A 72,089-nucleotide genomic window follows, 5' to 3' on the forward strand; every position below is an offset into this window, starting at 1 on the left:
AGGCAGTGATCTGTATAATTGTATCTTGGTTTATAGGATGTTGCTATGTGATACTGATCAGTAGAATTTCCTGTTCGTCTGTTGACTGGTTATGTGTTTATCTGTTGTATATGTTGACATGGAATGTTGGGGTTAAGGATGTATTGCTTTGTGTTGTAAGCCAACAAACCCGGCGCAATCTAACCAGGAGGTTGTAGGCCGAGGTAATCCAATCGGGAGGTTGTGGGCTAGGGTAATCCAACCAGGAGGTTGTAGACCCAATATGTTATATGTAGGGCAATCCAACCGGGAGGTTGTGGGCAAGGTTAATCCAAATTGGGGGTTGTGGACCTAACATGCATTATGAATATCTGTTTGGTTGTGTGTGGTACTTTGGGGGAACTCACTAAGCTTTGGCTTATGGTTTTTAGTTTTATGTTTCAGGTACTTCAGATGATCGGATGAAAGTAAAGACATGATCGTGCATATCCTTCTAATTTTATGTTATTAGATTTTGGGATACTCTGATATGTGATTATTACTTTTGGGAACAATGTTTTGTAAAAAATTATGACTTTTGGTTGGATTTTAAAAATGAAAATTTTACCTTGATTTTTGGGATGTTACAAGTTGGTATCAGAGCCCTGGTTTGAGAGAATTGGAGGAGCATTCATGTGAATCCAGACTCAAACTAAGGATCTATAAAAGATTTCAAATGATTTTTCAAAATTGTTTTCAAAAGTAACCAAGGAAGGACGAGATGTATACGATCAGCCGGAGTAAGAAAGTATAGCAAAAAAAAGGACCGCATTTAAAATCGGGTCAAGTTCTAATTGTTCAAGTTGACTCTGTGGTAATACGATCAGCTAAGCCTTATTTGGCTACTCTAGGAGCAACTGTTCATGGACATTATAGGGAAATCCTTTACGAAGTCGATACATTAGTTACATTTATATATGAAAAATCAAGATTTGGTGATATAACGCAAGGTCTTCCAAAAGTGGAACGGGTGTTAGAAGTGTGTTCGATTGATTCAATATCAATGAATCTCGAAAAGAGGATTGAGGGTTGGAACAAATCTATAACAAGAATTCTTGGAATTCCTTGGGCATTCTTGATTGGTGCTGAACTAACTATAGTGCAAAGTCGTATCTCTTTGGTTAATAAGGTCCAAAAGGTTTATGGCTCCCAGGGGGTGCAGATACATAATAGGCATATAGAAATTATTGTACGTCGAATAACATCAAAAGTTTTGGTTTCAGAAGAAGAAATGTCTAATGTTTTTTCGCTCGGAGAACTAATTGGATTGTTGCGAGCGGAACGAATGGGACACACTTTGGAAGAAGCGATCTGTTACCAAGCCGTCTTATTGGGAATAACAAGAGCATCTATGAATACTCAAAGTTTCATATCTGAAGCTAGTTTTCAAGAATCTGCTAGATTTTTAGCAAAAGTAGCTCTCCTGGGCCATATTGATTGGTTGAAATGTCTGAAAGAAATCGTTGTTATAGGGGGATGATACATGTTGGTAGCGGCTTCAAAACACCTTCAAGCGAACTTAACAACATTCCTAACAACATTGCCTTTGAACTCCAAAAAAAGAATCTATTAGAGGGGGAAATGAAAGATATTTTGTTCTACCACAAAAAATTATTTGATTATGGCCTTTCAAATAATTTCCATGATACACAAGAACAATCATTTTTTTAGGATTTAATGATCTCTAAGAACATATCCACCCCTTTCTTTTATCTTTTATAAAGGATCCGTTGGTCCAGTCATTTGATTTGGTAATAGTAATAAAAAAAATAACAAATAGAAAAAATAATGGCTTGGGCTCTATATCTACGCCAATCTATGGTATAAAAGAAGGTGCCATCGGAACAATTATTTATTTTAGGGTACCTCTTTTTTTTCAAAAGGGGGAGGCAGTGTGGGGAGAAATGACAAGAAGATATTGGAATATTAATTTAGAAGAGATGATGGAAGCAGGAGTTCATTTTGGCCATGATACTAGGAAATGGAATCCTAAAATGGCACCTTATATCTCTACAAAATGTAAAAGTATTCATATTACAAATCTTACTAAAATTGCTCGTTTTTTATCGTAACTTGTTTATACGTTTTTTATGTATCAGTATGGAGTAGAGTTCGTCTACATTTTGACGTACTTTTTTTATGTTTTCAGGCTTATTTTTATGTACGTGTTTTTTACGTCGAAACGTTACTTTTATCAATAAATCGTCAAAATTCAACTTATAAAATTCAATGCTTATAATTACGCATTTATCTATTATATGTGAACAAACACATAGGTAGGAATATACATAAAATAAGCACCAAAATATACAAAAAAATTACATTAAAACATTAAAAAAAAACTCAAATTTATATCGACACGTGCATAAAAAGAAGTAAGATTTTTTTAAGTTAACAAACGAAAACTTAAATAATAAAAAAACTTATTATATATGACATGAGTCATACATATGAAACGTACATAAAATTAAGCACGAAAACGTTAAAAAAATAAGTTTTGCAAAACGTAGACAAAATCGATGATAATATTTTTTTTAAGTTAACGAACGAAAGTTATTATATGACCCGAATGATACGTAGGTATGTACATAAAATTAAGCACACAAAACTAAACAAAAGAAATTACGTCGAAATGTAGACAAACTCGAATATAATACATTTTTTAAAATTAACAAATGAAAGTTATTATATGTAATTCGTCTCATGCGTAAGAAACGTACATAAAGTTAAACACAAAAACGTAAAAAAAAACTATGTCGAAATATAAACATACTTAAATTTAAACCGACAATTTTATGAAAAAAAACAATGTAATTTAAAAAAATAACAAAAGGACGTTCTAAATTAAAGTCGAAACGTTGACCACCTTGAATTATACCGAAAAATATATAAAAATAAGAGTAATTACACGGATGGTCCCTATGGTTTGGGGTAGTTTGTATGGTTAGTCCCTATAAAGAATTTTTAAGTCGGACGGTCCCTATTATATATTTTTGTTGCGCGTTTGGTCTCTGTCATACGTGAAATGATTGTTATACCTTTTTCTTATTTTATTTTATATTTTTATTTTAATATTAATTTTAATTTTAATAATAAATATATTAATGTTGAAGCCCCAGTCCATACCCCACCCATATCGGGATTTGTCTCTTTCCCCACAACACTTCCCCCTCTCTCTAGGTTCAGAACTCAAGCCTTCCCTCTGGCGCCACAGGAGAAGAAAATATGCCCCATAATCTCCGGCTAAGTATATACATCACGAAGGTAACGAAAAGTGAGAACTATATCTAATAATCTCCTTGGTGATCTGCAACCCTATAACCCACCCAATCTCGAAGACCCGCCCCATCCTCTTCCTTGGTTTTTTAGAAATCCATCTTCATATTTCTTCTGGTGGTGTTGTGGTAGAGAAGAAGGTTGGACGATTTCGAGCTACCGATTTTGAACGTTGCTTCAGGTTTGTATGAGGTTTACTTTTTGATTCCTTCTGATGGTCTCGTAACAGAGAAAAAGGCCATCATCGGAAAACACACCTCTTGTCCTCCCCTTTCTCTCATGCCAGAAACCGTCATCGCCAAAAACGTCACAATCGATTTTCTTCGCCTCTCTAGCTCTTTCGGTTCATCCATCACCTATCTAATCTGCCTCTCTCATACTCACCTCAAGCCACCATCAAACAACTATTGCTGGTCTACTCCGCCTCTCTCATCATCCTTGGTAGATTTCAGATCTATGGAAGAATCCCATCTGCATCTCAGCTATAGGTAAACCTCCACCAAAAGAAATTTGCATCGGTTGGCTTTGAATCAGAGTTATGTGTTGATGTCTTCCCGATTGCCAAAAACGACTTCACCAAGTATGCAATATGGTGATTTGGAGTAGGTGTAATGAATTTCTAAGTGGGTATTCTGCAAATCAGAATTTTATGATGGTGGGTGGAGCAAATCCGGTTGAATCAGAAATATGGTAGATGATAATATGTTTTATAGGTTTGCAAATTTGAGTTTTGTGTGTGGAAATTAGAAATTGGAAAAGGATTGTGTATGAATCAGGGGAATCGGAAGAGCTTTATTAGGTTCGAAGTCGTCGAGGAGGCGATGAGGTGAATAATGTCCAGATGTGACAGGGAAGGAGAGGGGATCAAGGTTGAAATTGTGGTTGTACATTTTCTTTAAGTGGTTATACTTTAATTAATTATTATTAATTTTATTGTTTAAATAATTAATAAATTAAAAAATAAATAACAAATTAATTAAAAAAGAAATAGTTAGGGTAAAATAGTCTTTTTACGTATGACAGGGACCAAACGCGCAACAAAAATGTATAATAGGGACCGTTTGAGTTAAAAATTCTTTGTAGGGACTAACCATATAGACTACTGTCACACCCCAAAACCGATGGCGGAAACGTTCCGGGGCGGAGGACGTCATGTATAGCATCACAACCAATGTATAATAGCAACCATAGCAACACAACCATCGCAGTGTATACATATATGAAAATGTTTACATCAATTTGAAAACTTGTTTGAATTACATCAGAGAGTATATATAAAATATAAACATAAGACTCTTATTGCTCCAACTTCTCAAAAATCCAGCAGGTACCTGTCTACTGATTTCCTGAGAATACAAGCAGTTTGAAAATATCAGCATAAAGCTGGTGAGTTCATAAGCGGTAGTTTGTAATGAAAACTTTTTGATGAGCTCGTAAAAAGTATTTTGTATAGCGTCAAGAAAATCCGATATTTTCTTTAAGTGAAAATGTAGCGTTATCCGGTCCATATAAACCATGAATACTCGTTACTGAAAACGGTAGTGATATGTGAAAATACTACTTCATGTGACTAGCTAAGGCTAATCATGAAGTATAAGTATATCGTATATGAAATCTTTGCATAATCGATTTTAGGTTGAAAACCCTGGCTTCAGCCATTATTGTGTGTTAGTTCTATTTAGTATAAATAAAACTGTTGAAGAGTGACATGTTGTAAACTAAAGGTGATTTATACATAATGTGAGTCGTATAACCATGCTTGATATGACTAGAGACCTTTCCAACGTTCTTCAGGCATCGATTTAAATGACATTTGTCACCCTGGGCATGCCTGCCCAACTGTAGCTAGCAGTTCGGGTGTGGGATTGTCAGTCCCGAATAGATCTATTCACAAATCTCACGCTCTCCCTCCAGGAGACTCTGGTTATACTATGATAGGATTTATCCCTGTACACCTAAGGGTACAGTAGTGAAGTAGCGCATCACAGTATCGTACAATCTAGTTTACATGTAGTGTAGTAGCGTTCTACCGTAGTGAAAATCCGAATGTATACCGTTTATAGTGATAGTTACAGTTATGAAAACGTGATAAAGTAGTGATGCAAACTGTAAACTATTTCTGTCTTAGTGCATACGTTTAGTAGTGAAAGTTTCTATACTTGTTATGTTTAGAAAATCCCAAACTATACCGATTATAGTTTGCATGTAAAACGTAGTGAATAGCGAGTCCGGAAAACCATGCAAGTTTAATGAAAACGTCCCTTATGCTCAACACAGTAAAAAAGGGTTAAAGTATGAGAATTGCATGAGTTTTGAAAACATTTATGTTTAGCTTGTATTCCCCCCCTGAAAACATTAAAAATACGGAAAATGTAGGGGTATGAACTCACCTCGGGTGATTTGAATGAAGGATCAACACGAAACGCTGGATGTTCAAGTGAAGCCTTGAACACGATTTGATCCTAAATTACATGCAATGACCCATAAAGGAGTGAAATGGAGGTATTTCACCACTAAATGTGATAGGACCTTGTAGGATTGAGTGTAGGGGGTGTATGGCCACCTACAGTGTGTGTGCGGTCATGAGTGTGCGGCCCAAAGGGTGTGCGGCTGTACACTCATGAAATGAGGTGTCTTTGAAGTGTTCTCAAGGTCCATACTCACATCCACGAAGTGTTCAAGGTCTATACTCAATTGTAGTGCAAGATAGGGGTCCTAGAGGTGGGTTTATGGTCCAAGAATGAGTGTGTGGTCGCACACAAGAGTGTGTGGTCGCACACTTGGAGTGTGCTGCCGCACAAGGGTGTGTGCGGCCGTACACAGGTGTGTGCGGTCGTACACCCCACACAAAGATGTCCAAAACGTCAAATCTAGGGTGTAGCAAGGTTAGGTTCATGTCCAACTCGAATATGGAAGTCCAACTCTCACTTTGGAGGGTCTTTTAGGAGTGTGCGGCCAACCTTATGAAGGTGTGCGGCCGCACTCCTTCAAGAGATGAAGAACATGATGAAATTTGATGAATCAAGGCTTAGATGAAGTAGTTCTTCAAGTATAACAAGCTAAGGGATGGATTACTCACGTTTTTGAAGCCTTGGGAGGGTTTGTGGTTGAAGAAGCTTGAGAGAGAGAGAGAGAGGTGTGTGTGCGTTTGAGGAGAGGGGTAATGAAGTGAAAATGAGCCTCATCTATATATAGATAATGGATGTGCGGCCACACACTCATGTGTGCGGCCATACACTCGGGTGTGCGGCCACACACTCATGTGTGCGGCAATACACTCGGGTGTGCAGCCACACACTCATGTGTGCGGCCATACACTCGGGTGTGCGGCCACACACTCATGTGTGTAGCCACACACTCCCTTTGATGGAGTGTTTGGCCTTTTTGCAACCCCAAATCATAAGCCAACCCATCCCTAATTCAAACTTTGGTTGTACAAGGCTTTAGATCATCCAAACAGGCTCAAAACAATGCTAAAAGATAGCTGAAACGAGTTTAACATTGATAGAATTTGACTAAGGTACAAGGTAGAAGTTTCGGGTTGTCACATCATCCCCCCGTTAGAGGGAATTTCGTCCCGAAATTCAAGAAAAGAGTACAATCATGAACTTGGAAAGAGATGAGGATACTTCTGCTTCATTGAATCCTCGTGTTCCCAAGTGAATTCAGGACCCCGCTTGGCATTCCAGTGGACCTTCACTATCGGGATGCGACTCTGTTTCGTACGCTTGACTTCCTGATCCATGATTTCGACAGGTTCTTCCACGAAGTGTAGACCCTCGTCCAATTCGATCTCGTCGAGAGGAATCACAAGTGTCTCGTCGGACAGACACTTCTTTAGGTTCGACACGTGGAAGACAGGATGGACGTTGCTGAGTTCTCGCGGTAACTGTAGTTTGTATGCTACGGGACCGATCCTAGCAAGGATCTCAAATGGTCCAATGTACCTTGGGTTTAGCTTTCCACGTTTTCCGAAACGTATCATGCCTTTCCAAGGCGAGACCTTCAGAAGGACGCGGTCACCGACCTGGAATTCCAAGGGTTTCCGTCGCTTATCGGCGTAGCTCTTTTGTCTATCTCGTGAGGCTTTCAGTCGTTCTCGGATTTGCACGATCTTTTCAGTCGTCTCTCGGATAATTTCAGGACCAGTGAGAGTGCTTTCGGGAACTTGACCCTTGACTAGCTGCGTGTCACCCACTTCAGCCCAGCACAGAGGGGATCTGCACTTGCGGCCATAGAGGGCTTCAAACGGTGCAGCCTTGATGCTGGTATGGTAGCTGTTGTTGTAGGAAAATTCGACTAAAGGAAGATGAGTGTCCCACGATGCGCCGAAGTCGATGACACAGGCTCTCAACATATCCTCCAATGTCTGAATTGTTCTCTCACTCTGTCCATCGGTCTGCGGATGATAAGCCATGCTCATATCCAATTTAGTTCCAAGAGCCTTCTGTAGTGATTGCCAGAATCTCGAGGTAAACCTGCTATCTCGGTCGGAGATAATGGATACAGGTACCCCATGAAGGCGAACTATCTCTTGAATGTAGATCCGTGTAAGTCTCTCCATCTTGAAGTTTTCTTTGATTGGCAGGAAGTGGGCGGACTTCGTCAACCGATCGATAATTACCCAGCTAGCGTCGTGCCCACTCGGTGATCTAAGTAACTTAGTGATAAAATCCATTGTTATCTTTTCCCACTTCCACTCAGGTATTTCTGGCTGCTGAAGTAAACCTAAGGGCTTCTGATATTCCACCTTCACCTTGGCGCAAGTCAAGCACTTGCCCACGAAGGTTGCAATCTCCGCTTTCATGTTTGGCCACCGATAGAGCTGTTTGAGATCCAGATACATCTTATCTGAACCTAGGTGAACGGAGTATTTCGTCTTGTGAGCCTCATTCATGACAACCTCTCTGTACCCGCCGAACTTTGGGGTCCAGATCTGGTTCATGAAATAGTAAACTCCGTCGCCCTTGACCTCTAAGTTCTTATCCATTCCCCTCAAGGCTTCATCCACGATGTTTTCTGGTTTTAAGGCTTCCAGCTGAGCCTCTCTGATCTGTGCGGACAGATGGGAATGGATGGTCATTGTTAGTGCCTTCACCTTACGCCTTGAATACTCTTTTCGGCTGAGGGCATCTGCTACCACATTGGCCTTGTCGGGATGGTAACGAATTTCGCACTCGTAGTCACTGAGTAGCTCTACCCATCGTCGTTGTCTCATGTTTAACTCCTTCTGATCAAAGATATGTTGCAGGCTCTTATGGTCGGTGAAGATAGTGCACTTGGTTCCGTAGAGATAATGTCTCCAGATTTTTAACGCAAAGACCACTGCTCCCAACTCTAAATCGTGAGTTGTGTAATTGACTTCGTGTGTTTTCAACTGCCTCGAGGCATAGGCGATGACCTTTCCTCGCTGCATGAGCACACAGCCTAGGCCCTGATTGGATGCATCACAATAGACCACGAAGTATTCCGTCCCTTCGGGCAGGGACAAGATAGGGGCGCTGCATAGGGCCTGCTTCAATGTTTGAAACGCAATGTCTTGCTTGGCTTCCCAACTAAAGGTTACCCCTTTTGCGTTAGGGTAGTTAAAGGTTTAGCGATTCTGGAGAAATTTTGGATAAACCTGCGATAATAGCCTGCGAGACCCAAGAATTGCCGGATTTCCGTGGGTGTCTTTGGTGCAGACCAATTATGTATCGCTTTGATTTTGGAAGGGTCCACGTGTATGCCTTCTTTGCTAACCACGTGACCAAGGAAATTCACCTTCCTAATTCAAACCTCACACTTTGAAAATTTTGTATATAGCTTCTCTGCCCTTAAGGTTTCCAGCACCTGCCTCAAGTGTTGTTTATGATCGTTCTCACTCCGAGAATAGACAAGTATATCGTCGATGAACACGATCACGAACTTGTCCAGGAAAGGGCGGCACACTCGATTCATCAGGTCCATGAATATTGCCGGTGCGTTGGTCAAACCAAAGGGCATTACTACGAACTCGTAGTGTCCATAGCGAGTTCGGAATGATGTCTTGGGCACATCATTCTCGTGAACTCGCAACTAATGGTACCCTGATCTTAGATCGATCTTTGAGAAATAACTGGCTCCCTGAAGTTGGTCGAAGAGATCGTCGATTCTGGGTAAGGGATATCGGTTCTTGATGGTCAGCTTATTCAGCTCTCGGTAGTCAATGCACATCCGAAAGGATCCATCCTTCTTTTTCACAAATAGGATCGGAGCTCCCCAGGGTGAGGAACTCGGCCTTATGAACCCTTTGTTGATCAGCTCATTGAGCTGGCTGGATAATTCTTGCATTTCTGCTGGCGCTAAACGGTACGGAGACTTAGCTACAGGAGTAGCTCTGGGGATTCGATACGAAACTCGACTTGACGCTCGGGAGGAATTCCTGGGAGATCTTCAGGGAAGACATCAGGAAAATTGCAGACTTCGGGGATGCTCCCAAGGTCTTTACCCTTTTGTGTCTCATCAACAACATAAGCTAGAAACGCATGGCATTCCTTCCGCAGCTACTTCTGAGCTTTGATGCACGAGATGATACGAAGGTTCGAACTAAGTTTATCACCGTAAATCATGAGGATTTCACCAGAGGGAAGGTTGAGGCGAATGGCTTTTTCGAAGCAAGAAGATATCAGCACGATTGGGGCTCAACCAATCCATACCGATAATGACATCGAAACTCTTAATAGATACAGGCATAAGATCGATAGGAAAGGAATGATTGCCTAAGGTAAGAGTACATCCTATGAATATGTTGTTCGCGCTCTCTTTCTCTCCGTTAGCCATCTCGACGGTGAACGTTTCGGTTAAAGGTTTGGATTTACGTTTGATTAGATGTTTGAATGCATGACTAACAAAACTCCTCTCCGCACCAGAATCGAAAAGAATGCATGCATGAGAGTTGTCAAGGAGGAACGTACCCGTAACAACGGTAGGATCAGCGACCGCTTCATTCTGGCCCATCGCCAAAACTCTCCCCGTATTGCCACCAGTTGTTGCCTTGGGGCAGTTTCTCCTTAAATGCCCAACCTCTCCACATCCATAACAAGCTTGACCCGCACCTGCTCCCGCAGTCTGGTTGGTTGGTTGGGCTGGCACCTTGCAGTACCAAGCTGTGTGACCCTTCTTCCCACAGCTGTTGTAACTCAACTCACGGCAGGGTCCGTGATGATGGAAGTTACACTTGTTGCATAAAGGTAGTTTCCCAGCATAAACACCGGTAGGAGTTTGGGTGGTTGGAACAGTAGTTGGAGCAGCAGCAGGAGCAGTAACAGCATGAACTGCCACTGTTTGCTGTTTCTTGGAGGGCTCTTGCAAAGGCTGACCCTTGCGTTTGTTCCATGACTTCTTCTTCTTCCCACCACTTTCCTTATGTGGCTCAGAAACAGCTTCCACTTCGTGTAGATCAACCCCATTATCGATCAGAATTTGTGCCAGATCCTTGGCGCTCTCAAATGTAGTCGGTCTAGCAGCCAAGACATTTCCCTTGGTGGGTTGTGTCAGCCCCCAGATGTACCTCTCGATTTTCTTGCTTTCCGGGGTGACCATTCCCGGACAGAGAAGTGCCAGATCACAGAATCTAGCAGTGTATGCAGCAATGTCAGAACCCTTCATCTTCAAGTTCCAAAGTTCGTGCTCCAACTTTTTGCACCTCGCCCCTCGGGCAGTATTCAGCCAGCATGAGTTCCTTCAGTCTTTCCCAACCCATGGCATTAGCCACTGGCAGGGTTAGGGTTTTGACTCGACCATTCCACCAGGTCAAAGCTCTGTCAGTGAAGGTGCAGGCGGCGAACTTCACCTTGTTGGCTTCAGGACAGGCGCAGATTTCGAAGATGGATTCGATCTTCTCGAACCATCGAGTCAGAGCGATGACTCCTCCGTTTCCGTTGAAGGACTTGGGTTTTGCAGTCATGAAGTCCTTGTAGGAACACTCATTTTGATGTCCCTGACTTCCATCTTGTCTCTGTGGGTCGGTTCCACCTCCAGCCCCACCAGCATTCACTTGTGCCATTGCTGCAGTCACGGCGGCTGTAACTGCTGCCTGAAACATGACGAGGTCGAACTGAGGGGGTGGTGGTGGCGGGGTGTTGTCGTTTCTTCTGATGGGTCTTAGTCGGGGAGGCATCTTCTTCTAGAAACAACCAGGAAGAAGAGGGTGGTAAGTCCTCAAGATATATGAAACAAGATATATCTTATCCTGATAATAAAAGAGTTTTACCAAACGATAAGCACAGGAAGATTACTAATGCAAGTAAGTTATCGCTTAAGAAAGAAGAGGTAGCAATACTTAGAGTGATTCTGTATACTGAGTTCGGCTCTAGCTAAAATACTCCTATAGTATTTTATGTGAGATGATTTTTGGTAAGTTTTAGGCCTGCTGTAACAACGCAGTCACTCCCAAGCACATGTTGGCCATGTCTCGACTGAATATAGTTGATCAGGCTATATTCACCCTAGACATGATTACATAACTGCCCAAGTTTAACCGTAGCGTCCCAGCATCCAAATACTTTTGTTTCGTTCTACTTGTGACATGAATTCTGTTATGTATGCATGCTCGTATACTTTTTATAAAAATACTTATATTTTTGAAAGTATACTTTTAGTGTAGAGCACTTAGGACCCTTAGTGTTTATAGTTGTATACCACGTAAGGTTCGGTATACTAGTTCGCCATAAACAAGGGCTCTGATACCAATCTGTCACACCCCGAAACCGATGGCGGAAACGTTCCGGGGCGGAGGACGTCATGTATAGCATCACAACCAATGTATAATAGCAACCATAGCAACACAACCATCGCAGTGTATACATATATGAAAATATTTACATCAATTTGAAAACTTGTTTGAATTACATCAGAGAGTATATATAAATTATAAACATAAGACTCTTATTGCTCCAGCTTCTCAAAAATCCAGCAGGTACCTGTCTAATGATTTCCTGAGAATACAAGCAGTTTGAAAATATCAGCATAAAGTTGGTGAGTTCATAAGCAGTTGTTTGTAATGAAAACTTGTTGATGAGCTCGTAAAAAGTATTTTGTATAGCGTCAAGAAAATCCGATATTTTCTTTAAGTGAAAATGTAGCGTTATCCGGTCCATATAAACCATGAATACTCGTTACTGAAAACGGTAGTGATATGTGAAAATACTACTTCATGTGACTAGCTAAGGCTAATCATGAAGTATAAGTATATCGTATATGAAATCTTTGCATAATCGATTTTAGGTTGAAAACCCTGGCTTCAGCCATTATTGTGTGTTAGTTCTATTTAGTATAAATAAAACTGTTGAAGAGTGACAGGTTGTAAACTAAAGGTGATTTATACATAATGTGAGTCGTATAACCATGCTTGATATGACTAGAGACCTTTCCAACGTTCTTCAGGCGTCGATTTAAATGACATTTGTCACCCTGGGCATGCCTGCCCAACTGTAGCTAGCAGTTCGGGTGTGGGATTGTCATTCCCGAATAGATCTATTCACAAATCTCATGCTCTCCCTCCAGGAGACTCTGGTTATACTATGATAGGATTTATCCCTGTACACCTAAGGGTACAGTAGTGAAGTAGCGCATCACAGTATCGTACAATCTAGTTTACATGTAGTGTAGTAGCGTTCTACCGTAGTGAAAATCCGAATGTATACCGTTTGTAGTGATAGTTACAGTTATGAAAACGTGATAAAGTAGTGATGCAAACTGTAAACTATTTCTGTCTTAGTGCATACGTTTAGTAGTGAAAGTTTCTATACTTGTTATGTTTAGAAAATCCCAAACTATACCGATTATAGTTTGCATGTAAAACGTAGTGAATAGCGAGTTCGGAAAACCATGCAAGTTTAATGAAAACGTCCCTTATGCTCAACACAGTAAAAAAGGGTTAAAGTATGAGAATTGCATGAGTTTTGAAAACATTTATGTTTAGCTTGTATTCCCCCCCTGAAAACATTAAAAATACGGAAAATGTAGGGGTATGAACTCACCTCGGGTGATTTGAATGAAGGATCAACACGAAACGCTGGATGTTCAAGTGAAGCCTTGAACACGATTTGATCCTAAATTACATGCAATGACACATAAAGGAGTCAAATGGAGGTATTTCACCACTAAATGTGATGGAAAACCACTCTAGGGACTTGAAACTATTTGCACCAAGTGATAGGACCTTGTAGGATTGAGTGTAGGGGGTGTATGGCCACCTACAGTGTGTGTGCGGCCATGAGTGTGCGGCCCAAAGGGTGTGCGGCCATACACTCATGAAATGAGGTGTCTTTGAAGTGTTCTCAAGGTCCATACTCACATCCACGAAGTGTTCAAGGTCTATACTCAATTGTAGTGTAAGATAGGGGTCCTAGAGGTGGGTTTATGGTCCTAGAATGAGTGTGTGGTCGCACACTTGGAGTGTGCTGCCGCACAAGGGTGTGTGCGGCCGTACACAGGTGTGTGCGGTCGTACACCCCACACAAAGATGTCCAAAACGTCAAATCTAGGGTGTAGCAAGGCTATGTTCATGTCCAACTCGAATATGGAAGTCCAACTCTCACTTTGGAGGGTCTTTTAGGAGTGTGCGGCCAACCTTATGAAGGTGTGCGGCCGCACTCCTTCAAGAGATGAAGAACATGATGAAATTTGATGAATCAAGGCTTAGATGAAGTGGTTCTTCAAGTATAACAAGCTAAGGGATGGATTACTCACGTTTTTGAAGCCTTGGGAGGGTTTGTGGTTGAAGAAGCTTGAGAGAGAGAGAGGTGTGTGTGCGTTTGAGGAGAGGGGAAATGAAGTGAAAATGAGCCTCATCTATATATAGATAATGGGTGTGCGGCCATACACTCGGGTGTGCGGCCACACACTCATGTGTGCGGCCATACACTCGGGTGTGCGGCCACACACTCATGTGTGTGGCCACACACTCCCTTTGATGGAGTGTTTGGCCTTTTTGCAACCCCAAATCATAAGTCAACCCATCCATAATTCAAACTTTGGTTGTACAAGGCTTTAGATCATCCAAACAGGCTCAAAACAATGCTAAAAGATAGTTGAAATGAGTTTAACATTGATAGAATTTGACTAAGGTACAAGGTAGAAGTTTCGGGTTGTCACAACTACCCCAAACCATAGGGACCATCCGTGTAATATACCCTAAAAATAAACACGTAAAAATAGTTTTTTTAGGTTAACGAACGAAAGTTATTAATAAAAATCAAATTATATATAATACAAGGTTAAACACGGAAATTTAGAAAATAGAGGAGTGAAAGTAATATTTTTCAAAGTTCAAAGTAATATTTTTAAAAGTAAATGGGTGGAAAAACCACAAACCCATAAACATAAAATATGGGAAAATGACATAAATGGTTCCTATAGTTTACACATAATCACAAACTTAGTCTCTACTACTTGAAATATCAAAATACTCTCACACTAACGGATGAAAAGTAACGGCGTCAGCAAAAAGTGTCATTCACGTAAGTATTGGAAACCATAGGGACCATGTTTGTCAAAGAAAATTAACAGGGACTAAGTTTGTGACCTTTGGTAAACCATATAAACTATTTTTATATTTTGGTGTTAATTTATATACATGAGTTTAATATTTTAAAATTTTTATGTTACATCAAATTGAATTTCTTAATTACTTAACTTAGTTTAAATCTTCAAAATTTTCATTTTGTTTCAAATTAAATTTCTTAATTACTTATACTTCTTAAAATTCAAGATATAAATAATATGTTTTATAATATAGTATAAGATATAAGATTTGACTTTATATAAGAACTAATTTGATGCCTTAATAGAATGGATTGGAAAATGAATTTTGCAATCATAAGTAGAGAAGGTTTATAACTTATAAGTTAACTGAATGGATTGGAAAATGAATTTTGAATTCCAGAAGAAGGTTTATAAATTATAAGGATGCCTTGCGTAAAAAATGAGTCTAGAAAAATAACACATATCATTTTTATGTTTTGTTTATTAGAATAATATAAGTAGATAGATGGAAAATAAATATTACCTTCAAAATACATTTCAAATATTTCAAGGAAACTTTGACCTATAAACCCATTTCTTTTCTTACTCTCCCTTGATATGTAGGGACGCCATTCAATTAATAAAGAGATTTTCTAATATGTGCCATTGAATAGCTAATTATAAGAAATATTACAATAATTATATGTGATAAACATTAATTATGTGTAATATTACCATAGTTAAATGTAAAATACATTAATTATAAAGAATATTATTTATAATTAATGTTTATAAATAATAATATTTCGCATAATTAATAATTCAATTAATTTTTTTTATATGTGTCCTTACGGCACATATTAGAAAATCCCATTAATAAGAACTTCAATAGCAAACACGATACTAATGTAATGGACATAACTAAGAAGAAGTACTGTTATAATACATAAAATAAATAAAAGTATATTGCTATTTCCTTTATTTATCTTTAACAAAACATAAAACTTTCACAATGATCTCATATGGTCAAACCGTCAGCATCCAAACATGTATATGACAATTAATTACGCATTTTAGAAATTTAGACAATATTTTGTATCGTAATAATTGAATTATTGGTGTTTTTAAATACAACTTTGTTTAGTTAATAATATATATACATGCATGAGAGCATGCAATTAAGAAGCCTATTTGAATCGGTCATAATTAAGTATACTGCCCAGCAAGACCACCCATTGCAGCCAACTGCATGCTTTCCGATGGTTTCCAATGCCGCTTCCTTTGATTTATAAACCAGTTGTTGATTTGCTTCGGATCTAATCCTGTTGTTTCCGCCAAGGATATCTTATCACCTTCCTACATTTACATTTATTATTATTATTATTTTGATAGAAAAGTTATATAACAAAATTCGGGTAAACCAGTTAGACTCTACTATAGCATTAATATATCCAAATACAAAGCAGTTTATGATGATAACTAAAATGGTCAAAGCAATAATGTCTTACTTTTTTTTGAAACCGGCAATAAAAAAAATAAGTAAGAGCTCAAGGCTACAATTCACTACAAAAAAAATCCTGAATAGCTACGGAAAGTTGCTATGGAATCAAAATTCGTTGCTATTTTACTACGGAATATGCTACGAACAACTTGTCGTAGCTATTTTGCTACATAAATGGTTACGGAATTGCATTATGTAGCTAAATCTTAAATAGTTACGTAAAGTTGTTACGTAATCTAAATTCATTGTTATTTTACTACGAAATATGCTACAAAATGGTTGGTTGTAACTAATTTGCTACGGAAATGGCTACGAAATTGTATTCCGTAGCTAAATCTTGAATAATTGCTACGAAATTAAAATCCGTAGCTAGTTTACTACAAATAATGTTACAAGTTTTTTGGTTGCAGTTAGTTCTCTACAGAACTTATTACAGAATCCATGTATGTAGCTACTTGGCTACATAATTGGCTACGAAATAAAAATACGTAGCTAGTTAGTTATGGAATTGAGATCCGTAGCTATTTTGCTAGGAAAATTAACTACAAAATAAAATTTTGTAGCTAATCTACTATGGAACTTGTTACGAAAAGGTGAATTTACAAAATAGCTATGAAATTAAAATCTGTAGGTATTTGGCTATGGAAAATTCCGTAGTCAATTAGTTACGAAATATGTTTCCGTAGCAAAATATAAAAGATTATTGAAAAAAATCTTTTAAAAATACTCGATTATCTTTGAAAACTCAACAAAAACAATAAAATATTATTTTTAATTGTTTTGAAAATTTAATTATAATGAAATTTCTACATTTTAGTTGCAATTTTAGACTTTGATGACATACAGTGCTAATTTTCTTATAATAATATTATCCCTATGTTTTGAGGCTTTGGAAATTATTACCACTAAATCAAAATTTATTTACCCTCAGCTTTTTTTCTAAAAAAAAAAAAGAATTAACTTGTTTTATTTTGGTCTTTTTGTTAAAAAAAAAGATGGAAACAATTGTGTTTCAGTGATTTATTAAGGGCAAATTAGTAAATCCACATAAACCAAATATACTTCCTCCCCAAACCAGAGGTATTCGGTTCAAACCTTGACCTGTCGAGAGGTATCCGGTTAAAACCTTGACCTGTCGTCGATCGCATCTTAGCATCTCTCCCCCTCTGAACTTGTCGTCGTTGCTCAACCTCCCCATCACGTCGGTCGTTGATCGCATCTCGGTATCCCCATCATGTCGGTCTGCAAGTCACTTAGTTAGGTCGCAAGCCATATGCTGCTCGAATGATTTTTTTTGCCGCCTTTGATGAAAAATTCTGCAAACACTACCTTTGATGGAAAATCATAGGTATCCCGATCAAACTGTTGAAAATTATCGATGGCATGACCTGTCGTTGATCGCATCTCTCCCTCTCTCAACTTAATTCCTCATTCCTCGTTCCTCATTTTCCCCCGATCTCCACTTACGCCATTATCGATCGGACTTCACTCTATAGGGAGCTCTTCTCACTCTCGTTTGCTTTGTCGTTCGTCGCCTGCTCCGTCAATCGGTAGATTTTTCTTGATCGTCTTCATCCCTACCAGGTAACATTATTCTCTGTTTTGTTTGCTCCATTTTCTCTTTATATCATCTAATGACCTGAAGGATCTAGTGATTTCTCCATTGAATCTAAGGTAAGTTAATGTTCTGTACTTCTGTTGACTCTATCAATCCATACACACAGTTTGATTCAATTTTTTATTGGTGAATTTGATTGATCAATTTTATTGCATTTGATGCGAATTGTGGATTTTGATGCAGTGATTGACAATCTGACATGATCTAAGAAGTTTCTTTATGGCCTTTATATTCTCGTTATATATATATTGAATTATAGCATTATCATTATACATCCACTTGTTTGGTAGTTAGTGACAAGTCTTTGTTCGTTTTAGGGCCGGTAAATATGATTTGATCAATTTTATAATGTTTGCTGATTTATTGGAGACTTTAGCATTAATAGTGTATTTATTAGCCGATAATTTCATTTCTTTTTTGCTTGATGGTTTGTAACAGTTTCCTTTTGACTATTTTGGGGTAATTTTGTTGATTTTGTATTGATTCTGAGTGTATATATGCTTAAAATGTTTCTGTTTATAGACAATATAACTGTTGTATAGTAATTCATGAGATACCAGATACTATTAGGTTTCTTAAATCAAAGTTTTTATGGAAAATGTAACATATGGACAAGAGAATGACTAGGAACATACTGATTTTTTTACTTTTTTTTATAGGTCATCCTAAAAGTTAATAAAGAATAGGCCTGGGATATCAAGAAAAGCTCCATAAGAAACAAAATATAGAGAAGACTAACAATGGTCAGCCTAAAAATGAGGTATTATATTTAAATAAGGAGAAGAGGAGAGATGCAGAAAACAAAATGTTGAAATCTTTTTATCTGGAGAGTTGAAGTAATCGATGTTTTTAAAAGATACACTTAAGATTTCCAAGTAATTGAAATTTTGTCCTTTTTTACTTTGAAGTATTTATCACCTTGAAATGATAAGTTAATAACTTACCATTACAACTTTTCTACATGTCATTCTTCGTTGGTTAATAGTAGAGAACTTTGACCAAAACATGGATGTTCTTGTCAACCAAACCAACCTTCATTGAAATCAAAATGGTTATTTCATTTGACCAAATAGATTTGTATTGTTTTCTGTTAGTTTCTGGGCAACTGGGATTCCATGGCTGAGAATGTTATATTCAGAACAGAACATGAAAGTTATTTGCATGGAAGGACTGCTTCACAACTTGTACTTCATTCACATTCAGGGTGTTTTAACACTTATACACATTTCTTTAAGAAATGAATGCTTCCTGATACCCTTTTGGTCTTTTTTCTCCAAAGTCTTTCATTTTCATGATTTTATTCCTTCTTCTTCACAATATTATAATGTCTTGATTGGTCTTGAATCTTGATGGGTAAAGTCAGCAACGGACAAAATGGTCATTTATCATATTCAAACAGTCTTTATGTATACAACAATATTTACTTGATGGATGGAATGTCTTAGTGGGTTAAGCAAGCAAAGTACCCTATATAGCATCTTATATAGCATCTAGACAACCATTTTTCCCTTTGTACCATTCCTTTGATCTATGTTATAATGTGCTAAGTTGGTGAAGGGTAAAATGGTCATTTATCATACTCAAATAGTCTTTATGTATGCAATATTAATTAAAGGCATGAACTGTTTTAACTTTTTCTTTGTTTTTCTTTTGTTGAGATAAAGCTTATTTGTTTTTCTTTGTCAACTTTTTCTTTGTTTTTTCAGCAGTTATTTGAAGACTAAGGTCATCTGACAACATTGTGGTTTTACCTCATAAAGAGTTGTGGACATTCTCTCGCTATATTCCTGCTTCTTTTTTCAAAGAGGAAAAAGACAATTCTTTCAGGGGTTGTTGGTAGCTTAATCCTGCAATGCTTAAAGGTATTTCTTTGTGCTCCTTTTAAATGCAAGAAATAAAAACATACTTTCATTGCTTTGTGTTTCGTGCTAGTTACTCGAAGAAACTTTCATCTCAGTTCTAAGATAACATAAGAGTAAGAACTAAATAGAATCAATTTTCTTCCCATTACTTAAAACTATGATTATTATTTATAAATTTATCTGAATTTGCTTTTCCTTGTTTTAAAACAGAGGATTCTTGATGAGGTAATTGAAAAAGTGAACCACTTTCCTGTTGATAACTTGTGCTATTTCTTAATTGAAAAAGTTATAATCTTATTTTGGCTAAGTAAGTTAACAAAAAACTAAATAAATATTTGTATAATAAGTAAACAAGTTTATTAATGGTTTGTTAGTTTTGGAAACAAAAAGTTATGTTCTATTTCTTTCATCTTCATCAGGTTACAATAAAACAACGAAAAGCAAAACAAATTGGGATTTTGTACAACAGATAGAATTTTAATCAAGTTGATTGTAAATTTGATTTTGCAGGTTTTGCCATTTTGATTGAGCATATATGGCTGTCTGTGTGTTCATGGTGGTTCAAATCTAAACTGTGTGACTGTATTTGTTATTAATATTCAGTATTGATGATTAGACGATTTTGTAGAAGAATTTTCGATGATGTAATATATCTATAAAAGTGATGTAACCATTAAATTTATATTTACTACATTTTTATATATTTTTATGAATATTATAATTGGAATATTGGATTTTGTTGAAATTTTTTATCATACTAAATTTGCACCTGAACCTATTGTTATGGAAAATATTGCTATGAAACTAATGGCTACGAAATTTGTTACGGAACAAATAGCCTCACAATTTGCTACGGACCAAATTGCTACAAAATTTGCTACGGAACAAATGACTATGGAATTTGTTACGGAACAAATGGCTATAGAATTTGCTACGGAACAAAATAGATACGGAATTTGCTACAAATTCATTGTTACGGAATTGTGATGGAAGTGTGTTGTAGTTGAAATGCTACGGATAGACGTCGTAGCAACAGCCGTAGCAAAATTGCTACGGAACTATCATTCCGTAGTTAAATATTTTGCTACAAGAAATCTTACTATGGAATCTTATTGGCAAATTCCGTAGCAACTTCCGTAGTTATTTAGGTTTAGCTACGGAATTTTAGCTTTTTGCTACGGAATTTTTCCGTAGTTAAATCGAAATTTTCTTGTAGTGATTTAGTAGATTTTTCAAAACTACAACGTCTTAATGAGTGAAAAAAAAATAATAATAAACGTACAATGCTATTGCTATTCAAGCAATAAACAAAAATAGCATGTTATAATAGATGTACAAAAGAAAATGCATTGATATTTTTGTATTTAGCCATTTAAAAAAGACATTTTGTTTATTTTTTTTTTTTTTAAATATACTTGCATCTAATTATATGTATGTACCTCTTAACATTTATAATTACAAGGTATATGTGATTTTGAAAATATACCAACATGCCTTTCCCCTAACACTCAGATGAGGGTTCAAGATCCGTGTATATGTGATATCAGTAGAATGTTGAAGTGGTTTAGAGTGTGTATAAGTCGCGACTTTTGTAAAAAAAATCCAAACGGTGCGACAATTGTAAAATAATGGCAACACAATTTTACTTCATTTGTTTTTTAGTCACCTAATTCTATAAATGGTTAAAAAAATCATTAAATTCCCAGAAAGAATCACAATTTCAAAATATATATATATATATATATATATATATATATATATATATGATTTAACCATTAAAATTTTGAATTAAAAAAAATTTTAACAAGCAAAATATTTTTCCTGTTCTTTTTTTTTTCGGTTCATTACTAAAGAAAAGAACTGATATTACAGCGAGATTTTTTTGAAATGGTTGTTGAACAAAAAAAATGCATGATGGTTTTATAGAATTTGGCCAAAATAATCGGTGTTAAAATATTGTCATAATTAGTACCAATTTGAAAGTTCAGTAACCAAATCTCCCTAACTAATAAACGAAAGTAAATTGTCACGTGTCCCTTCAAAAACACTAATTTCATCAAATGTTAAATACCGTTTTTGCCCCTCTTTGATTTCATCTTCTATAATGTCCAGGTCAAAATAAATCAGCATTTAATATCCAATTTAATTTTATGGTATTTATGGTATATGATATCTATTTAAATTTCAAAATAAATCAGCATTTAATATCCGATTTTTATGGTATTTATGGTATATGATCTCTATTTAAATTTAATTTAATACCTTTGAAATAGATACCGATTCAGTCCTCCAATTTTAAATAATCAATACAAAAAGTTTTAAACAAACTTAACTCTTATTAATAATATAAATGTTTTATAAATTCTTTACCCGTGGTTCCCACGGGTTGTAACCTAGTTCAGTGATATAAAATATTGCTATGTATTTAATTTGCACTTAAACTTTAGATCAAATTTACTGATGTGGACAAAATGGGCACAAAACATTTAATTTGGTAGAGTTTTGACTATTTAAGTTAAGAGGTCAAATCTCTATTTTTTTCCTCTTGCATATTAATATATCAATTATAGCAAATTCTATAAATTTTCTAATGGATAAAAAATATTAATGTGATGAAGGAGGAAGGAAAAAGTAGTAGAAAGATGATGTATATATATGGGAATGGAAATACTTACTGTAGGGTAAGGCCATTTAATATGTGAATTCCACCAATCAAGTAATGTTTGTCTTGCCTCATTTGGAAGCTTTCCTTTCTTTTTCTTCTTATTAAACTCTTGTTTGAGGGAACTTATACGACCTCCAAATTTACGTATGAGTGTGTCTTTCAGCTCCTGGCTCATCAGTGTACTATCTGTCTCTCCTCCGCTTAAATCTTCTTCAGATGAAAATGTACAAACATCTGAACAATCAACCAAATATTAATTATATCAAAAAAGAACAAGCAACTATATATAAAACAAGATTCATGTTGGATGTGCAAATCTAAAATGATTCATTTCCATATATAGTTGCATGATTCATTATGTTATTGTCTGGGAGTTGTTATATGTTCATATTTTAGAAGATAATCTAGAACTTCACATGTATGTATGAGTATGTCTCATGTATTTAATGCCCAATATCATGCATTCGTCAATATATAGAAAGTTAACATATATATTTTAATTTATCATATAATTATATATTTCGAGATTTGTAAACTATGCACATAGCTTCATTCAAACAATGAGTATAATGTATAGAGCCATAGACTCTTATGACCAAAGAACACCTCATACTCAGAATTTAGAATCCAAACTGGACACAATCTAAAGAATAGCAAAAAAGAACTTGAGTCATGTCCTATATCATATATGCGACAGTCACATGCAGATTCTGAAAAGGTAAAACTAAAGATGCATGTAATTAAAAAAGATGCGTTTTAGTCAAATACTTTTCAAGAGTTCCATGGGAAAAAGGATGATGGCAATATATGTTTGTATTGAACAGAAGGACCAGTGTTCGTTTAGTCGTTTCAGTGTCAGTATGTACGAAGAGTAATTGATAGGGGGCTAAAGCAGAAAGACACCCCACCTTCTTCTTTATTCTAATCCTCACACACGAACAAATTTTTTCAGTTTAAAGAAACCTTCCACGGCACGTTACGGAAGACACAAATCTATACATCAGTTATCTGTATAATTTTTTATGATATCATATCCAACTAATTTAAAAAAGAAAAAAAAACAATCTTTTAACTATCACGGGAAAAATTTATAAATGATATTGACCTTTCAAAATATAACTTTTTTTAAGAGTATATATTAAAAGGCTATTGTTTGAAGTATATTAGAAAAATATGATTTTTTTTGGAAAGGGAACTTCCCTAACAAGGGTTTCCGGGCCAGCTTTCGCACACCGACTAATCCCCCGCTGCAAACAAGAGGCTTTGCCTCATATCTTGGAGTCACTGCAGACGAACCTCCATGGCCATGCACAAGGGCTGAGTAGTGCTAGGATTTGAACATGTATCAATAGATTATCCACCATATCGACATTATCTGTTTAGTGTCATATATATATATATATATATATATATATATATATATATATATATATATATATATATATATAGAGCCAAAAGTCTTGGTATCTTGTCTTGGGACTCGTGGATTTAATTTGTTTGGGTACCCAATTTGTTATCTTCTAGCTTCTCGGTAGTTTTAATAATTGTCTTGCCGGTCAAGAAGAAAAAAAAAGGGAAAAAGCAGAAAAATGTGACATTTTAGAAAGCTCGAAGTTTAGAGTGTAAAAAATACATTTACAAAGTAAAAAGAAGGAACATATTATTTTTACAAAGTAGTTATGTAAAAAGTGTTATAAAAACATCCATCGACATTACTAATTGATATAGCTTCCATTCTAAATATTTATTAAAGTTAAAATAAAAAAAAATGTAATTATGTTTTATATATATGTGACGGAATAATGGGAGTTCATATAGAATCAACCAATGTGGGATAGATTCATACTTGAATCAATGACTTTGTTATCTAAGACTAACTTCAATAGATACACAAACCTAATCTTTTATTTGTAAATGCACTCTAATGAACCATTAAACTCAACATAAAAAATATAGGATTGAATAATGGCTTCTATATTTGGTGTAATATTGTTCGTATTCATCACACCAAAATATGTTTTGATGTTAAAAATACACCAATTTATTGTTTTTTAAAGGGAAATGTTGAAATTGCTCTAAGTAAACCCAAATAAATGTTTGAAAATAAGGGAACAAAATAACAATAAATATAAACTTGGATAGCTTTAAGGATCGTGTTTATGAAACACTTTCCGAAATCTTAAATTTGTCCCTTTTGCCTGGGGTACACGAATTTAGAAGTCGGATAATCCAAGAATTAACCAATTTGAATTACAGGCCTAATTCGAATTGGAAACACATAATACTTTGCTTGATGTGTTCAGGAGAGAGAGAGAAATTATGATATAATTTCGAGTATATGAATGTTCAACCTTTTTTCTAGAACATCCACATCTGATTTATACTTGAAGGAAAAGTGGTTAAAATCGGTTAAACAAAAAATAACGCCAAAACATGGTAGTTATTGGACACAACAGATACCTACATCATCATGATGTCATTAGTGGGTTTTTGGCAGGTAAATACATGGTTGGAGTCTCACTTGATACAAAAATCCGTTTAGGTTTCGGGGTGATGCCCCCGGACCCCTGTATTCCCGAATTCACATTTATCACACCGAGTGTGCATCCCACACCTCCAAGCTCAGTTAGTAAATTGAACTCGACCTATCTCATTATTAATAATAATTACACCAAATTATATTAATAACACTAAAATCACCAACAATAAACACTCTTAGGTGCTGTTTGTTTTTTTTGAAACAAAAATGCATGAAGTCTGTCGACCACCTCTACAACCATCTGCAGCAGAAGAGGTGGAGCAAACGGCTACAGACTGTAATAAGAAACGTGTTTGTTTTTTAATATCTACATGCTGCTGCAAATATTAAAAAATAAAATAAACTGATTTTATATAACGAAAATAGTTTTTTAATACTGAAAATAATGTATGACATTTTAGCAAGAATTTATGATATTTCAGCAAAAAAAATAATGATATTTCAACAAAAAAATAATGATATTTCAGCAAGAAATTATCATTATTCAATATAAAAACCGAAAAAAATCATTTAGCAAGAATAAACAGAAAAAAAAAAGAAAAAAAAAAGAAGGTGAAACAATAATTCAACAAGATTTCAACAACATATAATCAAGATTTCAGCAAGAAAAAAAGAAGAGGAGGTTGGAAGGGGCAATACAAGTGCTGTCCCAAACAGAACACGTACATAAGTTTTTTACTCCGAAGACTTCTAAAAAACAAACAGTTGCGGGATGAAAAGTGATGCGCGTGTGCTACGCCGCGTAACCATAAGAGGTCTGAAGAGGTTTTTTTTACCAAAAACAAACAACATCTTACTCTCTTCCATTGATAATGAAGGTTGGTTTTCGACTTACGAGTATCGTGCGCATGGTCATTTATATATTGAGGGCATTATTACTATCAAACCAATAATGAGTTTTTTATTGGAGGAGAAATTAAATTAATAAGAACTTGGGTCAAGACCCAAGAACCCTTCCTGCAATTTCGAGCTTACAGGCAAACTCCAGAACCTTTCGGCAGTTTATTAATTGCATAAAATCCTAAAATAAACTATGAAACACTTTAAATAGGGTCATGCTAACAAACAGCAAACAAATCCAAAACCACGTGATAACTATTCAACCTAATCAAAAGTATTTAGACTTATCCTAAAAAAAACTCTTTAATAAGAAAAACTCTTTAATTCTCTTTTATCCTTATCTCCTCCTGTAAACCTTGCCAAAACGCCGAGACATAACATTACTCCCCTCCCAAAGCAAAACCTTGTCCACAAGGTTGAAATCGGGAAACTGCTTATCCAATGTTTCTAGAAGCTCCCACGTAGCCTCATACTCCGACAAGTCTTTCCAACGAATCAACACCTCTTTCCCAGCCACCCCTTCGCGTACTCCCTCCACCTGCCCCGGTTGAAGCAAGACTTCCATATCCTCCGTTAATGTAGCTGGCAAACTCGGAGTGGCTGTACGATCCCCAATAGCTTTTCTTAACTGCGAAACATGAAAAACGTTATGAATGCGGGACGTCTCAGGCAATTGCAGCCGATACGCAACCTGCCCAATTTTTTCTAACACACGGAAAGGTCCAAAGAAACGAGGTGCCAGTTTCTCATTCCGTCTTTTAGCCACTGTATGTTGCCGATATGGCTTGAGCTTCAAATACACCCAATCGCCCACTTCAAAAAACAGCTGCCGCCTATGCTTATCTGCTTGCATTTTCATAGCCTGTTGAGCTTTCAGTAAATACCCCCGCAACTCTTGGAGAATCCAGTCCCGCTCTTCCAAATATTGATCAACAGAACCCACTGGAGACCCATTTTGCCCATAATATAACAAGTGTGGGGGATCCCTTCCATACAAAACCCGAAAAGGTGTTGTCTTAGTGGAAGTGTGAAAGGAAGTATTATACCAGTATTCCGCCCAAGACAGCCAAGACACCCATTTCCGAGGAGAATCCGCCATGAAACAACGCAGGTACATCTCCAAGCAACGATTCACCACCTCAGTTTGCCCATCTGTTTGAGGATGGTAGGTTGTGCTTCGCTTCACTGTTGTACCCTGCCATTTAAACAACTCCTTCCAAAATTGACTTAAAAATTTTTATCCCGGTCTGACACAATTGATTCAGGAATTTCGTGAAGCCGAACCACTTCTTTAAGGAACACAGTAGCTACTGTGACTGCGGTATAGGGATGCTTTAAGGATATAAAGTGGGCATACTTGCTTAGACGATCTACAACAACAAAAATTATTGTATACCCTTCGGAACGCGGCAGCCCTTCAATGAAATCCATGGTAAGTTCAGACCATACTTTGCTCGGTAACTCCAAGGGTTGCAACAGCCCACCTGGTGCCAAGGTAGAGTACTTATGTCGCTGACACACATCACATTCCGCCACCCTCCTAGCCACCTCCCCCTTCATGCCCTTCCAAAAGACCTCTCGCGCAAGCCGCTGGTAGGTCTTTTGAACACCGGAGTGCCCTCCTACAGTACTCGCATGAAATTCTTTGAACACGACCGGTATCCATACCGAGTCACTTGGTAACACCAGCCTTCCTTTAAACAACAATCTATTTCGCACCAAAGTATAACCTGCCATAGTTTCGCCATTAAGTAGCTGTCGCCTAATAGTGCCCAATTCTTCATTCTCATCAATTTCCTTCCATAAACCCTCCCAATCAACTAGACTCGTGGCTGCCAATGCCGACAACTGTGGAGCCCCCGCACGTCTCGACAGAGCGTCTGCCACATTGTTATCCTTAGCTGGCCTATATTCAACCACAAACTTATAATCCAATAATTTCGACAACCACTTATGATGATCTTCTGTTACAGTACGTTGTTCTAACAAATATTTCAAACTTCTTTGATCCGTTCGTATCCTGAAACATCTTCCCAACAAATACGGACGCCACTTTTGTATCGCAAGCACAATAGCCATAAGCTCCCGCTCGTACACAGACTTCAAACGGGCCCGCGTTCCCAAAATATGGCTAAAAAATGCTAACGGTCTTCCTTCTTGCAACAACACAGCTCCCAAACCGTATCCCGACGCGTCAGTTTCAATAATAAATTCCTTGTTAAAGTCGGGCAAAGCAAGAACCGGAACCTCAGTCAACGCCTTCTGAAGCTTCCGAAACGCTTCCGAGGCTTCTTCCGTCCACTTAAAATTGTCTTTTTTAAGCTGTTCAGTTAACGGCCAAGCAATCTTCCCATAATTCTTAACGAACTTACGGTAATAGCCCATTAAACCCAAAAATCCCCGAAGCTCGCGAAGCGTTCTAGGTAAAGGCCAGGTTAACATGGCTTCAACTTTAGCTGGGTCCGCTGCCACCCCCTCCCTTGACACTATATGACCCAAATACTCGACCCGCTCCTGACCAAAAAAACACTTCTTTTTATTGGCATATAATTGGTGTTCACGCAACAAGTCGAGCACTTTCTTCAGATGTTCCACGTGCTCTTGCTCAGTTTTACTGTAAATGAGTATGTCATCGAAAAACACCAATACAAATTGTCGCAAGAATGGACGGAAAACCTTGTTCATTAGAGACTGGAAAGTAGTCGGTGCATTAGTCAACCCAAAGGGCATTACCAAAAACTCGTAATGGCCCTCGTGGGTCCTAAATGCTGTTTTTGGAATATCTCCCGTCTTCATTCGAATCTGATGGTAACCCGCTTTTAAGTCGAGTTTCGAAAACACGGTCGCCCCGTGAAGCTCGTCTAATAACTCATCAATAACTGGAATTGGGAATTTATCTAACACCGTGACTTTGTTTAGCGCGCGGTAATCAACACAAAACCGCCAACTCCCATCTTTTTTCTTCACGAGAAGAACCAGACTGGAGAACGGACTCATGCTTGTTTGAATAATCCCGGCACTTAGCATCTCTCCCACGAGTCTCTCGATTTCATCCTTCTGAGCATGTAGGTAACGATAGGGTCGCACACTGACCGGAGAAGTTCCCTCTTGAAGGGTGATGCTACGATTGGGCGGCAAACCACTCGGCATGTTAAACACATCCTGATATGCATCGATAATAGCTTGAATTTTAGCCGGTACCGCTAGTGGGTCTTCTGCATCTGATTTGGCAGTCAAATGTACCAAAAAACCCTCTACCTCCTGTTGTAACATTTTGCAAAGAGTCTTGCAAGAAGCTAAGGATTTCGAAAGAGTTGGGTCACCTACAATCCTCACTAACCGATCTCCATCCCAGTATTGCATCCATAGCTCCTCCCAATTAACGGTCATGTCTCCCAAAGTACGTAACCACTGGATACCAAGGATGATATCAGAACCCCCAATGTCGAACGGAAGGAAATCACTCACCACCTGCACCTCTGGTAAGTTAAGAACAACACCTCTACAAACCCCTTGACTCCTAACCATCAGCCCATTACCCATCTTGACTCCAACAGATCTGTCACCCCCCAAAGTAATTCCCAACTGACTAATAATTCGTGTCGACAGAAAATTATGCGTAGCCCCGCTATCAATCAGCACAATCACCTCTAATCCCCCCACGTCACCCCTCACTTTCATCGTCCGAGGGGGCGTCAAACCGTTGATCGCATTAAGGGATACCTCAGCCATGTCGAAGTGGGCATGTTCTAAGTTGGTTCTCTTGTCGTCCTCCTCGTCCACAATCAGGACCTGCAACGTCTTGCTGGGACATTTGTGCCCAGGTGCAAACTTGCCATCGCACCTAAAACACAAACCCTGTGTCCGTTTCTCCGCGAGTTCAGTCTGAGTAAGACGCTTGAACGTACTTGGGCTACCATTTTCTCGCTTCACCTGAGCTACTGGAACGGTAGTATTGGTCTTTGCTTGGAACCCCTGACCCATCTTTGGAGGACCAGCACTTACTCCACTCCGGCTTGATCCTCCTGTCGTGTTTTCGTCTATCCGAATAGCCATACGGATGGCTTGAGCCAAAGACTCAGGTTCTGCTATTCGAACCGCCGACCTAACCCCTTCTTTTAATCCCTTAATGAAAGTGCTCTCTTGAATCGACTCTAAGACATCCACGAGTTGCCCCGCAAAGGCCTCGAACCGTTCCACGTATTCCCGGACAGTTCCTGTTTGTTGGATATCCAAGAATTGTTCTTGGACACTGCCTTCCCGCGACGCTTGAAAGCGCTCCAACAACTTGCGTTTGAATCTTCCCCACGACTGGAACGGCTTCTTTGCATTGTTCCACCTGAACCATGTTAATGGAGCCCCTTCCAAGCAAATGGCCACCGCCCGTAACTGATCTTTCTTGCCAAACTTATGAATTTCAAAGTATCTTTCGACCTTGTAGATCCACCCATGCACGTCTTCTCCACTGAAAATCGGAATCTTCAGTTTCCGGCAGTCGAGCAAGGGATTCCGCTTCCGATGCTTCTTCTTAGATCGTTTGGAATTGTCGGAATTTGAGCTTTTATCAGAATCGTCGGGATCATCCTCTTCGTCCCCATCATCGTCCCCAGAATCGTCAAACGAGCTATAGTTGGCCTTTCCGCCCTTCTTTCCTGGTTTCTTGACCGCTTGAATGAGATCAGATACGGCCTTAGTGAGTTCTTGCATCTGTACCGCCACCTCCACGCGATGCGCTTCAGTGGAGTCGAGCATGTGATTGACAGCCCCTTCTAAAGCAGCCAGTCGCTCGGCATTAGTGCCCTTTCCCTCCAGTTTGTCCGACATCTGGACCAGAACCGTGAAGCTCTGATACCAAATAATAAGAACTTGGGTCAAGACCCAAGAACCCTTCCTGCAATTTCGAGCTTACAGGCAAACTCCAGAACCTTTTGGCAGTTTATTAATTGCATAAAATCCTAAAATAAACGATGAAACACTTTAAATAGGGTCATGCTAACAAACAGCAAACAAATCCAAAACCACGTGATAACTATTCAACCTAATCAAAAGTATTTAGACTTATCCTACAAAAAACTCTTTAATAAGAAAAAACTCTTTAATTCTCTTTTATCCTTATCTCCTCCTGTAAACCTTGTCAAAACGCCGAGACATAACATAAATATATTCCTATATTTTCATACTTATCCTCATACCAATGTGAAATGGTGACAAGTGTCATATTTTGATAAAATTATTATATTTTAAGACACTTGTCATTATTTCACATGGGTAAGAGGATAAGTAGAGTAAAAGTAGGACGATATTTAATTTCTCTTACAGTAGATGTATAGAAGACAATTGGTTTGGTTGGACAAACCTATAAATGACATATCATACGTGTCAGTATGTCATAGAAATCATGGAAAATGTACCATTCTATTTAGGTGATTGTTAGTTAATTTTATTTGTGTAATATTATACTCTTTAATAGAGCATGTGTTCAACCTCCATATTCTCTCCTAATTTCATACATTACCAATTTTAAAGTTGATGAAATAGTAAAATATGAAGCAACTAAATCGAGCTGTTACTGAACCAATGATCAAATTCTACTAACTGACATTTAATTGCTTTAAACATATCGACTAGATAATGACGTTCAAAGGTATTATAGTTATGATCCTTATGAGTTCGACCCTTTCCACTAAAGTAGGGGCGAGCGTGGTGCGGTTTTTGGCCAAAACCGTACCAAAAACCGCAACTTCGGTTTTTTGAAGTTTAGAAACCGCACCATTCGGTTTTATGCGGTTCGGTTTTTGCGGTTTTTTTGCGGTTTTTTGTCAATTATTTTATTTGGTTTTTGTTTGGCTTTTTTAATAAAACTCAGCAACTCAACGAGTTACTTTGACTCAGATGAGGAGTGTTAATCATTTCTTGAGAAACTTTATATAGAGATGAGGAGCGTCAGATTGACTCTCTTATATGAAATGTGAGAATGATGAAAGTTTTATCTCAAAGGTGATCAGGGATACTCTTATAAGGCTGACAAAATTAAAGCTCAAATGATATCTTGGAGATGAACTGATACCACCACCTATTGGTTTAAAATCAAAGAACATAACCACTCATCCAACATCTTCTAATGCTTGAATATAATACAAATTAAATATAATATTTATGAAGGCGATAATATCAATTTATGTATTAATAAAAATGATATTATCGTCACTAGTATTCTTCATATTTAAATGTTAAAAAATGTAATAAACATTATTTGTTCTTGTAAATATCACTATACATATGCTTAAAAATATACAATCATCTTCTGATAAGATAGATATTTATATTTATAGATTTTTAATTGTCATGAGTTGTTAGTTCTTACAAATATCAATACTTAATATATATATATATATATATATATATATATATATATATATATATATATATATATATATATATATATATATATATATATATATATATATATATATGTTCGATGCGGTTCGGTTTTTTGCGGTTTTTGTAAGACTAGAAACCGCACCGCACCGAACATTTTCGGTTTTTGCAAAACTAAAAACAGCACCGTCGGTTTTCATTTCGGTTTCGGTTTATGCGGTTTTTTCGGTTTGTGGTTCGGTTTTTGCTCACCCCTACACTAAAGTGGGAAGACCACAAATTATAGATACCGATATCATGTACATAACTTAAGACTTAACAAAGTAAATAATCTAATCTTCAATCTTTCATTTTTGTAGTAGCACTTTCATGGATGTAGCTACTCTCAATGTATTGAAATATCTCGATATTGTCTTTATAAAGCTTAATTAAAGTAAATCAATGATCTCCACTACTCCTTTCTGAAGATGCAAAATAAAAATGAACTTGGTAATAATCTCAAATGTTAATTCTTCATCTTATTTAATCAAACTAGTGCCTTCCTCAAGAATTTTGAGTAAAACCTCACAAGTCTTAGTAAATTCTTAATTAAGCTCGAGGCTCTTTAAGATGAGAACGTAATCGAATATCCCCTATAGTTTTAATGTACCATACTGATTAAGAACTATACTTGTGTCTAACTCAGCAATATAAATCAAATATTTAATTTTCTCATTTGTTTATCTCTTAGTTGGTTAGTACGTTTGGAGGAAACAACAATAAAATTGTTACCAAATGACACTTGCGGAAAAAAAAACTTTCAAAATGCAATAACTCCTTGTGTAGTAGCACTTAATGCTAATTGCCTAATTACAATTGGTGATTAGAGCAATGAACATAGTACACATAAACGCACATATGTAAAATTAATTTTTGTAAACCCTTGAAATGGCCTCACATATTAATTGTACCATACCTTTGGCTATGAATTGACCTAAAATCAAGATTTTCATATGACAATACAAGCCCAAGTAAACTCTCCATAATAAAATATTATTTTTTTATATAAATATCAAAACAATGGACATGTTATTGTTAGACATACAAGTCGTATGAAAACAATTCTCTCATCATACTATCAAAAGTATCAATTATCTCCTATATTTCAAGAAATTTCCCTTTGTTAGTAGAATATGGTCTTCATCTATATGATATAAATGCAACTGCTAGAAAGGCACACAAACAAGCTAAATAAATAGTATTTGTTTAAAAGGGGTAAGTTGGATGCATCATCTTACTTATCACATATGTCTTTGTTACTGATTTTCAGAAAACTTTTACTTCACTTTATTTTCATTGATTTTATTCGTTTTTAGCATTTATTCATACTAATGTCGAAATTAGTGTAGGAATATAATAGTCTTTTATTTAGCTTTATTTTCAGAGTTGCTTCTTCTATATTTCTCATTTACTACTCATTGCAATGTATGTTTTCCATAATAACAAAATCCTAATTATTTTGTGAGTTAGTTTTCATGGTATCAAAATGTATCATTCATGAATATTAATGTGTTGAGAGAAAAAGTTTTTATATTGATTAATTTCGTCTAATTTCTTTAGTCAATGTTGATGGATTTTACAATTACATCACTTCATGGATTCTTGCATTCTTTATCTGATTTCAGTTGTCACCATGGCTAACTGAAGATGATTCCCTTAATTCAATTATTGTTCAGTTACATAGTAAAATTAATATGCATTAGGGTTATGTTATAAAGAATTGTCCCCACATCTAAGAAGTTCCCATCAATTTCTTGCACCCATAACCTAGGTTATATCAAAATCTTCACATAAAGGTTTGTATTTTCCAATCAGGTATATCATCTTCCTTACAGATCTTGTATTCATTTACATCTCATCATTCGTTTCCACTTCGTAATTTGTTTCCTAATCATATGGTTCGAGTTATTATGATTTCTTATTTGTATTTATCGCATTCTCATTTAGGTTATGTTCATGTTTCATTCAGAGGCAACCTCTAAATGGTTCAACCATTAACAACATTTGATTTGTTAAATTTGAGCATGTAAATTGGTCATAAGCATTTGTACTATTTAGCTAAAAGCTCCCTCTAAACCATTAAGAGAGCTGCGAAATTACACGTACTACCCTTCTTTCTTTAAGAATCACACTTCCGCAACCAGTCTCTACATCCCCTAAAAATACCTAGTCTGCCATCCGCATCCACCCTCACCACCATTCGGCCACCATCTTCCACCTTCCCCTGAAGCTACAATTATATAGTTGTCTTCATCCTTCCCTGGAGTCGTCTCCACCGCCATAGGCCTTTCTTATAGTCACTGACTACATCATAGTCCTTACTAATACCAGACAAATTTTTGATTTTTATTTCTGAAATCGTTTGTAAACTATGATTTTTCTTTATGAAATCATTTGTTTGTGCAACCTGATTTCTTTCTTTCTAAATGTTGCTAATATATAATTTCTTTCATTTTAAATTATTGTTGATTTCTGAAATCATTTGAGATTGTGAAATTAATGATCATTTCTTGTCGCTGAATTATTTCTTAACATTTATGATTCACAAGTTTTTAGAATTATTTTTTTAACATTACTGAATTATTGTTTACTTTTTTGTTGTTGAATCATCAAATTCAAGTAGAAGCTATCGAGTTTAAGGTGCTGTTTGTTTTTTTGAAGCAAAAATTCATAAAGTCTGCGGACCACCTTTGCAGCCCTCTGCAGTACAAGAGGTGGACCAAACGGCTGCAGACTGTAATAAGAAGCGTGTTTGTTTTTTTAACATCTGCATACTGCTGCAGATATTAAAAAATTAAAATAAACTGATTTTATAATCCGAATATAGTTTTTTAATACCGAAAATTTAATAATGTATGACATTTCGGCAATAATTTATGATATTTCAGCAAAAAATAATGATATTTTAACAAAAAATAAAGATATTTTAGCATAAAATAATGATATTTCATCAACAAATTATTATTATTCAATATAAAAAAAAAAGAAAAAAAAATTCAACAAGAATAAACAAAAAAAAAAAGTGAAATAAGATTTCAATAATGTATAATCAATATTTTATCAAGAAAAAAAGAAGAAGAAGAGGTTGGAAGAGGTAGGAAGAGGCAAAACAAGTGTTGCGCCAAGAAGAGCACGCGCAGAGGTTTTTTAATCCGGAGACTTCTGAAAAACAAATAACTGCGAGATGAAAAGTGTTGCGTGTGTGCTGCGCCGCGCAGCAATAAGAGGTCTGAAGAGGTTTTTTCCAAAAAACAAACAGCACCTAAGCCTTCCATCGGATTCACAAGTTCTTAGAGATGTAAAAAAGATCTAGAATGTGGTATATGAATTATGTGTTCTTTAATCTTAAATGTGGAGTAAAAAAAAAAATTTATGTTTATAATTTTTCTTGGCGAATCTTTATGTTTTGAAAGAGATTTGTATACAGTTATATTTTCTTTGAGATTGTTTTTGTTGGAATGTTAAAATGGTAATTTTTTTCATGCAACGGTTTTGTTCAACAACCATATCAAACTATACCGAATCATTAATCAAATGGATTAAAAACACACTAAATTATTTAATTTCTATCAAATTAACAACCAATAAACATGTTGTACCGGGGATTATGCTCATGGTTGTCTTTCATCCCTATAAGCAAAACCGTGAAAATTTTCCAACCGGATTATTTCCAACATCTTTTCATTCTCTACTTCCAAGAATTCAACAGATGCAAACTTTTTCCTAAGCTTCAGTAATTTTCAAGCCACATATACATCTGACCCCTTGCCAAAGATTCCTCCAAAGACTTAGTTCCAGGTATCTAAGCCATTATATATATATATATATATATATATATATATATATATATATATATATATATATATATATATATATATATATATATATATTTGTTTATGAGTAAGAGAAAATAAAAGTTGTTAATTTTATAATTTTATATTTACTATATAATCGTTTAGTAAAAATATAAAGACAATACAAATCAGGGAAAATTACGAAGGCCATGTTTGTGAGTATCGACTTGTATAAAATATTTTTGTTATTTATCCGCTATTTCTATCTCAAATTTGGAGAAAAAAAAGTTTTTATGATAAAAAAATTCGAGAGCATGTCTTTATTTTTTATCTTTCTTTATAGAAAAAGTTATCTTAGAAAGGAAATGTAAGAGTATATTATGAAACTTTTGAAAAAAAACTTTATGAACTTACTGTTATCACAAATATCATTTTAAGAAACTATTTTGTAAGCTAGTTTAGAGGTATCATCAATATTATATTGCAAAAAGATTAAAAAAAAAGTAAAGTAGTTTAGACGTGTCAAATACAACTTAGAAACAACACAGATTTATTCCTATTCGTTTCATTTCGAACATGACGATCATTTGGATAAATCCAAAAAATTCAAGTTATTTCTATGTATTCCCAATAATTTAATTGTCATTTTTGTGATTGTTTCATAAATTAATAAATTACTAAATACAAAGTCGTTAACAACTAATAAATAAATATAATTAATAATGTTACAACCGAAAGTAATAACATACGATATATTTGGTGTGATAATCGTTTAGTTGTAATACAACACTTAAAAATTTTAATATATACGCTCAATTTAATGATGTCGACAATAACTTTATAATAATATCCAATTAATCGGAGCTTTTGTGGTAAATATTTAACATAGTAATCTTGTGACAATATCATCATCATAATAATATATAAATTCGGTAAAATAATACGCTAAAATGCTTAATTTCGTTCCTCTATACAAAACCTCCACGAGAGATTGCTAAAGTTGGTTTTTAATTACTTTATATTCAAAGCATTCATAATGCATAATTTAATGAAATAGTTGAATGAGTTTAATATATCGTGGAGACCTATTAGAGTTTAAGAAGTAAGGATTATAGAAGTTTCTCTAACCTACACAATTGACATATATATACCAACATATCGTTGGCAATGGCATTAATGAGATCGGAAAAAGAAAAGTGGAATGAACACAAAACAGCACATTACACATAGTCTAGGTCTTATGTCCAATTAACTCATGAGTCATGACTCATATTTGCATGTTTTATATATGAAAAAAGAGATACAATAAGGTTTGTTGGTGAGATGTAAGTGTTTTATATATTATATTATATTTAATATTTAATTTAATAATGTAAAGCGTAGAATAATAGCAAAACAGTGCACCTGGGCGGGCATCGATCTGATACTTACTGTCCTATTCACATGTCCCATTCCATTCCAGTAGGCCCCACCACGACTACAAAGCCCAAAAGCTTTGATCTAAGAAATCGACACGTTTCTCGACAACAGTAACACGGCATGCATATATAGCTTGAAAGCAACTATTAAGCAAGAGATGGAAGTAAATGATCACTACTACTACTGCTGGCTGCTGCTACTATCATCACAAAGCAAATTAAGCAAAGCATTGAGGTGCTGATCAGGTACGTGCGAGTGCGTGAGTGTGACAGTGGGGAAGAAGAGATGAGAGGTGGTGGTTGAGGGAGCTTTCATTGCTAAACACAAAACACAAAACACAAAATAATAAAAGCAAAAATAACATGCAGCGGAAAACACGGAAGTCCATGTGAAACTTCTTATAACCACCCGTTCTATACGGAAACATCCCTTTGCCCATTTCCGATTATACATTATCTACTCATCAGTCATCGGATCATAAGTACTAGTCAAACTTCAATAATCAAATAATAAAATATATCACTATAGAGTGTGAACTTTTTGAATAATTTATTGCTAAAATAAAACATGTAAAATCTAAAAAGTTAATTGTGAGAACTTTTTAATTTGAAAGATTTTTCTCGTTGATTGTAAATTAAAACTTAACACATAAAGAGCTTTATTCCGTATTTATAATATTATATGTTATTTATTTATTATATATCAATTAATAGCGGTGGTAGACATAAATAAGTTTTATGAAAATACTTTACTCGGAACTTTGTTGGTTTCTTGATATCGTGTGATGAAATTAAGCAAAAAATTAAATAATAATAATAATAATATGGAAAAAACTCTTTTAGTGTACATGTTTTAAGAAACGTTATTTATTTGTTTATGAATTGGACCAAATTTCTTATAGGACAATAGAACCTGATTTTGACTCTATTGATAACAAATTAATATTCGTGATATATGTATCAATACAAAAACTTGTTTTTTTTGCTAAAAAACATGCATTAAAATGTTCAATATACACTTGTACATACAGCGACAAGTGCATCATAATAAGACATTATTAATAATGCTAAATTTACAGTCAATTGGGTACAGAAAGTCCCGAAAAGGCTACTGAATTTTTGTTATCGAATATTTGAATATTTTAAGCCAGCTACACGACCCGAATGTTTTGTTAAACTCATTCTTATCACATAAAGGTTTTGATAATATATAAGTTTTCTTTCAGCGATAATAAAGTTGCGTTTGACCAAACAATTTGACCCCATTAGTGTTGGAGAGGACGATGATATGATGCACAGCAAATGCATATGATGCATACATATACCTTTTTTTTTTAACATTATTAAGAATTGGAGTTCATAGAATATGCTACGTTATTTTGAAAAGCAAAAAGTGGTATGAAAATTGAACGAATCAGAAAAATGTGATATCTTTTTATGGTCTTTGTAATCAAGTAGATGTGCACTAGCTAGAAACTTCAATTGTAGTTTAGCAATATCTACCTCATGGAATTATATATATATATATATATATATATATATATATATATATATATATATATATATATATATATATATATATATATATATATATATATATATATATACACATTAAAAAGTTGTTACTATTTTAAAACGTGTTTTATCGGATTATCTGAAATACTTTTCTTAAATACAAGAAGAAATAGACTTAATTAGTATATTGACAAACGAAACAAAAAACTAAACTAAATATATAAAAATACCCATAAAACTAAACAAAATAACAAAATACTAACCAACCAATCATATATAATAAGAAAAATAGAATTAATCTTCCTATACTAATAAAAGAATAGTTCTTTTGTTACGTGTCATCCTATTAAGTCTTTTAATTAATGTTATGTCATTTGTCAACCAATTGATTCTCTATTTTAAATTTTAAATTTTTCACTCTAATTACATTAAATTAATAACATTAGAATAAAAAATAAAATAAAATTAATAAAGATTATAAGGTGATAGTTTTATGTATTTATTTGAATCAATGATATAATTTTATATAACTAAAAAAATATCTCTTTATTAATAATTTATTTAAAATAATTAATTAATAATTTTGAGTTTTTACTATAAAAGTTTAATTAATTTTGTAACCATGGGTCCCACAGTTATAAACTAGTATATAATGTTTGGAGAACATATTTGATGAGAGAGCTTTGTAGAGTTAAATATATGTTTTTATTCAATACCATAATTTGTTACTATTCAATACTAGAGGGGATATGATTAGGATGTCAAAATTTTCTGTGGGACCCGATTTCGTACGGGGTTAATTTTTTTAAAAAATTGGGGACGGGGGCGATTGCGGGAGTGGGATTAAATGTCGTTTTATTTTCGGGACCGGGGGCGGGAGTGGGTATTTCCATCTCGCACTTCTGTGGGGGCCCCTTTTGTATAGTTATATAAAAATATATATATTTAATATAAATATATAATATATATATATATATATATATATATATATATATATATATATATATATATATATATATATATATATATAGACAATAACTGTTATTATAACAGTATATTATCTAATTTTAAGGTTTGTTGACTTTCTTTCACTTCACAACATACGACGATACGATAGCAAATTGGTTATATATTTTTGGACATATTGTACTTTATTTTGTAATGTTGAATTTGTTGTATTTTATATTTGTAAGTTTGTTGGATTTGTCGTTTTATAATGTTGGATTTTTAATTTTTTAGTTGTTAAAAAACTAGATATTAAGGTTTTAAAGTTATGAAAAATATTTTTTTAGACCAAAATATAACAATTTTTTAGCAAAAAAAAATCAATTTTAACCGTATAAAACGGGGGAATGGGGGCAGGATTAGGGGTGATGAAGGTATTCGGGGGCGGAATCTATAGCTATGTAAACGGGGGATTCAGTGGCGAGGGCGAGGGCTAGCACAATAACTGATTTTGGAGGCGGGAGTGAGGGCAACTATTTCCGCTCCCGTTTGGTCCTGTTGACATCTCTAGAAATGGTTTCTTTAATTGTCTAGTGAATGTATATATATATTGATCGATTATTTAAAATATTATTGAATATTCAATAATGTTTTTTAATTTTTTTAATTTTTTTTAAACCGTAAATATAACCTACTCCTAAACTACACTATAAATCCACCTATGTCCACGACGGGACTTGAACTCTCAACCTCAAGGAGGGAAGGCAACACCAGATACCGTTGGGCTAGAAGCCAGAGTTTAATTTTAAATATTTTGTATTTTTTACTAATTAATTAATTTTATTAATTATTTAATGGTATTTCATTTAAAAAATATATTATTTATAATGATTACATAATATTAAAATTTTTATTTTTATAGGTATAATATAATAATTTTATATTTTATATCAAATAAATACTTTATATAGTTATATCTATACTTTTTGTTTAATTTTTATAAAAAATTAATGATTTTAAAAGACGATCAAAAAATATAAAAGTTTTATTAAACATTTTACATTACAAAAAAGTAGTTGTATTTATAATAAAAAAAAATATTGAAACATATCTAATTACAAGATAAATTTAAAGTTATAGGAATATTTATTAAAAGACACAGGTCGAACATTTTAATAGACAGTTGTTATGTGGATTTCATAACCTAATTGTCATAGATCTAGAACCGGACAAAATATGCTATTAAACCTAACATAGGGTCAAGTCCATGCTGCCCACTCAGACACGCCTACTGATCTGTTTACTAGGTTCCTATATAGCCTAAGTGAGCCCTACACATATAAATAATTGAGAATCTCCAGACATCTACTCGTATCTTTAATCTCAATTCTCAGGTCACTCCACTTGCCACCCTTTCTTCCCAATCCCTATCCATACATTCTTTTCCTAATTTTCCCACACCCCATACTTCAATTATTATCGCCACTGCATACCAATTATCTTTTTTGTTAGGCAAAACCAAAACGACAGATTTTCTATTTCTTAAACCTTTATTTCCTTCTCAACTTCTTTTGAACATCTACTATATATAACAAGAAAAACCAACTTTGTAGACCACAAGGATAGAACAATTCAACTAGCTTAGCTTTGAAAATCCACAAGAGGTTTAATTTAGCACATATAGACGTTGTGTTTACTCATCTACTATATACGTGAACTTAATTGGAATAGATATTTAGTGACAAAAAAAGGCCCCTTTGAAATTGAATTGAAATATTCATAGAATGGCCATTACACCAATTATTTTGAATGGATCCGAATGTAAGAATGCGCTTGTGAAAAAGATAAGAGTTGCAAAAATGAGGATTCTACGATATACATGCTGGCAAAACAATGTTGACAAGAAGCGAGTACATTAATAAAAAATAAACTTGTAGTGACATCAATCATTATAAAATGAGGAAAAGGATATACAAGTTGTTTGAGCTTGTCCAAAAAAGACAACTGACAACGTCAGTTAGGAGGGTGGAGATTGTTACTGTTGATAAACAGGATGAGGACTTAGTATTAGGGAATTGTGAGTGGTGTATTTTAGTTGAATGAACCTATTAATATATTATTTACCTATTTTTTTTTTACTTTGCCATTTCGAGTCTACATCTTCCATGCCCATTCCCTTAATTCAATCGGGAGTTGAATATAGTTTAAAAAAGAAACTCGGGAGTTGGATATGAGTGTTATTTTTTAACAGCCAAATATTATAATACAGAACTAGTGGATGAATAACGGGATTAACAATATCCTCAAAAAAGTACGCTGCAAGAAATACATGGAATGAACAATATCCTCAAACAACAAGTATTATTGTTGTAGTATGTGAAGCATATATTATAGTTACAAAATTAATCTCTTGTATAATATCCACATATAACCAAAAACTCTAGTAGAGTCTCTTTGGTCAGATGAAATCTACTATAATAAATGAAAATAATATTCACATGTCAATATATAGTTATTTTCAACTTTTAAAATAAAAAAGTCACATAATACTTATACTTATATATATAAAATATCAAATATAATAAATATTATACTAAATTGCAATTAATATTTTTTTTTCATTCCTTATTTCAAAATTTTATTTTAAAAATTACTTATTGTTACACTTTGATATTTTATTTTTTTAATCAATCCGTATAATACATGAGTTTACACCTAGTTAATATAATAAAAATAATATTGAAATGGCAGTATAATTTAATAAACAAAATAATGAAATGAATCATTATATTCAATGATCATGTTTAGTTCATCCGAAAAAAAAGTCATAGGAACTTCTTATATATCTGTATGTAAATAAAATGTATAATTTATGTATAATTAATGACTTTATTTACAAAAATAAAGGATATTAAAAGCTGAATAAATCTCACATAAGTTATAATAAAAAAATTTAGTTATTTTAAAAGTAAAATTGTAATTAATATAAAATAGCGAAATATTTTTAAGAAATGTTCCATTAGATATTACATAAATACAAAACATATAATACTCCAAGATTTCATTCTATTCCATGATTAGGCTAAAAGGTGAAATTAATACAATGCCAGAAATCACATCCCTTAAAAAAAAATGCTTCATTGCATTCATTCGGTCAAAATCAATGAAATAAACTACAAGATTTTAGTACTTCTTTAGAGCAATTCTCTTTGTTATGAGAAAAGCTCTCACAATAGAAACTAAGTTTTCTCAACGTTTAAAACTAAAAAGCTTTTGAAAAAACTCATATTATACATACTCTTTAAGAAACACAGTCTAAACGTACATGCAAGATAATGACTATACCAAAACAATCTAGTCACATGACTTATATTCCTGAATGCACAAAACGTGGTAAAAGGATCCTAAAAGTGAAAGAAGATTAATTACCAAAAAAATCAAACGAATAATTAAAGATCAGCAAAAGTTAAATTGTACTTGCAAACATAAAAAATAATAGTTGCCAACCAACCATAATTCATATGCAATATTTTATGAACTAAATCTGAATGATTTTATATATAATATTGGCTTTGAGCATAAAAGGCTGCTAAATTAGGTTGTGGACAGCATGATCTTCTCCATTTTCGCTATTTGAGATGTAGACAAACAGTAGAACGTTCTGACTAACTTGACTTCTATGTTCATTTTAAACAATAAAATAAGCCTATAACGCTCAAACCTAATGTACTTGATCTAATAAAATATTGCTATACGGATATATAATATTAATAAAATCATGGGAGGAACAGAAAAAAGATTTAGCAGGTATTCCATTAAACCTTAAAATAAGTTCTTTTGGAAAGTTGCTTCACAGATTTAGATATACTATCACGTGAAACAAGTATACATTAGAAATGTGCGTACTTAAAGAAGATTTATGATCAGTACTTCTCAGATTGGCTTAGATAAATCACCTTAAATAAGCATCTACTTTTGATCTTTTCTCCTTTTTTTTCTTTTATATGTGACTGTAAAACTAACTAAAACTTTACATTTCCCGATTTACCCTCCCATGCACACGATATGTATACTGTATACAATACGATATCTATAAAAATACCAAATAAAATACTTTATGGGAACTCGAAGCTCATAAAAGTAACCACACACCACAGTTAACAGTTTATATTCACAAGTCCTCTATGAGTTCTATTGGATCAATTAAGGAAGTTGTTCTAAGAGCATGTCATGTGTTTTTATAAAGCTTTTTTTGTTATTTTAATTAGTATTATTAATTATTGGAATATAATTTTTATTTACTTGTATCACAATAGAGCCTAACTGTTTCATTATTCATCAAAAAAAAATTCAAATACTTAAATGTGACAAAGGTAAAAGTTTTTTCAAAAATTCGGATTAGAGTGATATTTTGAGGAAAAAAATTGTGAAATAAGGTTAAGAGATGACCTCTTGTAAACGTACTACATAAAAAACAAAAGAAGAAATGTTCTTAACTATATATTCTTATTATTAATCATTAATATAACTAAAGTAAACCTGGGAATTTTTTTTTAACCAGAGGATATATATATATATATATATATATATATATATATATATATATATATATATATATATATATATATATATATATTGTATAACTTATTACTATATGTATGTAAGAAGAATTTACAAACCAATGTGTTCTGCAGAATTAACTCTTAGCTGACCAATTCATCAGACTACAGAAATCCATATAATATTTTTAGTTATGAAAATTACTGGTTTTATAACCAAAAAAAGATATAGCAGAAACAATAATTCCTTGCATTATTAACCACAAGTTATTACTACTACTGTTCAATGGTCCACGATTCCTGACTTGTCTTGACTTCCTTTGTTTCTTTCTTATAAATGAATGACTATGTTTTCTATACTCACGTACATGTAGAAGCAACATATCACCTACTAAACCACAAACAAATACTTAAAAGCTTCTTCGTTTACAGTACTGACATAAAACTAGGCTAAATGAGTCATAAAATTTATAACATCTCTTGTTTCCATCGGTTTCACCTATCTAGGTTATCTCTTCAAGTACATGTCAAGTGTGAATATATTAATAAATATATTATATGATCATGTATTCATGTTGATTATATATCTATATACATCAATCTAAACACTATTTCGTTGTAATTTCCCATTATATATCTCATGGTATTCGTGGAAAAGTCCATTTAAAAGAAAAATAAAAACGTTGATATGTTATATCGAGCTAGAAGACATATATAGAACTATTCTGTCTGAAATTTACTCGATTTCATCTGATTATACCATGCCGTAAATTTCTAGTCATAAAAAAAGTTTCTCTTCCATGGGCGTGTGTGAGTCAATCTCATAAAAAAAACGAAACTACAAATACTGTATAGAGGAGTAAGAGTAAGACCAGAAAAGTGTATTCTGCATTATGCTTATTTGAGCTAAGATATAGTACGTACGTACGTGTGCTATCATGCGCCAAACACAAGATCTTATGAACAACAAGAAAGACTAAATCGCCATAGAATTAAGAGGAAGACGGAATATACGCACCTTTGCAGAGATTGCGAAGTTGCGTTTTGATACTGCGGATGAAAACTGTAGCTTCATCAAAAGGCCTTGCGAGATCGGATTTATACTTCACCAGTAGATGGCAGTAGGTTTCCTACGACATAATCAATCATTTACAGATAATTAGGTCGAAGAATTTCTGTGTGTTCGTGATGTGTAATCGAGTGATGAAAATTCAAAGTAATGGAGAAACGAACCATGAATTCGTCGAGCTCAGGATCGACTCCTAAGCAAGTGGAGGCGGTTGCGTTTCGTTTACGAGCGCCGTTTTCGAGACGGACATCATCCAACAAACACGCGATTTCCGGTGGCGCCCCTACCTGTGTAACAGAAAAAGGCAACAATTAATAAGAATTTATTCATATATAGACGAAAATTTCGGTTGCCATTGAAGAATATTTATAAATGTTAGATGAATCGAGGATTTAGCTAGGCTCGCTTAAATCACTCATATTACGCGTACGTTCATCTTCCACAAAAAAAAAAAAGCTTAGTGATGCAAACTTAGTAGTTCCCTATTGGAATAATAATTTCGCAACCAAAAAGGAACAAAATGTTGAAGAAAACAGGAAAAAGCGCTTCAGAAATCGCGATATTTTGCTTTTAAAACCTTGTGGCAATCGATATAAGCATCGAGCAACTTAGAGTAGGAAGGATGAGACGCGATTTTGTGCTTGATTGTATCGCGAGAAGTATCATCATCATCGTTATCTCCGTTATTTTTTGCTTGAAGATCATGTTGTCGATTGGTTCGACGTTTTGGAAGAATAATCTGATGAGGAGTAGTCTCAATCGAAACCGCATCCGTTATGACTGAGGCAGCAGCAGATAACAACTCATCGGATCCGTAAAACGGCCAGCTGTGATAGACGGGTGGATGAAATCCGTGGTGCTCCGACGGAAGAATCAGGTTGTTTTCCGGTGGAATTGAGTAATCGGATGTCGAGTGGAAGCCATACATTTGATCCATGACGATCACAAGTACCGATATATGATTGATTCTCTCAGAAACAACAGAATGCCATGAGGAAATTCCTTTTTTCGGATGAGAAATTTGAGAGGATGGATGATAACTTAGTAGTGCGTTTATACATATATGTAAGTGAACATGATTTTAGGTTTGTGCTTTAGCTTTAGATTAGTTTAATTATTAGGCGACGCTTTTGGATTTGGTAGGGATTGAAGTTTGAAGATAAAATGAGAGAGAAACGGTTTCTAGAGAGAGAAAGGAGGATGAAGTTGGAGACTTGGAGGTTGTGGAATGAACCGAAGAGGTAAAAACTGCTTTTTAGCGCATTTGTGTTTGAGCATCAAGAACCATAGCCAGATTTGAAAGGAGGCGATTTTTTCATTTATAAAATAAAATATTCTCTTGCTTCTTATTCATATAAAATCTAGTATTAAAATTCTTTTTTACTTCTCTCTTTTACAATATGAATAAAAACCAAAAAATTAAAAGATATTAAATTTCTCCGTCACTTACGTTTTTCTTTCATTTTAAATAACATGTTTTGATTTTAATATATATATATATATATATATATATATATATATATATATATATATATATATATATAATTTTAGTTATGCTTTTTATTCATTTATTTAAAAAGTATGTAAAATACATATAAATATGTAAAAATACATATAAATACGTAATACATAAAAAAACACATAAAAAGTATGTAAAATACTTAAAAATACATAAAAATATGTTTAAACATTTAAAATAAATAAACATCTTTATAAAAAACTTAAAAATACATAAATATTAAGAGTAACATAAATACGTAATACATAAAAAATAACACGTAAAAATACATAAAAATATGTAAACTGGTTTAAAAAATACATATAAATACGTAAAAAAATGCTTATGCATTTAAAATACATAAAAATATGTAAACATATACATATAAAAACTTTATAAAAATACATAAATACGTAAAAATAGATATAAATACGTAAAAAAATAACTTTATACATTAAATACAAATTTTGACGAAATCTGCAGAAAAGTCTCATTATTTTGAAAAAATAACAATTTGGTCACATGACCTCCTAAACAGGTCAAAAATGGCTAAAGTGTAACATCCATAAAATCATGATAAATTTAAACTTTTTAAAACAAACCAATTTCACAAATTGTTTACAATCATAGTTTTCAAAACATGTTACACATCAGAGTCTCCTAAAATCATAAGTCAAAAACATGAGGATGTGTACGGTCACGTCTTCGCCTTCCCGCGATCATCTGAAGTACCTGAAACATAACTCAAAACTGTAAGTCAACGCTTAGTGAGTTCCCCCAAAAGTACCAACACACAAACAAATAACATATACGATAAAAGCATGTCGGGTCCAATCAACCATCGGATTGGAATACCTCAGGCTCGTCAACCATCCGGTTGGAATGCCAATATACTATGGGAACAGTCAACCATCAGGTTGGAATACCCCAGTCCCCTCAACCATCGGGTTGGAATGTTAATATACAATGGGTCCTGTCATCCTCGGGATGGAATACCCTTGGGCCCACTCAACCATCGGGTTGGAATGCCCCTAGTCTGTTGGCCGACGCACAAAGCAGTAAAGCCTCAACCACTAACCAAACATGTGTACATATAACAGATAATCAGATAACAGTCTACAGACAACGAGAAAAATCTACAAATCACTAAGCATATCAGCATCCTATACACCAGGATACTAATCTAACAGATCACTACAGTACAATAGCATGCATAACAGGATATCGAATTCAAAGGCCCGGCCTTGGTGCCGTCGACCTGCAAGTACAGTGAGGAAAAATCACATCTCACACTGAACAGAAGCTGATGAGGTCTCGACTCCGAATCTCAACTCTCTAACTGACACCTATTCCTACCAAATGACCAATTTCCATCAAAATCCCAAAATACCCTCAAGGTCAAACTTGGTCAAACTTAACTGGTCAAACCAACTAGGTCAACTGAGTCAACTCGACCGACTCAACTCAAGGTGCGTTCGCGGGGCGTACTCCTAAGGTACGCTGGGCGTACACGAAGCCTCACAGGTTGACCACCATCTGAGTGGTTGACCTTATATGCATGGTGTACTCCGAATATGCGGGGCATACCCTCGCAAGTCCAAAAATCCCATTAAGAGCTTAATGGGTTAAGCTCATACGTCTAAACTTCAGATCCATGGCTAAAATACTCTTAGGAGTCATAAAGTCTCCAACTTTATGACCTATCATGTCCAGTAAGTGCTTAACATAAGGTCTTATTCCATTAAGACATTCTACAAGATGTATGAAGCAAAACTAACCATTTGGAACCTTTTTTTATGACTTAAGACCCCTCCTAGGGTCTGAAAGGACAAATCAAAGATCAAGAACATGCCATATTCAAGATCTACCATTTTGGGACCAAAAAGCTCCATAAAGATAAACAAAACTAGATCTATGAGTTGTAGGGATAAAGTTGCAAGCTTTATACCTTAGAATGGTTGCAAATGAAGTAGAAATCCCAGATCCAAGTGTTCCACTCCTTCAAGATGAGCTTGGCTTCCTTCAATCTTCTTCTAAGGCACCAAAAGCACACTTCTAAGCTTGAAAAGGCTCCTCAAAGTGGTTCTAGGGTTACAAACACGTATGAGAGGGATGGAGGCAGTTAAGGTGGAAGAAATGAGGACATAAGAATGCTTAAATACTAGACACACCCTAAAAATTAGGGTTTTCCATAAATGGCAAGTACACCTATCGTACTAGGGCGTGCCCTAGTACACTCAGCGTACACCACGTACGTATGGCGTACTCTGAAGGCCATAATTACAACAATGAAATTAGGGCTCCTTTGCACACTTTCTTGAACTTAGGGACCAAAATGCAACATAATAAAATTATAGGGTTGAAGTAACGCCCGCAGATTCGGGCTAGTCAATTTAAAGACAATAAGCGTCAAAAATGACTTTTCTATGTATGATTATTTAGAATAAATAATCCTAACTAAGATATAGTATACGTCACAAGGGTTCCGTACATATAAAGTGAAACATCCCAAAAATACAGTCCAAAAATTTCATTTTAAACCATTAAATATACCATAATTATTGTTTGATAAATAAAATCGTAAGTCGTGATAATCTCAAAAACGTCATATCAAAACCAGTATCAATGTTTCCAAATCACATATAAAAATATCAGAGTAAAAATCCCAGTCTAACAGCTGTGGTTTGTGTCATGCGATCATCCCGAGCCCTGCCCTTTGCTAGTGGAAGTACCTGAAACCAAAACTAAAAACCGTAAGTACAAAGCTTAGTGAGCTCCCCAAACTACCACATACCATACACATAACATATAACATAACTTTGGGACTCCGCCAAGCTGCATCGGGACGAACCCAACATCGGCTTACCCGACATTGGGCTAACCCCGACATCAGACCGCGTCTGGCATCGGACCTCATCCGACATCGGGCTTGCCCTGACATACATACAACATATCATATAACATAAACACATAACATAAGCATATAAACATTCATCGGGCTTGCCCCGACATCAGACCGAAGCCCGGAACACATAACACATAACATATAAGCTAACATACATCAGGCTTGCCCCGGCACCGGACCGAAGCCCAGAACACATAACACATAACATATAAGCTAACATACATCGGGCTTGCCCCGACATCAGATCGAAGCCTGGAACATATAACACATAACATGTAAGAATCACGAAGACATCAAGCATACATAAACGCTTCTCGGGACCGCCTCGGCACCGGACCGTAGCCCGGAACTACTAACATCTAAACGGGCCGACATTGTGGCCTTAGACCTGTTCCTACTAGAGAAAACTCACATCGCAAAGCTGACTGCTAAAAAAATCTCGTGTGAGGAATCTCTAATGGCTGCTCCAACGACTCCCCGACTATCATCAACACAATACACTTAATCAAAATCTGATAACCTTTCATAGGGTAAAATGACCATTTTACCCCTGGTCAAAGTCAACATTCTGATTAACTCAACTCGCCGAGTTGGTCTATCAACTCACCTAGTTCTGCTACTCAAGAACCCTAAAATCACGATCCAGCTCGCCGCCGAGTCATTTCCCCGACTCGCCAAGTTCTCTGTCCACTCATATTCGCAATTAAGCGAGTCAACTCGTCGAATCATCCTCAGACTCGTCGAGTTCTGCTTACTCAGAATCGGGACAACCCGTCTCAACACGTCGAGTCCTTCCTTGGACTCGTCGAGTTCTTCAACCTCCAAGTCCAAAACTATATCCAGCTCGCTGAGTCATCTCCTAGACTCAACGAGTTCACTCATTAACAGAAAATTGGGGAAATCGCGACCCGACTCGCCGAGTTGCATGAACAACTCGTCGAGTCCCCCAAGATCTTAATCCATTCAGTCGATTTCAGTTGGGTTCATTGCCTCCAAAACATAGATCTGGACCCCTAAGGTCCTTATGTCACGTAAAGTTTCCAACTTTACGTGTATGCATGGGGTTCTTAGCTCAAAAGGTCCAAAAAGGTGGCTCATCTGGTGTATGGGACTCCCATGGCCATAAAGTTAGCACCTTTATGCCATGAAGTCCCTCAAGGACCTAGATCTGTAGTAGATACACCAACTCATGCTTGCACTCATGAATGGTTCCAAAAAGGTACTTTAAAATGCCCTAACTACCCCATAAGAAGATTTAGAAAACAAATGGCCAATGTATAGACTTGATTACCAGAAAGTAAAGGAAATGTGATGTTGCTTCTGGATCTACAACTTCCTCTTGGAGTCCTCTAGCTTCTTCTTCTTCTCACAACCTTCTAATCACACCAAAATCACTCAAAAATGGTTCATACACTCATACAAAGCTCAAGCTCACTGATTAGGGTTTTCTGGACAGTGGGAGACGATGAGGGAGGCCACAAGGGGTGTTATGTTCTTTAAATAGGGGGCCAAACCCTTAAAATTAGGGTTTCACTCTGGCCGAGCTACTTGTCGAGTCGAGGGCTCTTGACTCGTCGAGTAGATAACTCAAACCCCGCGTATAATCTGCTCTCTACTCGATGAGTTAGGGCCACCAACTCGTCGAGTCCCTCTTTCAAAATAAATAAATAAATAAATTAAATGCATACCAGGAACCAGGTGTTACAATTCTCCCCCACTTGTCTTAGACTTCGTCCTCGAAGTCTGCTGTCTCGAATAACTTTGGGTAGTGTTCCCTCATTTCCTCCTCGGGCTCCCATGTCCACTCTGGACCCTTGTTGTGCTGCCACTGCACCTTCACTAACTGAACAACCTTGTTCCTCAAGGTTTTCGTGTTGCGATCTAGAATTGCTACCGGTCTCTTTATGTAATTCAGGCTGTCGTCAACCTGAATATCCTCTAAGGGCACAATCGCTGAATCATCTACTAAGCACTTCCGCAACTGGGAAACATGGAAAGTGCTGTGGATCTGACTGAACTCTGCTGGTAGATCCAACTAATATGCCACCTTGCTCACCCGGGCTATAACCTTGAAAGGGCCAATGTACGTGGGGCCCAGCTTGCCCCGCTTCTAGAACCGGATGACACCTTTCCAAGGTGATACCTTTAAGAGGACCATATCGCCCACCTGAAACTCTAAGTCTGAACGTCGTTTGTCAGCGTAGCTCTTCTGCCGACTCTGAGCAGTCTGGAGCCTGCTCTGGACCTACTGGATCCGCTCTGTAGTCTTGAGTACTACCTCAGTACTCCCCATAACTCTCTGACCGACCTCGCCCCAAAAGATTGGGGTCCTACACTTCCTCTCGTAGAGCATCTCAAAGGGAGGTCGGTCTATGCTGGCGTGGTAACTGTTGTTTTATGAAAATTCCGCAAACGGAAGATACGTATCCCAACTGCCACCAAAATCCAAAACACATGCGTGTAGCATGTCCTCGAGAGTCTGTATCGTCCTCTCGCTCTCTCCATCTGTCTGAGGGTGGAAAGCGGTGCTGAAGTGGAGACGAGTACCCATCTCCTCGTGGAACCACTTCCAAAATCTGGAAGTGAAACGGATATATCGGTCTGACACCACCGTAACAGGCACTCCATACCGTACCACTACCTCACGCACGTATATCTCGGCCAACTTCTCGGCCGAGATACTCTCCTGGATCGCGATGAAATGAGCACTCTTGGTCAATCGATCCACGATGACCCATATCGAATCTACTTCACGTGCGGTCCTTGGAAGCTTGGTAATGAAATCCATGGTGATATCCTCCCATTTCCACACGGGAATGTCTAGCGGCTGCATCTTTACGTGTAGTCTCTGGTGCTCACCCTTGACCTTCCTGTAGGTCAAACACCACTCCACGTACCAAGCAACGTCCCGCTTCATGCAGGGCCACCAGTAGTCAGGGCGAAGATCTCGGTACATCTTCGTCGCCCCGGGATGGATGGAGAACCTCGACTTATGGGCCTCATCCATCAGAACCTGCTGCACTCTGCCCCAGTACGGAACCCAGACCCTTCCATGCAGGGTCAACAACCCTCGACTGTCATAATCAAACGAGGCCACCCGGACTACGATCTGCTCTCACTTCTGGCGCTCTTCCTTCAAACCCTCAACATATGTCTCTCTAATCTGCTCCAGCAATGGAGTAATCACTGTCATCCTCAGACATATATCTCTAATCGGAGTCACTACCGCCTTGCAGCTCAGGGCGTCGGCCACCATATTGGCCTTGCCCAGGTGGTAAAGGATCTCACAGTCATAATCCTTCACCACATCTAACCATCGACGTTGCCTCATGTTCAGATTCGGCTGATCCATGAGATACCTCAAACTCTTGTGGTCCGTGTAAATGGTACAACGAGCTCCATAGAGGTAATGCCGCCAAATCTTGAGGGCGAAAACCACCGCCCCCAACTCCAAATCATGTGTCGGATAGTTAGCATCGTGAGGCTTCAGCTGCCTCGACGCGTAAGCTATCACATGACCTCACTGCATCAAAACTGCGCCCATGCCCGTAATCGACGCGTCACAGTAAACCACGAAGTCATCAACTCCCTCGAACAGGGTTAAAATCGGTGCCTCGCATAGCCGCTGTCTAAAAGTCTCGAAGGCGGCCTGCTGTTCGGGCCCCCAGCAGAAGGTCACCGACCTCTTGGTCAGTCAGGTCAAAGGAACTGCAATCTTGGAGAAGTCCTGAATAAATCTCCGGTAATAACCCGCTAGACCCAGGAAACTCCGAATCTCAGTTGGAAACCTCGGAACCTCCCACTACATCACGGCCTCTATATTGGCCGGATCGACCGGGATACCCTTCTGGTTGACAAGATGCCCCAGAAGCTGCGCCTCGCGCAACCAGAACTCACACTTGGAGAACTTTGCGAAAAGTCTCTCCCTCTTCAATGTCTCTAGCACCTCCCTTAGGTGCTCCTCATGCTGCTCCTGAGTCTTGGAGTAAACCAAGATGTCATCTATGAAGACTATTACAGATCGATCCAACATCGGTCTGCACACGCGGTTCATGAGGTCCATGAATGCGGTTGGAGCATTGGTGAGCCCAAACGGCATCACCACAAACTCATAATGACCATAGCGAGTCCTGAAAACTGTCTTCTGCACATCCTCATCCTTGACTCGCATCTGGTGATAACCCGACCGTAGATCAATCTTGGAGAACCAAGATGCGCCCTATAGCTGGTCAAACAAATCATCAATCCTCGGGAGGGGATAACGGTTCTTCACCGTTACCTTATTCTGCTCCCGGTAGTCTATACACATGCAATGTGACCCGTCCTTTTTCTTCACAAACAGGATCGGGCTCCCCATGGCGAACTGCTCGGTCTGATAAATCCCTTGTCTAGCAGCTCTTACAACTGCGTAGACAACTCCTACATCTCAGGAGGAGCCTACCGATATGGTGCCTTGGCTATCGGAGTCGCACCAGGGACTAAGTCAATCCTGAACTCAACCTGTCTCTCCGGAGGTATCCCAGGAAAATCCTCCGGGAATACGTTCGGGTACTCTCGCACTAGCAGTACATCATCCATTGTCGCCTTACCCTTATCCCGGGTATCCATAACATAAGCGACATAACTTGCGCAACCCTGCTGAATGTAACGCCTCACCCTCGCTGCTGAACATAACACCGGTCCACGCTGTGGCCTCTCGCCCTGGATTACTAACCCTCCCCCACTAGGAGTCCGAGCCCTCACTAGCTGCTGCTCGCAGTCGATCACTGCCCCATTGGGGCTTAACCAATCCATACCCACTATAATCTTATTCCCTCGCAGGGGAATAGGAACAAAGTCTACTGAAAACTGCTCATCGAACAACTGCAGTGTACATCCCTGATGAACCCTCGCAACCCTGACGGTCTTGTCATCCGCTATCTCAACATCTAGTGGACAGTCCGGCTCCCCCGAAGCTCTACTAAATCGCTTGCTAAGTCCAAGCGACACAAACGATCGGGTAGCCCCCGAATCAAACAATACGAGATCAGAGATACCATTCACAAGGAACGATCCTATAATAAAACACATAAACATAAGCAATAATCAATAAACATAAAGAGATAAGGAGAAAATACATACCCGTCACCACGTCAGGAGCTGCTCGTGCCTCCTCTGCAGTAAGCTGAAAAGCCCTGCTCCGCACCATGGGCGCCTTAGCCCGGCCCTATCGGCCATCCGTAATCCTCAATGTAGCAGGAGAAGGTGCTGCCACCTTTCCCGCTGCTGCTAAGCTCGGGCACTAGGACCGCTTGTGTCTCCTCTGATTGCATGGAAAGCAAATCAGATATGATGATGTCGTGGTGGTAGTTGTGCAGTCTTTGCTCAAATGACCAGTTCGACCGCACCTATAGCAGCCCGAACTCCCCGCCTTGCACGTTCCCTCGTGCATCTTGCCGCACTTGCCACAACGCCCGCGTCTCTTCTGGCTCCTAGATCTATGATCTGATACCTTGGGCTTCTTGCCCGCATTCCCTGACTGAACCCCCTCAGGTTTCCTCTTCTTCTCAATCTCTAAATCCAACTCTCTCTCTCTCTCTCTCTCTCTCTCTCTCTCTCTCTCTCGAGCCCTAGCAATCATGTCTTCCAGCGTCAGGCAGCTGGATCGGCTAAAAAACTGACGGATATCACTCCGCAACATCTCATGATATAGGGCCTTTTTTCATCTCCTCGTCCGCCGCGTATTGCGGAACGAGAAGGGCCCTCTCCCTGAACATAGCGGTGATCTCGTTCACCGTCTCAGTTGTCTGCTGGAGATCCTGAAACTCCCTAGCAAGCTGTTCCACCTCTATTACAGGTGCAAACTCGGCCCTGAACCTGGCTGTGAAATCACTCCAGGTCATCGCATCAAGAACCGCATCATCTCCAATGGCTCGCCCGACCTCCTCCCACCAATCACGTGCCCTGTCCTTGAGAAGACAGGACGCAAGTCGGACCTTGTCCTCCTCGGGACATCTGCTGGTGTGGAACACGTTGGTGACATCAGCCAACCATCTAGTACTCGCAATGGGGTCCCGAGCCCCATGATAGTCGGGAGCTCCACATGCCCTGAACTCCCTAAAAGTGAGTGTGCGCGACCCCATCATGGCCACCACCTAAGTGCGGAAAGCACTCAATCTCTCATCCATAAGCTCCAGGATACCCTCCTTGATCGAACCGAAGATCACAAGAGTCTGCTCAATAATACTGCGCGTGATCTCAGAGGAGATGAGCTCCCTCGTCTGCTCATCCATCTACTCGGCTCCAGGGCCCGAGCCTGGTCCCTCACCAGTGCCTGAAGTACCAATCGGCCTAGTGCGTAGCGTCACCATACTGAAAATACACCATAATAAACATCAGTATACTCATCATATCTCAAGGGATCTCACATACTATAAGTTTCCTAGGTTCATCTCAGCCTTCCTTGATTCGAGTACGGATCCTCTGCTTTCAGTAGTACGGTCCCATACTACCTTCCACATCTATCCGTACTTTCCTCAAGAACTGCCTCGACTCCACCAAGTCCCTTCTACTACTACTTTTGATCTCATGCTAATCTCATCCTAGGCTTGCCCTAGGGTACTCTCCAACCCACTCTCCGCCATCAGCTTGCATAAGAAGTCCCTGCTATCTCCCCTAACTAGCTTGCGAATACCATTACATATCACTAAGACTAGATAATTCTTCGAATGAGAGGTCCTACTCTACAACGGTTAGACTCGGACGAGAGCTGTGAAATAGAGCTAAACCTAACCTTCTGAAATTATTTAGTCATCACAATATGTAACTTAACATATTTGTTTACTATTTAGTAAATGACAACTAGAATTCCTAAAATCACAAAGCAAGCAACATTCGAGCATTTAGTAAACATAATCAAACATATACTAATCAGGCCATCATACTGACTAATATGTACTAGCATGCAGTTCATAAAACTGATACACATATAATAGGCACATAAGGCATCCTTCCTAGATCCTTAGCCCTAAACTAGCATGCAATTCTCATAAAGCTATTACACATATAATAGGCACATAAGGCATCCTTCCTAGATCCTTAGTCCTAATCTAGCATGTAGTTCTCTTAAACATATCATAACATAAACTTGTATGGGTAATTTGGGAGTACTTACTTGAGCTCGGCTGATTGCATGCACCACCCTTTTCTCTTTTCAAAGTTCTTTTCTCTTTTCAAAATTCTTTTTGCAAAAAATATTTTCTTTTGAAAATTTTCATACCAAGTCCTTAGTTTGAGTTCAGTCACACCCGAGAGTGTGCCCAAATCCCTCAAACCAAGGCTCTGATACCAACTTGAAATATCCCAAAAATACAGTCCAAAAATTTCGTTTTAAACCATTAAATAAACCATAATTATTGTTTGATAAATAAAATCGTAAGTCGTGATAATCTCAAAAACGTCATATCAAAACCAGTATCAATGTTTCCAAATCACATATAAAAATAACAGAGTAAAAATCCCAGTCTAACAGCTGTGGTGTGTGCCATGCGATCATCCCGAGCCCTTCCCTTTGCTAGTGGAAGTACCTGAAACCAAAACTGAAAACCGTAATCACAAAGCTTAGTGAGCTCCCCAAACTACCACATACCATACACACAACATATAACATAACTTTGGGACTCCACCCAGCTGTATCGGGACAAACCCGACATCGGGCTCCTGCTCAGCATTGGGCTTACCCCGGCATCAGATCGCGTCTGGCATCGGACCTCGTCCGACATCGGGCTTGCCCCGGCATACATACAACATATCATATAACATAAACACATAACAAAAGCATATAAACATTCATCGGTCTTGCCCCGACATCGGACCAAAGCCCGAAGCCCGGAGCACATAACACATAACATATAAGATAACATACATCAAGCTTGCCCTGGCATCGGACCGAAGCCCCAAACACATAAGACATAACATATAAGCTAATATACATCGGGCTTGCCCCGGCATCGGACCGAAGCCCGGAACATATAACACATAACATGCAAGAAGCACGAAGGCATCAAGCATACATAAACGCTTCTCGGGACCGCCCCGGCATCGGACCGTAGCCCGGAACTACTAACATCTAAATGGGCCGGCATTGTGGCCTTAGACCAGTTCCTACTGGAGAAAACTCACCTCGCAAAGCTGACTGCTAAAAAAAATCTCGTGTGAGGAATCTAAGATGGCTGCTCCAACGACTCCCCGGCTATCATCAACACAATACACTTAATCAAAATCTAATAATCTTTCACAGGGTAAAATGACCATTTTACCCCTGGTCAAAGTCAACATTTTGATCGACTCAACTAGTCGAGTTCTGCTACTCAAGAACCCTAAAATCACGATCCAGCTCACCGAGTCATTTCCCCGACTCGCCGAGTTCTCTGTCCACTCATATTCGCAATTAAGCGAGTCAACTCATCGAGTCATCCTCAGACTCGTCGAGTTCTGCTTACTCAGAATCGGGACATCCCGTCTCAACTCGTGGAGTCCTTCCTTGGACTCGTCGAGTTCTTCAACCTCCAAGTCCAAAACTATGTCTAATTCGCTGAGTCATCTCCTAGACTCAACGAGTTCACTCATTAACAGAAAGTTGGGGAAACCGCGACCCGACTCACCGAGTCGCATGAACAACTCGTCGAGTCCCCCAAGATCTTAATCCATTCAGTCGATTTCAGATGGGTTCATTGCCTCCAAAACATAGATCTGGACCCCTAAGGTCCTTATGTCACGTAAACTTTCCAACTTTACATGCATGCATGGGGTTCTTAGCTCAAAAGGTCCAAAAAGGTGGCTCATAAGGTGCATGGGACTCCCATGGCCATAAAGTTAGCACCTTTATGCCATGGAGTCCCTCAAGGACCTAGATCTGCAGTTGATACACCAACTCATGCTTGCACTCAAGAATGAATCCAAAAAGGTACTCCAAAATGCCCTAACTACCCCATAAGAAGATCTAGAAAACAAATGGCCAAGGTATGGACTTGATTACCAGAAAGTGAAGGAAATGTGATGTTGCTTCTAGATCTACAACTTCCTCTTGGAGTCCTCTAGCTTCTTCTTCTTCTCACAAGCTTCAAATCACACCAAAATCACTCAAAAATGGTTCACACACTCATACAAAGCTCAAGCTCACTGATTAGGGTTTTCTAGACAATGGGAGACGATGAAGGAGGCCACCTGGGGTGTTATATTCTTTAAATAGGGGGCCAAACTCTCAAAATTAGGGTTTCACTCTGGCCGAGCTACTCGTCGAGTCGAGGGATCATGACTCGTCGAGTAGATAACTCAAACCCCGCATATAATCTGCCCTCTACTCGACGAGTGAGGGCCACCAACTCGTCGATTCCCTCTTTCAAAATAAATAAATAAATGAATTAAATGCATACCAGGAACCAGGCGTTACATAAAGAATGCTGAAATCTGAGTTATAACGAAGAAGTTATGACCTATCGAAGTTTTGCTGCAAAACTGGCACGACACCGTGTAACGTAAAAAGTGAATTTTTGGTAAATTACTTTTAAACCTTATCAATCTAAACGAAAGTCATAGTAGACGTTAAAACCGAGAATGTACATAAAAAGAACGTCCAAATCTGACTTCATATGAGGAAGTTATGATTTTTCTAAGATTTAGAACAATAGTGCACAGCCCGGTATTCGAAGTTTAGATCGATCAATTTTTAGCCGACACAACCTAAATGAGAATTGAAGATCTCATTAATAGGAGTTAAAGGATAAAAAGGCAGTCGAAAACGGAGTCCGTATGTAGAAGTTATGAATTTTACACGGTCGTTAAACAGTGTAATCTTTTTATATTGTTAAATTTAAAATCGGTCGAGAATTAGCCGATGGAGTCAAAAGGAGAGTTGTAGATCTTTTCAATACCTACGCGTGAATATAAATAACGTCAAAAACGGAGCTCGTATCCGAAAGATACGGATTTTAGAAGATAATTAGTTTTTGGAGTAATCTGCGAATGACATGTGGCATAATCCTGACTATTGCTTCCTCACCACGCCTTGCCACCAGATGGTGACATTGGCACACCATAGAGACGAGTTGGAGTCCCTGAGCTCGCTGAGTTGAGCCAATTTCCAGCCTATAAATAGCATGCGAGGTTCTCCCATTTTCTATACACCTCAACCCTTCTCTCTCTCTCTCTCTAACTTCTCTCTAAACCCCTACCAACCCTTAGTACTTCCCAAGTGCTAAGAGGTGAGTCCCGGAGCACTAGATGACTCCGAGAAGAAGAGCTTTCGGCTCGGAAGTTCTGCCCCCGCATAACCCGGTTCCTAGCCAAACCTCCCTGTAAGTGAGTTATGCTTACCCTACTTCAAGTATAGTTTATGTTTAAGTTCAATATCGTTATTATGAACTTATAAAAAACAAATATATTATAAAATATAATATACAAAGTTTTATTATAATATCTTTTAACTACTCACGGTACGGGGAATCTGGTTTGAAGGGTCGCATAGGGTTGTTGGATTTCAGAAGTGTTATAATGCCAAAATGGTCCTGCCCTCCGGTGTTTCATGTATGGCCCCTATCTGTACATAGTGGTTGAAAATTATTGTTTAACACTTATAAAACAATATCACTCGTAAATATTCGTAATAAATATTAGACTAAAATCTAGCGGTAATGATACTAGGTTTTGGTCGAAGGAAAATATAATTGTTAGAAGTGAAGCGTTGTCCGAGTTTCGAATCATCACTTTAACAAGTGAGTGCATAGTTACTTTCATCTTACACATAGATATGAAGTATTTGATATAAATTACGTGCTATGTGTGCATATTATTTGTGTTCCTGATATCTATGCTGAATGAACGATTTATACATGTTTTAAATGATTTAAACTGTATATGTATTTTATATCTACGAATATGTTGGGTAGAACATGGGTAGATGAATGATGAGGGATGAAAGATGATATAGATGAATATTGGCAACTACGCCACAACCTATAGATGTTTTCGAACCACGATGTACTCTAAACATCCTAGCAGCTGCGCCTAAAGGATAATATCGGCATATGCGCCTAATAGAGAACATCATAATCCTGGCAGTTGCGCCTAAATGATAATATCGACAGCTGCGCCGTATAGAGAACGTCATAACCCTGGCAGCTGCGCCTAAATGATAATATTGGCAGCTGTGCCTAATAGATAATATTGGCAACTGTGCCATAGGGAACGATGCACTTCGTGCCTATTCCTTAGGAGAATCCTTAGGAATGAATGAGTGAATGCTAGATGATTCTTAGGGTAGATCCTTAAGAAATAAAGAAGATAGTGGGGATAGGTAATTGGGTTAATTATGTGATGATGAAACATAATAACTTTATTATTGTGGGTTGAAAACCCTATGTCTTAATCAGATTTCCCAACCTGGCCCACTCAGTTTATTTGTATCACATGTGTCGATACAAAGCTACATTTTACTGAGAGATTAAAGGAGATGTAAATCACTAGTGTAAATGAATGTAAGGTCTGTTTATGCTTATGTTTCTGTATTGACGATGACATCCCAATGTTTTAATATAAACAAAATACATTTCTTGGGAAATGCTTTGATAATATATATATCATGTTTTTCTGTTAACATATTCCACATTATTATTCTTAAAATTGAATACTCTGATTTTCAAATAAGCATAAATAAATTTTTTAAAATGATCGTGAATTTGGGGATGTCACAATTGTTATCAGAGCATTAGTTTAAGCGAACTAGGAATTTTAGGAAATTTCTTGACTTAAACTTAGAATGCTAAGCGATGATTGTGAGATGAGTGTCTGCTATATTTAGGAAGTATGCCTAAATAGACACGAGTACTAGCTTATTAAGGGAAGATGCCTAAAACTTTTTTATGCGCTAAATGATTTATGCTGCCTTATATGCTTTATGATGTTATAATTTGATCGGATCTATGGTCTGTTGCCTACCCGATCTGGAAATTTTATGTGCTCAGGTTTCTAAACGTTTAATTACGAAATTAGAACTGACATGTAACTCTTCAGAGTAATAAGGAGGAATACGCGTCTAAACCTTCCTCTATCTATATTCTTGTCTCGACACACTGAACGCCTGCTTTGGTGTATAGAATGTCATGATGAGGACTCGTAGTAGGCTGAGCAAATGGAGAAAATGAGAAGGCTTAAGATAGTGAATGATACCTATTAGAAGATATCATGAGAGAAATATCTTGCCTTTAGAATACGTCTAAATAGGTAATACCTCTGGTACGGGAGAAGTACACTTTCGATTGGCGGAAAGAAAGAATTTTTGGTATAATTGATGAAATTATCCCATCGTCTGGCAGTTTCACCACCAACCGCGTTGAAGCAGAATTGTTGTTGAAGATACGAACGGAACACATCCTAGTAGAGTCTAGGGAATTTTTTATGATTATTTGGACACATTCGTATGTGTTAAATTGTTTTGTGATTTTTGGAAATAAGAACTTGGAAAAACTGCGAGACAATACTTGGGACGGGTATGAGTAGTTGTGAAAGGTAGTAGAGGACTATACTACCGGAAGCACAGGACTCGCACTTGGATTAGGGAAAGTCACAAGGTTACCAAGAAGCTAGTAATTGATTCCATTTTGTTCAAGTATGTCGTTACCATCGTTTCGGTAATGACTAAGAAGATGATTGTTATTCTGACCCTAGTGGTCATATAAAATCAAGTTCGACTAAGATGAGTATGTTACGTGGTTCAGAGAACCAAGATCGACGTAGCATCTGACTTAAGCCAGAAGATTGAAGCGAAAGATAATCGAAGCGATCAATTGTAACACTCCAAGTCAGGTGTTTCAACAAAATCCCTTGAAGTTATTTATTTTTGCATGAAAGGTCCCTTAAGTAAGTTGGGTGTACTCATGAGTACGCTTAGCGTACTAAATATTATTGATCATGGAGGGGCAGAACGTACACTAGGCGTACGTGACGGATGTCCAAACCCTAATTTTTGGACTTGAGCCCTATATAAACGTCCTTATCTCATTTGAGCCTCACCCTAATCAGCCTCCCTCACCTTCAAACGTCTCTGAAAACCCTAATACCATTTGAGAGTGTGTTTTGAGTTTAAGGAGTGCACATATGGCCATTTTAGTGTCCATTCAAGAAGGAGAAGTTGTCAAGCAAGCTTGGAGTGGCATTGGGCTTCAAGAATCTGCATCTCGATCACCTTGAGGAGCTTCTGGAGGTATAAAGCTTTGATCTTTCCATCTTATTCTTTAGATCTAGTTAGGGTTTTCTTTATGGTCCCTTTTGTTGGTATTGGATCTCCTCTTGAGAGTTGAGCAACTCCAGAGGTTGAAATGGTTAGATCTGAGCCTTGTTATCATTCTAGATGCATAAAGGTGCAAGCTTAGGGAGTATCTAGACTCCATGCAAGAGTTTGGAGCCTTTTATGAAGTCCCAATGTGAAGGATGAAGTTTTTAAGTCCCTTAGAGCATGCAAGGGCATAAAGTTGCCAACTTTATGCCCTAGGACGTCTTAATAAGCTCAAATCTGGTTTTGAACGTAAGAACATCAAGTATTAAGCACTTAATGGAAGGAAGAGCTTAATCTGGTTGTACGTTGGGCGTAAGTTAGTGTACGCCGTGCGTACTGCTCAAGGACTCAGTACGCTACGCCTACCAGGGTGGTATGCCAAACGTACGCACAACAGTTGGACTTGGACTTGTTTTGGGCTTTTGAGCCTTTGGGCCTCAATTAGTCATTCGGCCTGGTCATGTTTTGGGGTTAGTGGGTCAGCTTATCTGCTTTGGGCCATGGATGTTATGGTTAGGCCTTATTGGGCCATGTGGCCCATTAATGATTTTAGATATGGACTTTGGGCCCATTAACTAAGGAAGACTTTTGGGCCATTGTGGAGGGACTTGGGGATTTTGGTTTCTCATTTAAGTGGGGTTTGATCCTAACATGAAATAATGCTATCATTGTTCAGTGCGGGTGGTTACAGACTGTTAGGAGAGCATCTTTTGGATTCTTCGGTCAGAGGTGAGTCTCCTCACCATACCAATGGGTCTAAGGCACCAAGGCCAGCCCATTTTATGATGTGTAGTATCCTAGCTGAGATTGTATTATGTGACATGTTAGTTGGTATGAGCTAGGAAGTATGCTATTGATATATGTGGTATGTTGTATGGAAGACTGTTGGGTATAATAGTGTTGCGTCTTGGGCTCGGTCCTTAGCCCAGTTTTGATATCCGGTTTGGGCCTGTCCAATCGTGTTTGATTTATTAGGGTTTAGTATTTAAGGTGCATGCATGCATCCTTTATTGTTAGCGCTTTTATTATTACTCTGAATATTGTACTACAAACCCTAGCTCGCCTCTACAGTGGAAGTTCTTCATCGAGCTCTGCTGAGGCGTGACTACATTTGAATCATTAAGCATTACTTGATTCTATATCGTGTTGATTGTGTTTGTTTGCTTTTATTGTTTAATCTGTTGAAGATCTAATCGATCTAAGAGTTTTTCAACTCATCAATTGGTATCAGAGCAGGAGACTGTGTAATTCATACACATCTCTTCTGTTGAAGAAGATCTTAGGGTTTTCCGCTTTGATTGATATTGTTAGAGCCGTAATTTACTATTGATGTAGTTCTTTAAATATTTGATCTTACCCTAACGTTATTTACAAGTTTGATCTTAAGCAAGTTTTTGAACAAACATCGTCATGTCTATGGATGATTCTCAGTCTAACCCAATCAATATCTCCAACAGCATAGGATCGATGACAAGGATTCCTATATTGTACACTCAAGATTATGAGGTCTGGACTCACCATTTTGAAGATTACGTGATTGGCTCAGAAGACAATGGTTACTTGATCTGGGAGGCGATTACTATAGGTCCATTCGCTCACTCAAAATCTTCAAGAGTTGTTAAAACTCAAAAAGACTACAATCAACTCATCAGTGATGTGAAAGACGTTCCCCAAGATGAGAAGGAAAAGTTTCAGTGCAACATCAAGGGTTTAAGAATGATCAGGTTTGCATTGCAATCGGACACGTTTCGGTTGGTAAGCTCATGCACAATGGCAAAAGAAATATGGGACAGATTAAAGGAATTGTACTCTACGGATGAAGATCTTGAGCATTCAATCCAAACATTGCTGCTCTCAGAATTTGGTGACTTCAAGAAGAAGCCAGAAGAGAAGCTTATTTAAACCTTCGATCGATTCAATCATCTCCTTAGTAGGATGATAAAGCATGGGATTGAAAGGAAAGTCATTGAACAGAAGGTGACATTCATGAATGGCCTTAGACCCGAATGGATGGCTGTGGTGTCTACTGTGAAGGCTCATGAACAATTCAAGAATTATTCTCTAGCGAAACTGGTGGGAATATTAAAGTCACATGAGAGTGCCTTGACTAAAGAAACGAATGTGGTTTCTAGCATGGGTTCCTTGGCCCTTATCTCCAAAGGAAAGAGTGCTGCTGAAGAAGAAGAAGATTTGAATCTCTCTGAATATGATCTGATAAATGAAGAGTATGCTTTGATGGTGTCAAATCCCAAGAAGTTCATCAAAAGAAGGTTCCCAACAAATAAGAACCGAAACTGGAAAGGTAGCTACAGCGCCGAGAAAGCAAAGGAGGAACCGAAGAATGTTTCTCAGACTGAAGAACTAAAGAACGAAGTGAAACTTAGAGGTGACTCTGGGATTAATTGTCACTACTGCGGAGGCAACAATCACTTCGCCAGATATTGTATGCTGAGAAAGATGTCAGAGAAGAATGAAGATGAGGACGAGGAAGCGAACCTCACACGAAGATTGGAACAGATCAAGAAGAAGAAAGCTGGATCTAACAATACTATGAATGCTCTTATTGTGCAGGGAAATATTGTTGATGATGAATTCGATGGTGTTGAATTTTGGTCCACTGATTCAGAAGATGAAGAAGTGAGGAAGCCTACTCATGGCAGGGCTCTGTTGGTGAAGGAAGAGGATGTTGCATGAAAGTGTTTGATGGTGACTTCTGGGGTGTCACAAAAGCGAGGCTATGCCACTGATGGAGAACTGAATGAAGCGAAGGAGCGTGAGGACAGGTGTTTTGCAGCGAAACCTGTCAGTGAGCAGATCAACGAATGCGATGAGTTGATCAAGAAGGTACAATATATTCTTGTTTCCTTACAAATTCCCATATCAAACTATGAAAAAGAACTAAATGGACTAAAATCTAAATTTTCTAGTTTAAGTGGTAGTTTAACTCAAACTCGCGTCACAAACTCTAACCTAACTGATCAAATCAGCAGGGTATCATCAAAGAGTGAGGAGAGGCGTATGTGGATTGAGCAGAAGGAGAAGGAGTTGATTAGGTCTAGGGATGAAACAATTTATTTGCAAAGAGATAATTTGAAGCTTTTGAAACAATGAAATGTTTTTTGTTTAATTGCTAAACGATTATATACCAACATTACTCAATTGCATCTCGATTGTGAAATAGGGAAGAAGATACATTGTATGATTTTGCCCTTCCTTGAGTTAAAGGAGGATGAAATCGATGTTGATGCTTATGACTGTGAAAACGTTGTTTCTTCTGATGATATTTCTCCTGCATACAAAATTGGTCTTGACAAAATAGAGTCCTTCATTAAGTCAAAAGACCATAAGGACATGCTCAAAAATTTGTTGGATGAAAATGACAAATTAAGGATCAAAACCGAAACTGTACAGAAATTTGACTCCTTGAATGCCAATTTGAGTTCAGAAAATAAAATTGATATTGAAAACACTTCTGAATTCAATGAGGATGATGATATGAGCGAAATTTCTGTGGAAGATGAGGTGGACTGTTCTGAATTTGTCAAGAGCGAACCCGAAACCAACAAAAATCTTATTTCTGAAAACTCTGTTGAGTTCGCTCGTTTATCCAAAGACAAGACCAAAGTCCTCAAGGAAAAGGCAGTTGTATATCAAAAGGTCCAAACGAATCCAAATCAAGTTTACGCAGTTCATGGAGTTACTCCGCAACAGACAGCCGAACTGACAACATTAGTAGCAGAAGATAATGCTGATGGTTGTGATGAGTTTTTCTGGTCTGCACCTATTGATAACACTGATGAAACAAAAGGTCTGTCTCAGAAAACTTCATGGAGAGTGAAAGGAAGATATGTGCCAGAACCGCTCAATGATCCAACACGTTTTGATGTGCCCAACACAAGTAGAACCAAAAGTCCTTTAGGCGAACCGGTCATGGTGTTAAGCGAAACTTCTTCGCTAAAGAGCGAAACTCATGCTCAAAGACCAATGAAAAAGGCCAACATCCACAAAACTCCAAAACAGGTGTTAGACCGAAAACATCAACGAAATTTGAGGTACAAGAAGAATCTCACTGAAAGGAAACAGTTCTGGCAATCTCAAAATCCTAATTACGTTCGCTATGAAAAACCCTCCAAACCAAAGGAAGAAGCAAAAGCAAACTCAGCTTCGTGTGCTCAACATAATGAAAACAACCGAAAGAAGAGTTTCGATCCTCAGATTCAAAATAACCGAAAACAGAGTTTCGGTCCTCAGAATCAAAACAACCGAAAACAGAGCTTCGGTACACAAAGGCACAGCAATCAAAAGAGGAGTTTCAGTTTACAGACGGACGACAACCGAAAAGGAAGCTTCGGTCATCAACATGAGAGAAACCAAAAGGGTGGTTTCGGTCCTAGACCAACCAAGGAGAGGAACCGAAGCGAATGTAGTTTCGGTTCTCAACCAAGTAAGAGCAATGACCGAAAGCTTAACTCTGCTCCCAAGTCTCATCTTTCTCATTCTATCTCTCACTCACAGAATGATCGAAATGGAAAAGGAAAGCTCTTTCCGGAAGACGAAAAGAAGACGTCGTGTGAACCTAATTTCGAGAACCGAAAGTATGCCAACGTCCAATTCTCATATTCTAAAAATGAACCTAAAGCTCTCAAATCAAATAAAATCAAAGTGTTCACCATAAAAAGAAAAGATGAAACAACCCTAATAAAAAAAAACCTTTTTGGTTGATGTTTCTCTTACAATTCCCTGTTCTGTAAAAGGTTCACAAGGACCCAAGAAACTTTGGGTTCCTAAATCTGCTTAATTTTTGCAGGTAATTCGTGACGAGCAGTTTGATGATGAATGGTACATAGACAGTGGCTGCTCGCGTCACATGACAGGAAGAAGGGAAGAGCTGAGGGAATTTCGTTCCTTAACAAATGGTGGAAGTGTCAAGTATGGTAATAATTCTTTTGGCACGATTAAAGGTTATGGCATGATAACCAATGGCGAGTTCTCGATAAGAAAAGTGGCGTATGTTGAAGGATTACAACACAACCTTATCAGTGTGTCTCAACTGGTAGTTGGTATCGGGTTAAAAGTTTCGTTCGATGACGATGGCTCAGAGATTGTTGAAAAGAAGACGAACAATATTCTGATGAAGTCAAAGCGAAAAGGAGAGATGTACCCTCTGAATCTCAATCCCATACGAGGGAAACCATCAATCTGCCTACTAACGAAAGCTCAGTCAAGCGACAGCTGGCTTTGGCACCGAAGACTCTCCCATCTCAATTTTAAAGACATAAACAAACTGGTGCTTGGGGATCATGTTCGAGGTCTTCCTGTTCTAAAGTTCGATAAAGAACACATGTGTGTTGCATGTGAAATGGGAAAGCAAAGTCGACAGAGTCATCCTTCTCGAGTCAATACGAAAATTATTGAACCACTTGAATTACTTCACATTGATTTATGTGGTCCATCTTCAATCGAAAGTATTGGCGCCAACAAGTATATACTTGTCATAGTGGATGACTTATCTCGCTTCACTTGGGTGTTCTTTTTGAAGCAGAAATCAGAGGCCACTCCCAAGCTTAAACTCTTTATCAAGTAGATAGAAGTTCAACTATGGAAGATAGTTCGAAATATAAGGAGCGACAACGGGTTGGAGTTCAAGAACAAAGATTTTGAAGATTTTCTTGCAGAGAAGGGAACCACTCGCAACTTCTCGGCTCCATATACTCCACAACAAAATGGAATTGTCGAAAGGCGAAACCGATCTTTGTGTGAAGCAGCCCGAACCATGTTAAGCTTCGCTTCTCTACCTCTATATTTCTGGGCTGACGCCATTGCTGCTGCATGCTTTACACACAACAGATCTTACCTCAACAAACGTTTCTCCATCACTAATTATGAGATCTTGAACAACCGAAAGCCTAACGTAAAGTTTTTTCACGTGTTCGGTTCGAGATGCTTCATCTTCAATTCAAAGGAGCACCGCAACAAGTTTGATGTCAAAGCAGACGAAGGAATCTTTCTGGGTTATTCCTTAACCTCCAAAGCATATCGGGTTCTGAACAAGCGTTCAAAGAAAGTAGAGGAGACCTATTATGTTACCTTCGATGATAAGTACGTCAAGAAACTGAAGACAACCGAAGGCTCTGTGGAGTACATATTTCCAAAATATGGTCAAGTTACGGTTCCCATTTCAAACCTCTTTTGAGCAATACATGCTGCTATTTGATGAACCAGAAAAGGCTACTTTCTCTGAATCTCAAGCTACAGACAACAAGGTAGATAACTTGAAGAAGATAATCGATGATGCTGCGAAGAAAATGGCAGAAGAAGAACCAGTAACAACCGAAAAGCCAGACACAAGCGAACCTTCAAAAGATTGTTCTCATTTTCAAGGGGAGAGTTCGTCCTTCCACCAGAACCAAAATTCACCATTCCAGGGGGAGAGCCCATCCTCATTTATTCCAACCGAAAGTCAAGTCCAGGGGGAGAATTCTGAGCCTGAAACTGAGGAAGTATCATCATTCGAGGGGGAGAATGCGAATATAAACGATGACGACACTCAGTCAGAATTTGAAGAAGAAGTGAATGCTGAACTGGATCCTACATATGATCCGAGTTACCCTCCTCTCACCAAATGGACCAAAGATCATCCACAAAAACAAATTATTGGTGATTCGACAGAAAAGGTTCTCACACGATCACAGCTGAAAGCGAAACAAACTGCACTTTTCTCTAAAGTAGAATTCTGCATGTTTAATTCGTTCATCTCCAAAGTCGAACCAAAGACGATCAAGACTGCACTCGATCACTCTGACTGGGTACAGGCGATGCAAGACGAACTCAATGAGTTCGAGCGAAATAAAGTGTGGAGACTGATTCCAACACCAAAGGATGCTTCTGTGGTTGGATTAAAGTGGGTTTTCAGGAACAAGATGGATAAGGAAGGAAATGTGATACGCAACAAGGCAAGATTGGTTGTGAAAGGTTACTGTCAAGAAGAAGGCATAGATTACGAAGAGACCTTCGCTCCAGTAGAAAGGCTAGAATCGGTTCGTATCATTCTCGCCTATGCTGCACACAAGAACTTTGAAGTATTCCAAATGGACGTGAAGTGTGCCTTTCTGAATGCCGAACTGGAAGAGACGGTGTACGTAGAGCAACCACCGGGTTTCGTGAATGAAAAGTATCCAGATCACTGCTACATTCTGGACAAGGCAGTCTACGGTCTCAAGCAAGCATCAAGGGCATGGTATGAAACTCTAACTAGATTTCTCAAAATGTCTAAGTTTAAACAAGGTTCGGTTGACCCAACCTTCTTTCGCAAGAAAGAGGGTGACCACCTTATGATCGTTCAAATTTATGTTGATGATATCATCTTCGGTTCCACAAATCCTAGCTTAACAGCCAATTTCAGGAAGTTGATGGAAACTAAATTTGAAATGAGCTCAATGGGTCCTATTAACTTTTTCCTTGGCTTGAATATAAGACAGGGACCCGAAGGCATTTTTATTAATCAAGAGGCTTACACGAAGACCTTGCTTGCCAAGTTTGGAATGATGGGAGATTCGAAAGTAAAGGTTCATATGGCGTTTGGCACAAAGCTGACACCTTCTCTGGACAAACCGGCTGCTGACATGACCCTTTATCGTCAGATGATAGGGTCTCTCATGTATCTAACAACAAGTCGACCAGACATAATGTTCTCTGTGTGTTATTGTGCCAGGTTTCAAGCTAATCCACGCGAACCTCACCTGCTAGCTGTGAAGAACATCTTTCGATACCTTAAGCGAACCTCTTCTCTCGGTCTGTGGTACCCTGCCAAATCAGGTTTCTTTGTCTAAGCATTCTCAGATGCTGATCTTGGGGGATGTGGACTAGACCGAAAGAGTACCACTGGTGGATGCCAATTTCTAGACGGAAAACTTGTTAGCTGGCAATCCAAGAAACAAACGTGTGTATCTCTCTCCACTGCCGAAGCAGAATATATAGCCGCTGCATCATGCACATCACAGGTCATTTGGATACAAAGTCAACTTCGAGACTACGGCCTGAACATGAAGAAAATCCCACTATATTGTGACTCAGAGAGTGCAATTAGGATTTTTCATAACCCAGTGCAACAATCAAAGACGGAACACATAGCACTGAGGTATCACTTTATCAAAGATCATGTGGAAGATGGTAACGTAGAAATTCATTTCGTACGAACCATTGATCAATTGGCTGACATCTTCATTAAAGCCTTGCCTGAAGCAAGTTTTAATAAAATCCTTCAAGGCCTAGGAATGATGGAAGCTGAATCTGTACCGAAATCTCTTCTGTCTCAATAAAAGTTGGAAGCGAAATAGAGTGAACGCTCGGTCCATTTCGGGTTCAGTTCTTCTGGGAACCGAAATGCACCGAACGCTTGGTCTATTTCGGGTTCGGTCTCACCGGGTTCTGTTCGCTCCTAATTTCCAAAAGATGATTTCGGTTGTATAGTTTGTATACTCTTTTCTCGCAATTTATTTTATGTTTTTCCTTTTATTTTCATAAAATCCAAAAATATTTTTTCTTTTCTGTTTTAATTCTTTTTCAGAAAATCTTGTAAAATCCAAAAATATTTTTCTCTTCTGTTTTATTTCTTTTCAGAAACTTCAAAACTCAAAAATATTTTCTTTTGTTTTATTGCAATTTACTTTTAATATAATTTGTGTATAAGGACCATTCTCAATGATGGAGCTGGGGCAGATATAATTCTTTATCTATGTACTAGCTAAGTGTCCCTAGAAGCATGCTACTGTATGTTGACCCAAGTCTCAAAAGATTTTGAGTGAAGCCTTAATGACTTGATATATACCAATCATGTCTTCCCAATCAGGCTGTC

General features: G+C 37.3%; 1 protein-coding gene across 1 annotated transcript; it reads right to left on the bottom strand.

The window, feature by feature from the left end:
• Nucleotides 1-15,872: 15,872 nt before the first annotated feature.
• Nucleotides 15,873-46,792, bottom strand: LOC145132226 (homeobox protein knotted-1-like 6). Its single transcript, XM_079066934.1, has 5 exons — nt 46,101-46,792; nt 45,688-45,810; nt 45,473-45,584; nt 22,438-22,661; nt 15,873-16,137 (listed from the first exon to the last, which is right to left on the bottom strand). The coding sequence occupies exons 1-5, from the start codon at nt 46,458-46,460 to the stop codon at nt 15,988-15,990; spliced, it is 969 nt and encodes a 322-aa protein (XP_078923060.1). The 5' UTR covers nt 46,461-46,792; the 3' UTR covers nt 15,873-15,987.
• Nucleotides 46,793-72,089: the final 25,297 nt, after the last annotated feature.

Source organism: Lactuca virosa, chromosome 8, assembly GCF_052849685.1.
Source record: "Lactuca virosa cultivar CGN04683 chromosome 8, Lactuca_virosa_CGN04683_v6, whole genome shotgun sequence".
NCBI classification, from domain to species: Eukaryota; Viridiplantae; Streptophyta; class Magnoliopsida; order Asterales; family Asteraceae; genus Lactuca; species Lactuca virosa.

What these genes read in the sequence shown, in the direction of transcription:
- LOC145132226 (XM_079066934.1), bottom strand. Translation starts at nt 46,460, where the DNA reads ATGGATCAAATGTATGGCTTCCACTCGACATCCGATTACTCAATTCCA. An exon ending in CTTATATCGATTGCCACAAG is followed by an intron (nt 45,811 to 46,100) that starts GTTTTAAAAGCA and finishes TCTGTTACACAG; the next exon opens with GTAGGGGCGCCACCGGAAAT. An exon ending in TTAAATGGCCTTACCCTACA is followed by an intron (nt 16,138 to 22,437) that starts GTAAGTATTTCC and finishes ATGTAAATGTAG; the next exon opens with GAAGGTGATAAGATATCCTT.